The sequence below is a fragment of the Electrophorus electricus genome, chromosome 8 (assembly GCF_041902795.1).
Source record: "Electrophorus electricus isolate QZ-2024a chromosome 8, ASM4190279v1, whole genome shotgun sequence".
Lineage (NCBI taxonomy): Eukaryota > Metazoa > Chordata > Actinopteri > Gymnotiformes > Gymnotidae > Electrophorus > Electrophorus electricus.
In genome coordinates, this window is record NC_137504.1 from 3,132,501 (window position 1) to 3,187,500 (window position 55,000).

The following is a 55,000-nucleotide window of genomic DNA, read 5'->3' on the forward strand; positions in this document are numbered from 1 at the left end:
TGAATGATATTTTACAGGCTAAATTCTGTTTCTTTAAATGTCTTTTTATATACATGAAAAGTTGAATTTATTTTTAGGAACATAATGCCATAACAATAACATCAGTTATTGTCAAGAATGTTTGCCATAAAAACTAGGAATGTTGTCCTTGGACGTATAATACAAGAAACTAAAATATCTTTGCAAATGTGTCATTTTTCTATAGTGTTTGTAATTTAATACTCACTTTTTAAATAAATGATTTAGGCGTACTATACATCTGTGCTTTTGTAACATACATCCTTTGTAGCTTTGTTTTAATTATACAGGACTTTTAATTTATATACAGTCATGTGCCCAGAGGAATAGCCTCTTACAGTATGTCTGAGAACTGTGCTGCAGCTCGCCCTCCACGTCACATGTGTGTGCAGTCTAGTGTCGAGAGAAGACAAATGTCTGGCGGTGTGGAAGCTACAGCCACTGTTTTACTTCATGAAATGTTTTATTTTTCATATTAGCTTAAGAGAGAGTGACAGACACAGAGAGAGGGTGTGTGGACAAGTAGGCGAAGCCGCCACCGACCTGCACAGGAACGTTTATCCAGCACCATCAGAGTAAGACCTACTAGAACCTGTTGTATTCGGGACTAACATTCTCAAATTTGAGAATAACTGGGGGAAAACTCCTTATTTCCTGCATGGGAAAATTGTATTTCAGATGTCAGGAAGTGTATTCTTGGTGTCAGTAATTCAATTTGCACTGGTAAAAGTTCATTTTTGACTAGTATTTTTGTCATGTACAAAATTTGTGTGCGTGATAAAATGCAACATACCCTTGCCCACTGCTCGCCCTGATGCCATGTTACGGGCCGTTCCCATGCGGTATTCACTGAACTACAGTGTTATGAAACGTCTGAAGGGAGAGGCAGCGTGTGGACGCACACGTCCCCTTCAGCAGCTTCTCCAACTGAGACCTGAGAACAGTGGCAGACAAAGCCATTTCTGAGCATATGCCGAATATACATGTATGTAAAACAATGACAACAACAACAATAATAATAATAATTATACAGTATTATACAAATAATAATAATGGAGATTTTCTTCTTCTCTTAGAATACTATGTATTAGTAATTAATGCATTTTATATATAGGGGCCTTTCAAGACTCTCAAGGACACCTTACAAACACAATATGGAAAACAAAACACGCCAATATATTAGGATATCAATGAATCAAACATATGAGCAGTATACAATATTAAGTTATAATACAGATAGCTATAAGTACAACATAGTGCATGCTTAATGTGGGTCAGGATCTGACAGAATTTGAAAAAGTTGACAGAAGTTGTACTGAGCCAGGCCAGGTTTTAGAGAGACCAGCTTTGTGAATCCAGGCAATATCTGTCCACTTAAAGGTCTTCATGACCCTTGTATCGTGGCTTCCGGAGGGACTTATCTGATAGGGATATCCCAGATATCCTGAAGTGCCATCTTGCCATATTGGTTGGCACAAGTTTCTACTTGCTCCAGAATTTGCTCTGCCAATATCTCGCATAATAATGGATATGACTCTCTATATTTAAGTATTCATGAGGTAATTTGCATTTACCATTTATAGATATTTGTGGGTGGTGACAAAAATATTGTGATTTATTAAAAGGAAACAACATGCAGATGTGTGCACTCAAGGGTGATGCATATCCCATTTCCTGTTATTTGGGCACGCGCACACTTTCACTCTCTAATCCAGGCAAAGTTTTATAAACAAGGCCTCAGGAGGCGGAGGGTGCAGATGAGGTGAGTGTAAATCTAGGGGTGGCACATTAAAAATACTCAACATTATAATTTCAGGGTCCACAAATTAACACAAAGGTCTAATTCCTTTTTGTTTAATTCCTTGGATTATTTCATGTGAGATTTTGGTCAGATTATGATATTCATATAAGATCAGACAAGGAATCATTAATGATCATATTCCAATTTTAATGCAACATCACCAATAAATCAAGGGTGTGGGTTGCTTAAGTAGAAACTTTCATTATTAGCTGAGAACGAAGGTTTCATTTATGTGCAACACATCATATTTATGTTACTTACAATTGTCTTCCGTTCGTTGAATCAGTTCAGCCCTACTGTAACTTGACTGTAACTTCATTCTTAACATGAATTACAGGGGCAAAGCACTGCTCATGCAAGCCAGTACGATTACAACTGGTCTGTTTCATGTGCTGTATACTGAGTATCACTGCCAACAGTGAGGAGGTTTAAGATACATTGTCATTTGAACAAATTTAAGAACTCTATTATCACTGCATTAATTAAACTTATGAATGGCGGCAGATTGAATAGAGACACAATTGATATGATAATTTTATAGTTGTTGTGATATATGTGGAATGTATTTCTTATGGAGGATGTGTGGACGTCCAAGCCAAATGTACTACAAAGTAGGACAATAAAGTGAATCTTGCATTTCCAGTGTATGAGTGCAAGTGAGAAAGGCTAGATACATAAATGCATATAGCTCTACACTAACCAAATACACAGAACTGTAAATGTGACCAGAGTGTTTTTATACATGTTTTTTATATGTATATGATTGCTTGGATTTGTGTGTATGACTGGATTCTCCCCTTGATTTACGGATTGGTTTGGTTGCTGGGTAATATATGTCTCTTGTATATATTGTCCTGTATATAGTAGTTACACAATGGTGCTTGCCATTTTGGGTGTGTAACGGTGAGCAGTAAGGGGGTGGATGCATTTGTGGTGAAGAGCGAGATTTATTAGGGACAAATCCAGAGTCGTAGTCGTTGGAGTAGTCCAGTGTCTAGGATATGGAGAGTACGGATATGGAGGATATGGAAGATATGGAGAGTACATGATACACAAACACAAAACACAGGGCACCAGACAGGGTTTAAATACATGAACTACTGAACACAAAACAAGGCACAGGTGCAAATCAAGAATGGTCAAAAACCAAAACAAGGGCTGGAACGGAATGGAGAAAGAAACATGACAAGGAAACCATGGAGCATGGAGGAGGGAACAACCGTGACCGGGTGTGGATTCAGTGTAGTCAGGGTATGTTTCCTTTTGTTAGCTTAGTCACTTGTCTTTTTGTTTCTGGTGTGGTTTTGTTTGGGTTGGCCTGGACCACTCCTGACGCTAGTGCACCAGTTTCTTGTATCTCAACACCAAAACTTGTAAATACACTTGACCTTTGCCACCAACCTGTTTGTCTGGTTCTCATTCCAGTATTATTACCGCTATTACAGCCTAGACAGGGTATTAACACTTTGTAAAATGCAACAATGAAATAACGTGTTTATTTCATTTTGTTCAACCGAAAATGTGTTAGTAGTTGGATGTGTTTAATATATCAGACGTATTCTGCATAACTCTTGAATTTTCCATAGAAATGGCCTGTTTAACTTAAGGAGAGTGGTGAAATCTTTGGAAGCTATTTTATGAAACGGCCATTATACTGCCACCTACTGGGCTGGAGCTGTCAGAGATTTGAATCGTAGCTGCCTCCATGTGGGGCACCTGCTCTATGGAGCATATACTGGTTCATTTTAGGACTGCAAAGCAATTAGAGTCTTCATTTCATGTAGAAAAAAAGTAAAATAACAATCACTTTCATAAATATTGTTTGCTACATATTGGTGGTAAAAATGACTTATTGCTAATTAATTATTTCTAAAACTCCAATTAAAAAAAGAGGCAAAAATGAACGTGACGTACCAAACCAAACACAAACACACAAATTCACCAATAAACTATATCTGTTGTAGTTTGCCATCATTGCCAACACAGCCCCTTGGGGGCGCTCTTGCAGAGTTGCGGTTTAAATTGCTGTTATGTCGGCTAATAAAGCATCGGCTTTGTATGACTTACCAAGGTCATTGTTTGGGTTAGTATGAACCTAAGCAGGATGTCTGGATTATGTTCAGACTGTAAATGTAACAGGCCACACGGAGCGATGTGTCACTGCTTTTGCAACCATGAAGCTGTGTCAGGATGCCCTTGTGGTAACAGCCCTAGAGGAACAGAGGCTCTGTTCAATGGTTTGGTCTTTTTAGAAGCTAATGGTGGACTGTTCATGAACGATTGTTCAGGAACAGCCTGAGGTCTACTCCATTACGCAGTAGAGCAAATAAAAGTCTGCTGACCTTCCTGTACAGTCTCTCAGGGCCCTTCCTTATCGGGGGCACTAGGTTGTCTTGATTAGTAAACACATTCACGTAAATCTGAAAAATTCTGAATAATATCAGCCAACCATGTGACATCAAGAGTTCAGCAATATGATTTTAGTGTATTGCCAGACAGCAGTATCAACATGTTGTGATATAATTACATTTTTTTTCATATCATAATATGTTACAAACACTCATCTCATTGATTCTGAATCCTTACTTAAAACCTTCCTTGAAGTTTTACAATTAGCGCTTATGGATATAAAATGAAGAAGAAGGTAGAATTTGGTTCTAGTTAGGAAAGTTAGGAAGCTTTTTGCAACATATACTAGCCTTCAGGATTTTTCCTGACTGTTTTCTCCTCAAATGTAGCCCCGGATTTGGAAGAATGGCGTTTCCTGAGCTGAACCGTCTATACATAAAGGAGCCGCACGGCGCTGGCATACTGATGAACCTCAACTAGCTTTCCTTAGTCCGCACACATGCTTTGAGGCTATTTGCAGTGCATTGCTTCATACTAACTTCCAAACTATGTCAAAGGTCATGCTCGTGTAAAGATGGGATTTATCTAGAATGACACAACTGGAAAGGTTTCATCAGCAGCTAGAACCTCAATACCCCCCAGACAGCAGAGGGTGGTGTAGCACAGGTGATGTTTCACCGCTTCTTTCCATGGAAGAAATGTTTAGGTGGTGCAGGCAGAAGGGGTGGAGTAATCTCTGCATTAAACATTATCTTTGGTGAAGGTTAACATTCTTTGTATTGCATGTGATGATAACATCTCAACATCAATGTGCAACTCGAAACAAGCATAGGACAGGAATCAGAAAAGAAAATGTGATTCATAATAAGTTCAATAAGTGAGTATTATTAATAAGTGTATTATCTGGAATGTGTGTATTAAGTGTATTATCTGGAATGATTTTCAGAGTTTGTCCTTTGTCGAAATCTTGTAAAGAAGAGAATATATGAGTTCTAAATCTTGGCACCATCTCATCTTAATACAGAAGGGATTATATTGTTCAGACCACTTGTCTGGCAGCTGTTTTAGAAGTAAAAAAGGTTTTATAGAACTGTGAAATTGGTGGTTTAATAGAGTTCCTTACCTCCTACAGATATATCTATACCCAACCCCCCCCAACACACACACACACACACACACACACACACACACTTGCTCTGATAAGCCTGTTATCTCTCATTACCTGTTATTTGTTCTTTGACCCTTTTCCCCACACATACCCAGTGGTAACCATCACTCAAACCCTCTTCACTGAACATTACATTCATAGACTCATCAGTTGTGTGTGGTTCGTGTTGTGATGTGCGCTTCAGATTCTCTCTGCAGTCAGGGTGGATATACAATATTTATTAATAGCAGTATGGTGAATCGGTAACCTAGTAACACGTTTCCTGAACGCTCCATTCCGTGCCACCACTTCACCCACTGGTGATTTCTGATGGCAGGAACACCAGAACACTGCACACCACATTGGAGCCCTGGCCCACGCCAGCCAATGGCATTCGCCTCGTATGAGCTGTCAGTCACCGTGGCCGGCCCCCTCGCCCCATTCTTGTTGCTATGCTGTCTTTGAAACTATGGTTACGATAAAGGTGCCTGTTGGGAATAGGTCTCTATTCACACAGTTCTCAGCTCTGGCAGCAGTTAAGGTGCCGTAACATTCCCAAAGGCGTGTCTGCGGGCATGACTGTGTTATACTGTTTAAAAGCAAAGCCAAATTGGTCCTTGTTATTGTAAAATGTAATATGTGTTTTTTCTTCTGGTTAGCTGTGGAAGTGGCAGTGTTTGGCAGTAAGACCTCATTGATTGGCATAATGATAAGGCCTTTGTCTCTGTACACCTTGGTGACATCACAACCCCCCCAAAAGGCTGCACAATATATTGCTTGTTGATGACTATCACAATATTGGCATCTGCAATACCGATATTGCAGAAGGCCACAATATGCAAATGGCCTGTTGCAACAAGTCACTTTTTTTATTGTGTGAGATTTGGTGTGGGTTTTTAAGATGTCACCTGTCATGGCTGGCTGCAGAATGTAGCCTGTGTTCTTCAACCAGAAGCATGGTGTCAGTGCTTTTCAAAGCACAGGCCTGGAGTTCAGCAAATCAGAGGTATTTCGCAACCATTTGACACACTTCAGTGCTAAGTATTTGTCGTCGTGTACAACCCACTGAATAAATGTGGTAGCAGCCAGTAGCCAGTCACCTGCTCTGTGACCTCAAACAGCTGATTATGACTGGGGTACGGTTGTTTGCTAAAGAGAGTGAAAGGGAAAGCTGACTCCTTCACTCATCTCTCTCTCTCTCTCTTTTTCTCCCTCCCTCTCTCTTCCTCCTCTCTCTTTCTTGTTCTCCCTCTGCCTTTCTCCCTCTCCCTCTCTCTCTCTGTCTCTCTTCCCCTCTTTCTTTCTCTCTCTCACTCACTTTCTTTCTCTATTCAATTCAGAGTAGCTTTATTGGCATGTATCAGGTGCATTTTTTAAAGTTAATAAAACCACCTGTCACTTTCCCCCCCCCCTCTCTCTCTCTCTCGCTCTCTACTTCTTTCTCTCACTATCCCTCTCTACTTCTCTGTCTTTCCCTCTATCTCTCCCCTCACTCTCTTTCTCCTTCTCTCTCTCTCTCTCTCTCTCTCTCTCTCTCTATTTCTCTTTCTCTCACTATCCCTCTCTACTTCTCTGTCTTTCCCTCTGTCTCTCCCCTCACTCTTTCTCCTTCTCTCTCTCTCTCTCTATTTCTCTTTCTCTCACTATCCCTCTCTACTTCTCTGTCTTTCCCTCTGTCTCTCCCCCCACTCTCTTTCTCCTTCTCTCTCTCTCTACTTCTTTCTCTCACTATCCCTCTCTACTTCTCTCTGTTTCTTTCCATCTGTCACTTTCTCTCTCTCTCTCTCTCTCTCTCTCTCTCCCTCTCTCTCTTTCTCTGCATTTCCTGCTACTTTAATGAGTTGGTGTAGGAGTAAACCTGACACACTTCAGTCACGACTATGAAGATCATACACATGCACACACACACACACACACACACACACACACACACACACACACACACACACACACACACACACACAAAGACATCATTTCCATTCCCAGTCTCTTTCTCCATATAGGCAGGGAGAGAAAACGGGGATATCACCACCCACTTCTGGATAACTATCAACTGCTTTTGAAAAATGTCAAATAAAAAAAAGTTGTTGCTACAAATACTCCTGAAAAGCCTTTAGAAACACAATATCTAGAGCAAGCAAACTAGAGCAAACAGTCCTGAAAAGACTCCAGAAAATCTTAAATGAAGACTATCAAATGTGCAGAACACTGAGAATAATGTGAAGGTGAGCTGATGAATTTCAGAAAATCACAAACTCAGAGAACTGGGTCCACAGACATGAATCTCCTTTGTCAGAGTTGGAGCTTCTTTGCTCCCAGTGCTGCTTAAATGAAACGCATGACTATACTATGACTGCCATCTAAAGATCCAGATAGCGGGGCTGATTCATAAAACAAAGGCACACTGTGACAATTTATCATCACTGTTCACCATTTCCCAGTGACCTGCGGAGTGCAACGAACAGCGAGCTGCTGGTCCTTACAGTGGAGGACTGACACTTGTTGTGTTTGGGACCATCGAAACATCTGAGACATGAATGGGAATTGTGACTGGACCCCACAAAGGGAAAAGATTGATGTCTGATCACTAATAGTGATGCATCATCAATAGTGTTTGCTGGAAAGGGGTGCTAACCATTTTCTTGGTTCTGTGTGGTATTTTCACATTTAGGTTAATGGTGCAGGATCCAGAAATAACAGGCAATGGTCTTGTTGTAGTCTAGTGGGTTTTTTTGTTCTCAAAAGGTCAGTTCTGCTCTAGTCTTCCTCCATGGGGGATCTTATGGCCTAGAGCGTGGAAAATGCAAATCAGGGTAATACCTGTATTACCCAGGAATAAGAGAATCTTTCCCTATACTTCAAGTATGTAACCAATTGTAGAATTATTTTTTAAACCTTAGTACTTACAAATACCTAAACAATTTTAAAAAAAGAAATTATATTTTCCCTTTTTTATGGTTTATTTTTGGGTTAGACATTTAAGATTTATTTATTATTACGTGTCAGATAAGAGCCAAAGATGATATGCACAGTAGCCTGTCCAATGACATTCACGGTGTGTGTGTCCCAGTCAGGACGTTTGAATGAGTAATCCTGGCCCCTGGGATCTGTGCAGAAGAGGAAACATTGTCCTAATTTAGCACCCCAGACTAACTCCAAAAACGAATCCATCCTGTAGACCCTGCAACAAACTACACAAACATCACAACAACCTGCGAAAAAGTACATGAATTAAGCAAAAAAGAATAAAAAAGAAAGACAGACAAGAAAAAAAAAAACCAACCCAGTCTGATGATATTGCAGTGGTGCACATTTGAAAATGGTCTCTCCCATCACCTGAGACCAGAATGGTTTAGCCCACTATTCAGCCAGCCTCCCCTGAATGAGTCATCCCACCGGCCTGTGATTGGCCGGCGCGCGTTCCTTCCCGAGGGACTGCCTCACAGAAGGAGCAGAGGCCTGTCTCCATTCACAGAATCCAGGCAGCGCTTGTCCGTTGCCCCATTCACAGTCGGCCGAGGCAAGTTCGCCATCTCTGCACCTCAGCATCCTCCCCCCTCCTCTCTGGCACAGCCTCAGGGAGGCACACCACCTTCCCCCAACCCCTTTGTGGTTTCTTTTTTTTTTTTCTTTTTTTTTGTTGCTGTTGTCTCTGGAGAAAAAAAAACGTACTGCCTTCTCTCTCTCTCTCTCTCTCTCTCTCTCTCTCTCTCTCTCTATTTTTTTGGGGGGGGGATTTGCAGGCAGGCAAGCTGTTGGGAGGGACTGCGGTACAAATGCAGCAGCACCAGGAGAAGCAGAGGAAGCTTATGAATGACTGGTGGTGTCCTGATACACACTCCCGCGGACATTTTTTTTTTTACATGAATGGCTATTTTCTCTCTCTCTCTCTCTCTCTCTCTCTCTCTCTCTCTCTCTCTCTCTCGGATTAATGTCGTGGGCGTCACATTGCTGGCTGGCTCTTAATGAGACCGAGGGAGATCAGACTGTCTGATTTGCCATGCCGTTCGTTTCCATACTGTATTCTGTTTTAGTCTGACTACTTTGCGCTGTGGTTTCGGTCTGATGGTTAATTACTCATCGGTGTAATAGAACGCGTGCGCTTGCCTGTTTGGTCCAGCCGTAGAAGAGCTGTTTGGTGTGATCAAACTGAGCAAAGGTTCTCCTTCCTGCTGTTCACTATGTTTGGAATAATAAGCATCATGAGCTGATGAGCAAAGAAGGAATTAATTTTTTTTCCCCTCCTTTATATTGCGACTTAGAATATTATTCTGATCCGGTTGGTAAGCATGGAGAATGCAGTGATATACGCACCGTTTAGAATGAGGCAGGTCAACATGGTAGAGGACAAAAAACAGACGTATTTGTTTTAGGTGCGAATATTAAGTCGGCATTACATCTGTGATGAAAGCGCAGACTCCGTCTTTTCCGGCGCCGTTGGATTATGTTTTTTATCAATGAGATGCGGCCGTGTCCCCGTACGCGTGCACACGATGGACTGCCTTTCTGAACGACACGGAGCCCGCCAGCTTTGTCTTTCCGCCAGGTGTCTGAAAAAGGAGTCACGAAGAGCTGCTCAACTTCTCTGCCACGGACACACAAACCGACATCTTGCCGCTGGTGCCGTCGCGATACTGTTTAATGTCATAATTCAAAACGGGCCGGTTGCTTTGATCTTGTCATCACCATGTCTCTTGCCCTTTAGTTATGTTATTTTAATTTGTGTATTTATTTGTGTTCTTCCTTTCCTCGGCGTTATAGTTTTTGATCTGTTATTGCCGGTAGTTGTCGCGACCAGATTTACGCGTGTTTTGACTGGTTTGCAGGAGACAGACGCGGCGCATCTGTCGTTCATCAGCATATGTTACCTTTTCATCAGCTTTTGCTTTTTTCTTTTTCTTCCTCTTTTTTTTTTTTCCTTTGTGAATGAATTAAACTGCAAAACATTCCTGTGGATGGTGACAAAATATCGTTGGGTGCAAATTTGATTGGTTCTAGTGTGCTGTAAGTGGGAGTTTTTTTATTTTTTTATTTTTTTTTTTTCTGTAACAGGAAGTGATCTGCGGTGTTGAGTGAGTCTTTTGTTGAGAAGGGTCCTTTTCTCTCTCTCTCTCTCTCTCTCTCTCTCTCTCTCTCTCCCTCTCCCTCTCTCTCTGCGAGTGAGTCATGCGTGTGCCCAGATCTGCCAGGCTGCGGAGAGTGAGAGAGGCATCTCCTTCATAAAGCTCTTTTCTCCTCTATCACTGGACCTCCCATCGCAGAAGAGGAACATCTCCTCACGTCCCCACGCTCCTTCTTTTCCTTGCTTTTCTCCTTCTCCCGTCCTCCGGCCTCGATGGATTGCGCGTGTCGTGGTGTCGTTTTGGACCTGGCGGCGGCAGGGAAGCGTGCAGGGTTTTCGTAGGATTTCGGGAGCAGGAGTCCACGCCACCGGCACCGCCGCTGGCTCCACAGGTTGGCGAGCGGCGCCGGAGAGAGACTTCCAGCACGCGTGGCCCTGTGCTACGCCCCGTGAGGAGCAGACGAGGTGGTGGCGGGTCGGTGACAGTGAGGGGGGGCCTTGCGGAGGCTTTTTTTCAACTCCAGCATGCCGGACAAGGGGACGGCGAGTTTGGCGTCGGTTCTGCCCCTGTGTACGTAGGCCGGCGGAGCCAGGGGCATGCTTCATCGCGCTAAATACAACCGCTTCAGGAATGAGTCAGTCACGTCCGTCGACGAGCTGCTCCACGGCCTGCCCATGAACGCCAAGGTGTCGGCAGCCCCGCCGCCTGCTGCCGAGCCCCCTTACACCCTTCCTGCAGACGCCCCGGCTCCCCCCGACCCCGGCGAGGACTCCGGCACCACCCTCTGCACCCTTATCAACAGAGTCTCCAACCTCAAGTTTGCCAACTCTGGCAGCCTACTGGGCATCAAGGGCCTGCCGTCCGCCGTGAAGGACCTGGCCGTGGCCAAGCTCCAGGGGGCGGGAGGGGGCGGAGGCGGAGGCTCCGGTAGCCCGGGGCCGTCTGGCCTCCCGACGGCCTCCGGGGGGGGCGGCTCGTGCGCCTCCTCCGCGGCGGCGGCCGGAGCCCTGCACGGCCCGCAGGAGCCAGGCTCTGTGAGCTCTGGGAAGAAGGGCAGGATGGAAGAAGCGCAGTCTGGGGGGGAGGACTGGAACTTGGGTAGGCTGGGCAGCATGGCGGCTGTCGGCGGAGCCGGAGCTGGAGGGGAGGGATGCGTGGGGCTGGTGAACAAACCCTCACGCGGATGGCTGCACTCCAACGAAAAAATATCCGGACCAGGGGTGACGTACGTCGTGAAGGTACGGCTGTTTCTCCTCTTCCCCCTGCTATCTGTCCTCATCCCCCCCCACTCTGCATGCACTCCTCCATATCTTCCATTTTTCTTTCCCCTGCGTTTGTCTGTCTTTTAAGCCCCTCCAGTTGTTGGGGTCGGTAAGTAATGAGCACGGGATGCTGGGAGAATGCAGAGGGGAGGTGAGCTTCTCCGATCGGGGCGGGTAGAGAAGCAAAGCCTGCAAACAGGCATTTAATAATGCAGACAGCAGAGGGTAAGGTGCTGAGTGGAAAAGCACCAGCGTGCAGGCAGGCAAAGGTACAAAAAAGAAAAAGAAAACCAGCAAGGCGCTAGTGCCAGCAATGCATCTGCAGGCTAGGGTTTGCGTACAGGCTAGCATGGCAGTCCGTCGTTATTTTGTGTGTGTGTGTGTGTGTGTGTGTGTTTTGTATCTGAACCTTGATTGCCCCTGTGTCCGCTGATATTAGCGCTAGGAGACAAACATCAGGTGTTGGCACGGCTGGGCTCTGTCCTTCTCCTGCTAACGGTCTCCGTGTGCCGCTCTCTGTCATGTGTGCTGCAGAGACACGGTGGCCAGGTAGTCCGTGGGATCGCTGTTTTTACTGCCAGAGTTGATCCAGTCAAACGAACACCAAGTTTATCAAACGGAAACAACATGCAAATAGCGTAACCATGGCAACCCCGGTGAAGGTGACGGAGTAGCCTTTACAGTACTTCTGTTCATCAGATGTAATTGGGGTGATGTGCGTTTGTGAATTTGAAGACAAAAGGGTTTTGGTGCTTGGTGGAGTGTGTTATGCCTCATATAAGCATCTCACGACACATGTTTTCCAGGCACACTGTATTTTTGAAACGCTACAGTCCGCATTTGTTTGTGTGAACGGGTGCTTAATATCACTAAAAGGTGATTTTTGTTATTGTATTTTTGAGAAAAGCAAATTTAAAACATTCACCCAAAGAGAGGACACAAAGACGTCTTTGATCTGTTCAACCAGAACAGATATCTGAATGTTCATTGTTCGTCCAGGAAGTCATTTTCATACCCAGTTTTCATACAGCACCCACATGTTATTTAAACGGAGGTGATGCTGGCCAGCCGATGTACATGCGGGTCTACTGACATGAAAGCGCTAAAGTCTTTAGTGTAGATGTGCGAGCAGAACCAGTTCTGGGATGTCCTGATATGGCTTAGTGCAGTCTGAGTAAGAATGTCAATAATGCCAATTTATGCACCTTGAAGGTTTCAAAACCAAAAAATGAAGGTGCTGTAAACGGAGTAGGAATAGGCCAGTACAGTGGGCCAATCAGTGCGCGGTGATGTCATCTAACAAGTTAAATCATATTAAACGTATCTGACCATGCTCCTGAGCGTGTCTGACCATGCTCCTGAGCGTATCTGACCATGCTCCTGAGCGTATCTGACCATGCTCCTGAGCGTATCTGACCATGCTCCTGAGCGTGTCTGACCATGCTCCTGAGCGTGTCTGACCATGCTCCTGAGCGTGTCTGACCATGCTCCTGAGCGTATGAAACACGCCGCAGTCTGTTCCTGTGCTGTGCTCTGCTCTTCATCATGCACTGTGTGATTAGAGATGCACTGAAGTAAAGGTACCTTCACTTTCTACAGCGTGATTCATGCTCAGCTCATGTTGCTTCTTTCCTCTAATATGAATCACTCACTGCTACAGCTGGAGGAGAGAGAGAGAGAGAGAGAGAGAGAGAGAGAGAGCGCGCGCGCGGAAGGGGGAAATGGAAGAGAGGGAGAGAAAGAGAGGATGAGATAAGGAAGGAGGGAGGGAGAGAGAAAAGAAGAGAGAAAAAAGATACAGGGGAACATGGGATAGGGAAAAAGAGATGAAAGTATTTGGGTTTTTTTGATGATAAAGGGATGCCAACCCCCACTAAGAGAGACCAGAGGTCACTAGTCTCTCTGTGGAATGCTGTTGCCCATAGTGAGTCTCACTAAACAGGGTGTGTGTGTGTGCGTGTGCGTGCACGCGCGTGTGTGTTATATGGGTGGATGGGTGTGTGTTTGGTTGGGGGACGGCTTGTAAAGTCTTCTTTTGGCCTGTACGGTGTATGGACTTAAACGTGTTAAATGATGTCATGGTTTTGTTAATGACTGGTCCCTGTGCAAATCACATCAATTACTCTGCACTACTGTGCTCAGATGTGCTACAGTATAGACGTGATTTTAATCACTCTAGTGTGAGTTATTGAAAAAAAATTAAATGTGGTTTTCTATTTTTTTTCCAAAATAAACCAAATATGTGATTAAAAAAAACCGATGGCATACATACGGTTTCCCTTCCGATTACTGTAGGCCATCTTTGCTCGTCGGTGTGCTGCTCCAGCTAATGACAGAGACCAAACTCTAGAGCCGATAGAGCTGATAGAGTTTCAGCCTGGTTTTCACAGATCCGGGCCACTACAGCAATCACTTGGCTATTTTTAAAGGGCTGCTGTAAGCATAATCTTAAGGCCTCTCACTGGGCTTTTCACTGTGGCTTTTCTATGTGCCTCCGGGGACACTCTAGAAATGTGCTGCCAGCACCTCCACCTTTCAGGTGCCTTTGTCAACTACAACTTTTTCTCAATCAGCATTTCATGCCAGTATTCATCCAGGATTTGATTTTAGGTCCTTAATCATTTATTTTGGTACTAATGTTGACCTTTCACACATTATCTGTTGTATTAGTGTACGTTGCCTAATTGCTATGGTGTGGTATCATGGACAGAAGTGTGATGCACCTCAGTAGTTCACCTCTCCTTGATGGCAGTCACGTGACAGCTACGTCGTCTTCTTCCTGCATGGTGGAGTCTGCATTGTATGTTTGAGGGACGGTCCGACGTGTTTAATGAGAAGGATTCACAATCTTTTATTTTGGTTGTACGGTGACTTGCGATTAATTTAACAAATCAGATCAGTATCTTTATTTAAGTGCCCCTGCAGTCTGATTTGCCTGTGGTTTTAAAACATATCAGGCATTTTTATATCTGAGACCAACTGTCTCTTCTGAAAGCACAATATATTGTTCTGCCAGATATCGCAAATCACATGTTATCGGTTAAATCAGTACTTCAAATATTTTGGACAGTTCATTACTTAACAGGTTAAGTATTTGATGACAGGGGTCTCGTTATGAATTACATCATCTTCTGGAAATCTCCTTCTGGCTGGACTGATGTGTACATGGTGAATTACAGTTGCACTGAGCGTTATTAACGTGTTTGTGGATCCGGATGCAGTCAGGACTGCAGTAATTGGTACAGAAACGAAAGATAGCATCTTTTGCTATCACTTTTCCAGGATCAGGAAGACAGCTGAATCAAGCATTCATTCATCCGTTCATTCATTCATGGTGCTGACGAGGGTTGAGGTCAGAGCAAGGCAGGTGAGGTGTGTCATTGGCATGCTCAGGTGAGTCACCAAGGTGATAATCTGGTTTAAGAGCTGATTTAATCTGGTGTAGAGAGTGTGTGCTGATTAATGATGTTATCTTAACTTCCTGGAGAGGAAACAAACGCTTCATGTGTGTGGGTATCTTAACTTATCTCAAACATGCAAGTCGGTTATCCGCAGGCAATAGAGCATGCAGGAGGCAGGTGCACAGCTGACCTGCCATCTGCCCAATCAGAACTTGTTGAGGTGGTCCTGACTCTCAGGCATAACAAGATAGCTAGGTTTTATACTGTAGAGGGGTGTGGCCTTCTGAAGACTGTGCTGATGCAGTGCTAAACTGTGCCCCAACTACTTCAGTAATTCCTGAAGGGGACTTCAAATGGAAATTGGACCCAAACTATCTCAGTATGCTCAGTTTACCTCATGTCTCTCCTGACATGAATCGGTACCCTCGGCCCAGGATCCAGTGTGAAAAAAGGTAGCAAATGTTTGGTTCTGTTGTTTTGATGTCCTGGTGTTTCTCGGTTTAGGTGTTTAATAACATTTCTTTTGGTCGAGATCTTTATTTTGTAGGATGCCATTTTTGGGATGTCATGAAAAGCAAGACATTGCTGAAGTTACTGCACTTACTCTGTAAGTGTTTGCTTTGTTTGTTTGTGGGAAAATAATTGTGTGACCACACACTGCAGTTACCATGTACTGACTTTAGGTCATTCCTCCTCTGTTTGATCATTTGACAGATATTAGACATCCAGGAGCAGGAACAGGAATACTGAGGGTGAGGAAGTACAGGGATACTGAGAGTGAAAGAAATAAAAGAATACCAAGGGTGAGGAAGTACAAGAATTCTGAGGGTGAGGAAGTACAGGAATACTGAGGGGAAGTACAAGGACGCTGGGGATGAGGAAGTAACAGTTTTCTGCATGGCTTTAGAAGTGGAGTGTGTTTTAGTCCAGCATTGTGTAGGAGAGACAAAAGACTTTGTTTTGGTTTTAGTGTCTGATATGTTTTAGTTTTAGTGTATGTTTTGGTTTAGTGTCTGATATCATATGTGTTTTGAAAAGTGCTTTTGTTTTTCAAAAAATATAGTTTGGGAACTCCAGTGGCCATTTGTTGCTGTAACTGTGAGGGTTTGTTGCTCTAGTAGTGGCACTGTATGGCCCGACGTTGGCTGAGTGCTCTGTGCCGGTCTGATTAAAGCACAGCCAGGGCCCCCGGAGGTGACTGCATTCTGGCCCTTTCCTGTCACTCACGCAGTGATGAAGGTGCCATTTGATATGCAATGTTCAACCTGCAAACCCATACACCCGTCGTGTCAGTTCACCAGACACCCGCTGGAGTCAATGTGGAAGTGTGAGCTGATAAAGTTCCCGGTGTGTAATCTGCTTGTTCTTTCTCACACTCTATCCTACACGCTTGCACTTTGTGCATGTGCACATAGGTGTTTGTATGTGTATGTGTGTGGGTATGATGTATGTATGTTCTTGTGTGTGGGTGAATTTGGTTGGTGTCAAACTGTGACGAGGTTAATTTCCTTTACAAGTGCATGTGGTAAACTAAAAAGTGTGTGTGTGTGTTTTTAAGTTACCCTAAATAATGTGTTAATTTTCCCTTCACATGCACATTACTCATTTACTATAACAATGACATCAGACTGATGTTATTCAAATCACACTGGAAAAGAAACACAATTTTTGTGAGCTCACGAACGCCTATGCTATACTTCCAAAACCTCCATGACAAAATATCGATCTTAAATGAGTTCCTAACAGTGATTGTGTTTATCAACAATTTAAACGACAGCAGTGACCTAAGGACATTGTGAGCAATCTGATGGTTAATGAATTGTATGATATATAAATGAGAAATTGAGTCTTCCCTACCTGTTGGCCAATCTAGATTGTTACCTTTAAGACAGACACTTCATACTTGTCTGGCAAATTCCACAAAGTTTACCTGTAATGTGTTTATTGTTTTGTAGAGGTCACTTTCACAAGGAGCTATTTGTTACTTGTTAGTTGATTATCTTTCGTTCCCTCTGTGCTGATAAAGTTTCTGATCTCTTGAACAGTATTTGGGCTGCATTGAAGTGCTTCGGTCAATGAGATCACTGGACTTCACAACAAGATCCCAAATAACGAGGTATGACTCCTTCTGCCGTCAACCAATAATCTCAGTCCCCCTGAGTCTGATTTAGCATTTTCACCATTTACTTCTGTCTAAAACCATCTCTTGATACTGGTAGTGAAAATCCAGAACTGGCATTAATATCCATATCCCTATATATCGTTTGGAGGTGTAGCGTCATTGACACTCGGCTGTGCTTTAAGATTACGCTATCCTCAGACCATGTGATCAGGCCTGTGAGATGTGGTGCATGGAATGGGCTGTGCCTTAGGGTCATGCCATCCTCGAACCACGTGATCCCACGACCAAGCCTGTGAGATATGGTGCATGGAATTTGGTTGCTCATCCATGTGCATGGATGACTCACCGCTTGGTTAGGAGAAGGCTGAACTGTTCCCAGTGGACGCTGGTTGTTTATCGAGCGCTCACTTGTGTGGGCTGATTCTCAGGGACAGGCAGAGAGAGAGAGAGAGAAGGAGAGAGAAAGAGAGAGAGAGAGGGGGAGAGAGAAGGAGAGAAAGGGAGAGGGAGAGAGCACAAACATGTCACATCTACTTTTCCACCTGACTTCCCATTCTCTACTCAGCTTACACACGCACGCACGCTCACCCGCACACACGCACGCAGGCACATGTACATATTAATAGTCTCCATTCAGCACAATTGGAGGTGAAAGCCCTATTTATAGATTTCCTTTAGGGACTAAACCAGGACTCAGAACACTGAATGTCTCCTGCGCCTCTTCTGCACGATTTGGGCTGTCAGATGGAAGAAGATGGAGGACATTTTTCACACCTTATGTTCTTCACACACATGGCAGAAGGCAGTGTTGTTATGTTAACTAGAGGAGGAGAGGCCCACGGCAGAGTCAGGCCCAGATGAATGTGAAAATCGAAGAACTAGACAAGTAACTTTCCAACTGGGTCATCGCAGAGTCCCGACCAGCTGACTGACACTGGAGAGAGCAGCATATGGCATTGGGAACCGGTCTTGTTGTGGTCGCTTGTTGGGGGTTGTGAATCTCTTCCACAGTTGGCTGCGTTTGCCATCATGCCGGTAGCCGTGTTTAAAGCATGCCGTTTTAATGTTCTTCCTTTGTCCTTAGGTGTCTTAGCACGTGCTCAGGGGAAGGGCACTGATTTTGAATTTCTATCACAAAAATGGATTTTTTTTTTTTTCATTAAGCCTTGAATGCAGTCCTATAAATAACCATTTGCTTTCTTCCAAAGTTATAGTGCTTTGTTATTTTATTTTTGAGTAAGAAGGTGACACATCTGAGATGGTAGCCCTAGACAAAAAAAATTCAGGTTTGTACATCTCTCTCCCCTTCTCTCTCTCGCCTCCTCTGTCTATATCTTTCTTTATATATCTCTCTCTCTTCTCTTCAGGGAGGCCATCAGTCTGGTGTGTGAGGCAGTACCAGGCACCAAAGGAGGTCTGCGCAAAAGAAAGGTGGAACAAGAAGATCAAATAGGGAACACAGAGAGAGAGAGAGAGAGGGAATGGTTGGGTAGGAAAGAGAGTAAAAAAGATAAATAAAAGAGAGATTCTGAAAGACAGAGAGAGACAGAGTACAGTGTGTGGGGGTGTATGTACAGCCCACGATCCACACTGCTAGAACTGTGACTCACTTTCTGTTGAGGCACTGTAATCAGCTCAGCAAGTCTTGCTAGTTTACGTGTGTGTGTGTGTGTGTGTTCTGTGTTTGTTTTCTGTATGCTTGCATCAGTAATGTGCTCTCCTTACCTTCTCCATGTAACAACAAATTATTCAATCTGTTGCAGCGTACCCGTTTAAAATGACTTAACCATTGATAGATGGATCTGTGAGCGGTGTGAGAAAGCATTGCATTTGATGGAGGGATGAGTAGATGGATGGGTAACTGAAGTAATAAAGGGATAGATATGTGTTTCTCTCTTCCCTTCTGTAACCATTCTGTGTCATTGAACAATGTGCAGCGTAAACTTTAAATTGACAGATAAACAGGGAAAAAACTGAATTAAGTTGCATCTCTCTCTCTCTCCCTCCCTCCCTTAGCCCCCCTCCAAAGCTCTTTCCAGTATTTTGGGGAAGAGTAACCTCCAGTTTGCTGGTATGAGTATAAACCTCAACATCTCAATCAGCAGTCTGAACCTAATGACCCCTGATTCCAAACAGGTACACACGCGCACATGCACATGGACACTCACACAACTATATTAAAATAATCAAATAATGAAAATGTGTGTTTTTATAACTGTCAGGGTGGAGCAGCATTTAAAAACTGAGATCAATGCCTCTAAGATCAATACCTTTCTTTCCTGTCTCCTTCCACCCCCGGTAGATAATAGCAAATCACCATATGCAGTCCATATCTTTTGCATCCGGTGGAGATCCGGTAAGAAGCTGTCTCAGTGTGGTAACATGACCTATGTTTCTCTTTGAAGACAGTAATATAGAGCAAATTCCAAACAAGATATACATGTGAGATCAGAGTGTGACAGGATATACATGTGAGATCAGAGTGTGACAGGATACACATGTGATCAGTATGTAACAGGATACACATGCGATCCGAGTGTAACAGGATACATGTGAGATCCGAGTGTAACAGGATTTTATCATTGGACAGAAGTATACTGCTTCTGTCCAGCTAATGCTGTCCTCCACAGTATTTTAAGGGTCTATTGCTTGATTTTCAAATTTAAAGGGCCCTAAACCAATTGTGTTTGAGGAGCCCAAGAATTCCTAGCTACACCAAGTGTAACAGTAAATAGCAGTTCCTAAAGTTTAAGTGTAACTGTGAATCAGTACTGATCCAAAGTGTCTAATCACCGTGCCTTGGAGCGCAGGGCTCCAGATGTCTGGAAGTACTAACCATGCTGCCCATTCTGTGCTCTGCTTACAGGACACAACTGATTACGTTGCTTATGTAGCAAAAGATCCAGTCAACAGGAGAGGTAAGATGCCCTTCCTGTATATGTTTATTAAACCCTCCATTTTTTAGTACATTAACTGAGTTAACTCCATGCTGACAGCACTCCTTGATGAGCTCACTGGTAGCTGAATCTCAGTCATACAGATAAATGAGATGATGAACTATTCAGACACTCTGTCCTCCATTCTGCTGTAGTTTATTGCGCTCATGTCATGGTGTTTTGGGGGTAAGGCTGGGAGGGGCCATATTCCGGTCACTCTTCATAGTCTGCAACTCTGCATTCAAAAACAAAAGGGTTTGATTGATCCTGCGCGGCTGGGTTTAGCTCAGTGGAGGGAAAGGATCAATTGCTACTGCTGCTGTCTCTCGTTTTTTTTCCCTTTTCATGTGTCTTTGACGTCCCGTAGAGACTGCAGAGCACATGTTTTAAAATGGCCCCTCTATCCTTCAGCGTGCATTTCTGATGACGTCAGGGGGGGAAGATCCGATGATGAGCGCAGTGTGGGGAATGAGTCAGCAATCTGCTGATATCTAATCCTTCTGTGTGTGTGTGTGTGTGTGTGTGTGTGTGTGTGTCACGCGCGCGTGTATTTCTGGTTATGTGTGCATGATCTGTGCGTGTGTGTGTGCACATTTGTATTTTGTATGTTTCCTAGCATGCCACATCCTGGAGTGTTCGGATGGTTTGGCCCAGGATGTGATCTGTACGATAGGGCAGGCGTTTGATCTGCGCTTCCAGCAGTACCTGCAGTGCCCTCCAAGCAAGCTTTCTGCTATCCACGACAGGTGAGCCAGCGTTCAGGTTAGGTTCAGCGCTGACTTGTGTAGGGTGGAGGGTCTCCAGTATCAGGGTTCAGACTCTGGTGTTGTTAGATGGTTGATTTTTTTAATGATTAAAAGATTTGTGCATTAACAGAAATTCATCAGGAACAATTAGCTTTAAATCTAAACAATAAACTATTATTATTATTATTATGATGAATATTGTTGTCACTTTCATCGTCTTTCAGTGTGTTATTTTTCAGAAGATCCAAATATGTCATTAAGTTAATGTTTGGATCAAGGTCATTTTATCTATCAGTTCAAAAGAGGATGTGTGACAGGTGTTAGAAGACTTCCTGAAGCAAGTCTCTCTCTCTCCCTCTCTCTCTCTCTCTCTCTCTCTCTCTCTCTGTATGACTTGTGTCTGTGTCTACCAGAGTCCTCAGTGTGGAGGAACCTTCATTGACTGAGGAAGGGGAGGAGCCTCCCGATCATCCGTACTACAACAACATCCCTGGCAAGATGCCCCCGCCCGGTGGCTTTATTGATGCTCGACTAACCAATCAGGCGGCAGAGAGCAACCAGGTCCAATGTGCTAATCAAATGTCATAAATCTAACATAACAGAACATTAACTAACACATTCATGTTGATTTAGGCAGTATTTACAGTATTCTAATTATCTTAAGGGCAGTGGTAGCTCAGTGGTTAAGGTACTCAACTTGTAATTGGAAGGTTGCTGGTTCAAGCCACGTTGACACTGTTGGGTCCCTGAGCAAGACCCTTAACCCTCAATTACTCAAGTTGTTCTCAGTCATAATTGTAAGTCGCTTTAAATAAAAGCATCAGCTAAATGCAGTAAATGTTTTACTGTACAGTCTGAGTTAGAAATTGATCAGTGACTTTTTTTTTGGTTTTTTGTCTCTGTCCTCCTTAGAATTTGAAACGGGGGTGGGGGAACAACCGTAACCAACTTTGATTCAGCCATGTTTGTGTGTTCAGTGGAGTATATGGGACTCTTGACCATTTTTTCATACACAGTGTGGTCATTTCAGGGGTGAAATGAGTTCTATTCATCTTAAATAAAGTGGTTATGTTTAGTACTTACTGAGCAGATATCCTCTACCTCCATATTTCCTGTTTACTCTCTTTCTCTAAGTCTGTTTATAGTTCATCATACCTGCCCATAACTCACTGGGCTGCGAGCTTTGTCTAGTCATTTTTAGCAAGCTGTAACCTTGCCTTGCTGTTCTTTAAACTCACCAGCTCATGCTAGGATATTCTTCTCTTTCTGGTAGTCTCTGACACATTGGTGTCGGTGTCCTGGATAATATTCCTGATCTGTTCAGCGGTTTTTCTTCTTGACTTCCCCACTGTCTTTTAGAGCCTTACAAGTTTGTTCCTGTTACTAAGCTCACCAGTCTGCTTTTCGCCTCTTAGCAATGTACCAAACGATTGATGGGGACAAACCTTCATGCCTTGGCAATGTCTCTGATTGATTGATTTATTCTGATTGGACTTGCTGTGCTGGCTTTGGCGCTTCTTTGGTCACTATGTTTAGAGACAACAGCAGCTGTTTCTACATTCGAGCGCAATTTGGTCTCCTTTAATAAAGGAATTTTATATATAAACAGCATTGTAATTTGTTCTTGGTACAGACCCTTCAATCAAAGCTGTTTGTTTCATGGTCGTTGCTTTATTTTAAACACAACGTGCAAGAGCAGAGCCGGATCAACAAAAAAAGATGCCAATGTCCAGTTACTGTATTTCCTGGAGGAAAATTCCTGATCACAAAACGGGAGCTAACCGTACTGTAAGTTCCCTCATTTTCCAGTCAGATCCTTTCTTTGGATTCCCAACACTGGCGCTTCAAAATGAGGAGTGTTTTCAGCGTTCATTTGTGAATGGTGGACTTCTTAGTCTCTCACTGGTCAGTTTTTAACCACAGGACCTCTGACTGGATAGTATTATGCAGGCATGTCACACCTCCACACAGCACTGACATGATTATGGTGGGATAGTCATTTCCAAGCTGGCTGTCGATTACGAGGCACAGCAGTGTTGCTGTGTCAATGTCACTGCTTGGGTGAGAGTGATCCAACCCCCAGAAGTATCCGCCTAACAGTGGTCCTGTGGTTAGCGGTCCACTGTTAAAGAGCTGGAGTTCAGCACATCAACATAGCACATGGCAACAGAGCAGACCAGCTACAGAGTCCAACAATACACACAGATGGGGTTTCTAATGGATCAATGTGTCTGATGAAGTGGATGCTGAGGGTTTTGGTGAACGTGTGAACGCCAAAATACTGACCGCAGACCTGCTCTCTCCTTTGTCCACTTAAAATGAAACCCTCACACATATAGCGAGTGTGACGACTCTAGCTCACACAGGGTCTTATTTGCAGCACATTAAGACTGCAGCCTGGGGTTTCAGTGATGCAGAGAGCCTGTTTTATTACCGAGGGGATGACTCATACGGTCTCTCTCCTTCCTGCCTCTTTTATCGCAGGGGGTAGCAGACCAGCCGTACTACCAGGGCAGGCCTGTACTCATTCAACAAGGTGAGAGCGCCTCCTCTCTTTGTTCTTCCTTACTGTCTCTCTCTCTTTGTAGGGTTATAGCTTATTGAATGCACCCAATGGGTTACAGTTATTTAATGTAATCAGTGGGTTACAGTTATGTATCGAATGGGTTAGTTATTTAATGTAATCAGTGGGTAACAGTTATTTAAAATACCCAGTGGGTTACATTTATGTATCTAATGGGTTACAGTTATTTAATGTAATCAGTGGGGTACAGTTATCTAATGTACCCAATGGGTTAGTTATTTAATGTGTCCATTGGGTTACAGTTATCTAATGTACCCAATGGGTTACAGTTATTTCATGTGTCCACTGGGTTACAATTATTTAAAATACCCAGTGGGTTACATTTATGTAATTCATCTAATGGGTTACATATATTTAATGCATATTTCAGTGGGTTACAGTTATTTAATGCAGGTTAGAGTTGTTAGCTGTGTCAAATGCACATGCATGCTGATATCCATCTGTGCCTGGTTTTGTTCAGGGTCTTGTGACATATACAGTCTGCCCGAGGTCAAAGGTCAGGCCCCTAAACCTGAGTTGCCCACGTACGTGAACACGCAGCACATCGACACGCAGGTGCGGGCCGCGCTGCAGGGCGACGTGAATGCAGCCTGCGAGTCGGGCGTGGGCGCTGCCCTTCAGGACAGTCTCGGGAAGGACCTCTTCGACATGAGTGAGACTCTCCAGCTTACACGGGGCTTCAGGACAGACCCACATGCATCGGATCACACCCGTTCTCCATTAAGAATGAAAGGCTTGAGATTTGGGATTAATCGAAGACTTTTATGTAACAATTAGGGACCTGGGAAATATCTGACGGTCTGGTTTTTTTGGGGGCATCCAGGAATCCCACTGACACTCAGCTGAACAGTTTGGACTGAGTAGATTTGAGTAGACTTATAGGTGTTTATACATCATCCAATACTGCAGACAAATAAATAGATAGAACCTTTTCACATAAATAAGGTTTAGAGTCAAAATACTGTACATACTTGTACACTAAGTACATTATGCACACAGGCCTACATGTAACTATATACATCATTACCATTTGTGTGTATATTGGATTACATAAAAATATATAGGGTACAAAAAAGCCATCCAGATAAAAAGATCTGATTAAAAATATATATCGAAACATTTAACTCTCAGATAAAAAGTTCAGATGTTTCGTTCACATAACTGATTCCCTTTGCACTGCAGAGCCTTTTGAAGATGCGATCCTGTCTCAGCCAGCGTCAGTGGGAGCGGCAGCAGTGATGTGCGCCGCCTCGGGGCTCCACAAGGTGGCGTCGGTGGACAACTCGAGCCCCCTGCTGGTGCGCGCTGCGGCACTACGGACCCTGGATGAGCTGGAAGGTCAGGCCTGGTACCACGGCGAGATGAGCCGCCGTCAGGCAGAGAAGCTGCTGCTCAACGATGGAGACTTCCTGGTGCGCAAGAGTGCCACCAACCCAGGCTCATATGTGCTGACGGGCATGCACAATGGGCTGACCAAACACCTGCTGCTGGTGGACCCAGAGGGAACGGTGAGTGGGGTGTGTGTGTGTGTGTGTGTGTGTGTGTGTGTGTGTGTGTGTGTGTGTGTGTGTGTCTGATAGTGAAAATTGAGTAGATGGGCATGTGTGTCTGTGTGGGAGACTGAACACAGATTCTGCTGAGTGCCATTTCTCTTGAATTGCAATGCAATAATCAGATCCATGTTGATTATCCTTAAACTATGAATTAACTCCATTTATTTTTTTACCAGTATCAAGTGTAACAACTTTTAACCTTGTGACACATTAATGCCAATTAAATTTTTATCTTCAAAAGGTACGAACTAAAGACCACATATTTGAGAGCATCAGTCACCTGATTGGTCATCACCGTGACAACAACCTACCAATCGTCTCAGCAGGAAGTGAACTGTGCTTGAAGCAGCCTGTGGAAAGAAAACAGTGATGACCCCAAAACATCTGCACGAGGGGAACCGGGTCAGCAGCCCAAAATTACCCCGAAACCCTGATACTTGAAGAATAACCGTGACGATATGAATACAGAGAGAGATGTTTGACGAGTCCTGGCAGCAACAGGAATGACGAATATGCCGATAGATGTGGTTGGATAACCAGCAGTGAGGTTCACACCAGACCACTCTGGACTATGTCAGACAGATCTGCGGGTATAAAGATGACACCTGATTTATAGAACTGTTATAATTATTTTGCTGTGATGACTGAAATTCTATATTTTTGAGAAGAATAGGTGCATTTGGACATATGTTGATTTGGTGTTTTAAAAAGGCAAATGTAGTTTAGATGACAAGGAAATCAACCTCCAGGAGGGATAAGATTTAAAAAAAAGTATTTTAGAATAAGCTAAAAAGTTTTAGTTTTGTCTATGAAGCACAACAGGATTTACATGTTCGTTGGTAAGAGTTAGAGGAGAAACAAATATTTGAGAAAAAAAAAGTTGTTTATATTGAACTATTTTAGGAATTGTTCATTAACTGCAGCTTGTGTGACAGGTCATTTGATAGGCCGCTATTGAACCACTGTTGGGCTTGTTTTTATGGAGGAAGATATCAGTTGTTCGCTTTAACAGTTGTCTCACACACACACACACACGGCTTTAAAGTACTGACACTTTTCTATGATGTTCAATCTTTGGCAAAGCATTCGCATGATTTGAAAACTTAACTGTTCTTGTGGTCATTGTTAGTAGCTCCTAAGGCCCTCTGAGAGGTGCTTGTGTTTGCTCACAGTGTAAAATAGTTCTGCTTTTCCTGATATTTACTGAACTTGGTTCCTTCTTTAAACTTGTACAAGGTGTGTAGTTAATATGTTCAGGGCTTCTTTTATACCATGGATGTTTATATCACTTATGGCTTTCATGACTTGATTGTGGGCTTAAAAAAATAAATACATTGATATTATAATTATTCTAATTTAAAATTAAACAATTATAAATGGATAGCACAAACAACACTTAAGCTCAGATTTACTAAGGTAATTAGTACATATTAAAATTGTTAGCAAAGGAGTTTTAGAAACACGATCAATGATTGGATGCTCACAAATTAATTACCCAATCACTGACTGTGGGTGTTTTTTTTTTGTTTTGTTTTTTTTGTTTTAGTTTTTGTTGCGCAAGCTCCGAAACTCTGCGCATGCTAATGATTTTAGTGAATCAAGTGTTTTAGATTGTCTGTATGTCAAGGATGCTTGCCAATATGTTTTTATGCACAGTGCCAATCATGGATTAGAGTTTTCATAGTGTGCATCCTAATTTGAAGGAAAGCAAACTGCAGTACCTGACAAGTCTTTCCAAAGTAAATCACAGTATGTTACAAAAGTGCACCTGCTCGTCATGACTTTTATTATGACAACAGTCTGAGAATGTTCCTCGGTTCCTGGTATATGAAACTAATCATTTACCTATGCAGTTATATTTAGATAACATATGAGTGCAATAACGTCCAGTTATTCATGAAAAAAAAAGCTTATTAACAATAATGTGATAATAATCTGCATTTATCAATATTCAACAGTAGGTTACATGATATAGCCCAAAACTCTGGCACTTGCATGGGCAAAATTCTTATTTTCATTTAAGATTGTTTTGATTATTAAACATCTGTTCAATATTGTGATCCTTTCTGAATCACACACTGGCCACACATATGGATGTACTTCAACACATTGACAGAGACGATGGGGTTAAATGTTTTTGGGAAGCGGATTTTGGTTGTACAGAGAATGGTTTCAATTGAAATGATTTGTTTTCATGAATGATAAAAAGGCCTCAGTACACATTTACTACTAAAGTGCATTTACACTTCCCCTGGGGATGATGGGGAAAATCTCTAGGTCCTTTTTTGAAGAAGCAGACGAACTTATCACATTTACGCCATACCCCGCACCTCTCCCTCAACAGATGTTGGAGGAAATCAGTTGTCTTTTGCATTTAATTATTAGTCATTAATTAACTGAACCATAAAGGAGTGTGTTTTTCCATACAGATGTGGCATAAAATAGTGATACAGAAAAAAGTAGTGTAAACTGCTAATGCCACGTTTTTTATTGGTATTATTGTAAGTCCTCATCAATACTGTAGCACTGCAGACAGAACTGGCTTCAAGTAAAGTTGCTTTAGTTCAGTGATTGGGTTTGAAGGTCGTAGTCAACTCATATAAAATGTTTATAAAATCACGATTTGTAGATTTATTTTGGTCCTATAGATTATTCCGATTCTAATATGCACGTGAGAAAAAAATAATTCCTTTACGTTTTTTTAAAGGTAACTTAACTGCCAAATTATTAAAATAGTAGGCCAATCACATGAGCCGTAAAGCGTGGCAGAGTGGCTGGAGAAGAGAACTGTTTTGCAAAATCCCCATTCATAAAGTCGTGCCTTATTCTTTGTACCAGTGGTCTTTCTCCTCTTTAAAGTGCAAAAGGCAAAACTTCTGCGTGGAAAGCAGAGTGACACGTTTGACTCATAATTTCTCCTTTGTTTCACAGCTTGCGCGCTGCATGGTGTCGCATTCAGACCCTAGTGGGAATGAGATCGGTAGAATATAACAGACCTACGAGGTCTAAACCAATGTTTACAGATTTAATCTTTTTGGTCGTATGGCTTATCATTATTCTGTATGACTGTTGGCAATAAAGTGGTGAATGTGTGTTTGCTATTTCCCAGTAACCTCTTAAAGCAGAATACAGTATGAATTTATAAGCCAATGGAATGCAGTGCAATATAACGCCATTTTAAATGAGCAATCGGTCGTTTTTACGAGCAAAAAAAAAACAAAAAAAAAAATGCAAAGAATAATCATAAATGTGATTATTTTAATATATATAAATCTGATAGCGAATCAGATTGCTTTGCCGTCCCTGAATGAACCAGTTCATGCTCCGTAGAGCGGGTCCCCCACATGGAAGCAGCCATATCTAAATTAGATTTAGTACAGAATCTCTGATGGCCACTAGATATCAGTATAATGGCTGTTTCGTAATGTGACAAAGGAACATTGGAAAAATGACTTACTGCTCTTTTAAGTGTTAAACCGTATTCCTGTTCTGTTATAATTTACTGCAGTCTTTATAGTATACTGCATGGCTTGATCCCTGTTAAACTGATCTCATGCTTCCCATATTATTTAATGTTGCCTTGTTATAAACATGTTTTTGTTCTTTGTTTTTTGTAAATATCATGAAATTGGACAGCGTATGGTCCCTGAATGTAGTTTTGAATATCACTGCTTTATTTACACATTACAAGGCTTCACAGCAGCAAGGACCGGCTGCCATGGAAATCCATTACATTAATTCCCCGTTCGCGTCCAGCAGAGGGGGCCAGTTCACTACTGGCCATAGCAAAATTTAAATGAATTGTGGCCAAGTGCGGTATAAATGTTATAATTAATTGTCGCAGTTATTTATATGACACTTTGGTGTTGTTTTCAACTACCCTGAACTATCTGAAGACTTGTCTTTGACTTCTCCATTTAAATACATCGCAAGAGGACACATAAAAACACAACACAAAAAATACAACATAAATAATGCTGCAAGACAACTGAATCGATTGACAATCATCGCCATCCATCATTCCAGCTTGAGGAGGCAACTTCAAACTACTTAAAGTGAAAACCGCTCGCAGAACAAAGGACCATTTATAAATATTACTGGTAGCTCTTGACACCCTAAATCATCAGCCAATAATGCAATTCAACTTCTACACAGATACGATGAGAAGGGTGTTTTCTTATAGGCTGTGCCTTCCTATGCAAAGTGTTATTACATATATTACTAAAATGTTTTTGTGTCTTACCAGTCACGTTCCTAGCCATAGTGACTTTCTTGGAACTTGTACTCTTACATTTTATGTGTAGTCTGCTTTCCACCAAACTCTGGTATACCATCTCTAAAATATTTTGCCTGATGCCAAAGCTTTTTAATTGTCAGACAGGCACACAGTTCACATGCATAGAATAGAAGCTTAAACTGTTCCACTCTCTCCCCTTTGTGGATGTCATTAGCTTCATTCACATTTCTGTGTTGGAGTTGTCTGTTTCTGATACGTTTATCGCCAATTTATTAGCAGTTTCTCCCTCATGCATGTTGTGGCATACACAGGATAGGTAGCATTGTCCTGTGTTCTGCTGTCCCTGTACAGGAACCTGATAAGAGCCATGTCGTCATTGCATTTACGCAGTTTTACCTTGCTAGTATCGGCAGTCATCTGGTTTGTATAGGTAGAGGAGATCAGAGGTGAAAGCAACCTTGAGGAGATCCTGTACTTCTCACGGTCTCCTCTGAATCAGTCTCATTCATTCTAGCTCTCTGAGGACAATCTGAGAAAATCTCTAATCCACTCTACCCTACTCACATTCAGCTCAACCTGTCTGCCGAAAAGGACATCAAACTGCATTGCTGTAAAAGCTGGACCAAAATCAATAAACAACAGCTGTGCAAAAGATTTAGGCTAACTGAAGTGCTTAGCTACTTTTGCCCCTAATATAAGAGAACATGTACCCTCATGTGCGACCTGCACCATGTCCAGCTGGTCTCTAACAGAAGTAAACACCACTGACCATTGACTACTGACCGCTCTCTCCAGGAGTTCAGAACAGTACAAGCATGGAGCAGACATGGGTAGCGCTGGGTCCAACACCTGTAAGCTCATGGCTGCACATTCTATGTGCCCAGCCTGGAGGTCCAGCAGGCTGCATTTCCTGCTCAGCCACTTGGGATACAGGCTCTTAGCTACCTCTCTTACTACCGATGGATCGGCACAGTCACCCAGATCTGCAATGGTCATCCCTTACTTTTCTCCGCACTCTGCCCTTCGTTATATGAAGTCCCTCCCAGGACTGCGTCAGGCTACTGGTCCAAACTGTCAGCCCTGTCCCTGAAAGTGACCTTGGCTTCCACAGTCTTATCTGAATTCCTTCCATTTCTCTCTGAATATCAGCCCAGTCTACGTTCCTGTCTCTTATCATTCAGACACATTTCCAGATCTTTATGGAAGCCACAATTTATTATTATAAAACGCCTTTCGAACAATAACATATCCTCACAGATAAATATTATTATTTTACGTAGCTGCTTTTTCAGACAACACTTTACAAACATATATATATATATATATATATATATATATATATATATATATATATATATATATATATATATCAGCGTACTCTGTCAGAAACCACAGCCCCTTGGGGTAAGGGGAGGAGGTGAAGACCAGCACAGAGCACCAATCATCACTGGACATACAGGCACACAGTTCACATTCATACAGGCCAGTTTAGAATATTCAGTGAAGCTAACCTTCATGTTTTTGGACACTCAGAGAACATGTAGACTCAGACCCAAGACCCTAGCTCCAAGAGGCAAACATGCTAAGCACGTTCCTTCTCCTCAGGCCACTGCTGTCCTGTTTTAACCACAGGCCTTGCCACCTTGACTTCACTGGGTTAAACACGAAATCAGCATCTAAACGAGTTTTCACGCAAATCTATTTCACGTCCTAACATAACTGCGAAATCCTTCCCTCCGTACAAAGTCTGATATATACGTAGACCAGGTAGAACAGAAACAGAATATTCACAAAATGCAGAAACATCAGTTTGCTAAACTTGTTATAAATAGCTTGTTCGCTGTGCAGCTGATCTGGAATCGCGAATAGAAGCTTGACACGTCCCACGGGGAACTGAGGAGTTGGGTCTGGCACACGCCATGAAGAAAGGATTCATGTGGAACATGAGGTTGGGTCCAACATAAATATGACTGTGACTGTCTGAAACGCTCCCTCAGATGAACCGAACGGCCTAGTTCCAAAGCGAGAGGGCTGGTGGTGTGACTGGGAAACACAGCTGAGTCTGGATTTTAAGTGCACTGCTCAGCTACAGCAGAACTCCCTGGCCTGGATTTGGTTTATGAGGTACTAATATGTTCTGTTGAAGCTGCCGGTTTGTGTCCTAAAATGGAAACTTTACGGCGAGGAGGAGGAGGAGGGGAGGAGGGGAGACAATCTTGCTCCTACCCCCTCACGCACATCCTCTGCTCCTCCCACTTTAACATACTTCGCCAACTCTCTGTGGTGAGGACTACTTATGGCCAGGAAAATTATAACATATCCAAGGGCAGTTTTTTCCAGAGCACAGAAAAGCCTTAAAGAGAGACTGAGGTTGAAACTTTCACTAGTTTAGGAATACTATGGCCCAAGAATCTTGTTCCAGGAGATCATCTGTTCCCTCGGCTGTGGAAGTAGAGGACTAGGCTCGGTGTTCGTTAAAAAGTTTCAAATGGGTGTCCTGCTGTAACACCCGATTCCTCTTCTGCGTTTCGATGTTAGTCACAAAACCCGAAGCACCAGACAAGACGCCGGTGTGCTTTGGGAATACCAGTCCAGGGGTGGTATTCGTGCAGAACTGGAGAGCAGCATTAGTGAACTAGGATCTGGTTTTGAGCTGTAGACCAGCCCGAGCTATTTTGTCAGTACATTCTCCAGAGTGCATCAGTCTTCACCACTGGGCTCTGGCTCCATCTGTTCCGGCCTGTGTCTGTTAGAGGAATGTCTGTGTGTGAACATCATCGCCTTGGCAACACAGGCAAATACAGACGGAGAGACAGTGCAAGAAATCTCCGTCATAAATAACAACCCTTCCGGGGATGAAATCTGCGTTCCCACACCTGGCTCCGGGAGCATCAGCGCTCCCTTCTGCATCCGGGAGCCGTCTCCTTCTGCGGTGTGCATGCGACTGCAGTCTCTGGGCCCTCGGGCTCGTCCGCGGGCCTCTGGCTGTGGCTAGAGCTCTGCTTGCTCCTGCTACTGTCCCCGGCACGCCCTGCTGCGGGGGGCTTCCGAGCTTGCAGGCAGCTGCACACCACGGCGAAGAAGGCTCTCCGCATCTCCCTGCTGGCCAGCGTGTAGATGACGGGGTTCAGGGCAGAGTTGAGGGCGGCCAGGGTGATGAACCAATCAGCCCTGTGCAGCACAGCGCAGCGCCCGACTGCGCACGCCACATCCAGGAAGAGGAGCATGAACAGGGGCGTCCAGCAGGCGATGAAGATGCCGACGACGATGACGACGGTGCGCAGCAGGGCCATGGAGTGCTCCGAGCTGCCGTGCTTTGTCACCTTGCGCCCGCTGGACTTGACCAGGGCGTAGATGCGGGCGTACAGTGCCACCACGGCGACCAGCAGGGCCGTGAAGATGCCGACGCAGAACGCCACGTACTTCTTCGAGTAGAGCGGGAGAACGGTGGAGCAGTCGGGCAGGTTGTCCAGGCAGTTCCAGCCGAGGATGGGCAGAGAGCCGAGAGCCACGGCTATCAGCCAGCACATGCCTATGAGCAGGAACACCCTGTAGTTCTTACTGGTGTCGTAGGGCCTCATCTTAATCATGGTGAGATGCCTCTCTATGGCTATCGCCAGCAAACTGAAGATGGAGGCCCCCAGAGCCACAAACATGCTCCCCTCTCTGATAAACCACTCAGCTAGAGACAGGTGCAAAGTCCTCTCGCCCGACATGAGCAGATTGGCTGTGTAAGCCACTCCAGCCAGAAGGTCACACAACGCCAAGTTTCCAATGAAGAAGTACATGCGGTTATGGAATTTGTGGTTTTTCCATATTGCTATTAGGACTATCAGGTTTTCAAGGACAATACAGCTACATATAACCAGGAATACCACCTTTTCGGGATCTAAAGTGCTTCCACCGGTCTCTTGGCGATTGTCCAACTTTCCTGTGTGATTATAATGCTTCACAATGCTCGGGTTTATCATTGCTGCCGTGTCCGCGTTGCTCCAGTAGGTGGCAGTACTGTATTGTGAATCGTCTACTAAAGACGTCACGTCTCTGAGAAGTGAAACTGGACGAGCAGGTGAGAAAAGTCACCGGTAAGTCAGACTCAGTGTCTATCCAGTTTATTCCACGATGTCCGTTAAGATCACGTCAAGGTTGCGACGTTTGACGAAAGGAATTTCCTGGTTAAAAAAATAAACAAGTTTTTAATGTTTATCAGCTATTTAGAACCAAACATTTCTGCATATGCAAATAACACGATAACACTAACTCTTAATCAAAATTATCGATGAAAATCATATTAATCGAATAGTTAAATAGGTTTTTAGCCTCAATTGTGACTGCTGGACAATGTAGTAAAGACTTTGTTCATTTGTGTAATCAATAAATACCAAAACCATAACAAAACCGAAAACATTTTAACATTCGAAAGGTGAATCAACGTCTAGACACATAAAAGTCAACGCAATAAAATAAATGCTCACAAGACAACCAGAAGCATTCAGAACTTTCTAGGTCAGCATAAGAAATATTTGCGCATTAACACTGAGGAGTTCATAACGGAGGCTAATGCTGCGCTTCCTTCCCTTTACCTTCTAAATCCCCATATTCCTCTGTCTTAAGAAGTCGTGCAGCTATTCACGCAGAAGCTGAAGTCTGGTAACGTCATTCTTTGGGTTTCTCTAAGGGAAGGCGAGACGCATGTTTCCAGTGTTCATGCTCAGGCTGTGTAATGTTCCCTTTTGTGTGAACGCTTTGTGTGCAGTTTGCCTGCGGGAGAGACGGTCAGTCCCACCCCTTAAAACACGCTTACGAGCTCTGATAATCATTTATGTGATGGTGTCTCTCCCTCCCTTCAGCACAGATGCTGTACACCAGTTTAAAGAATATTACAGCTACAAAATAAACATGCAATGCAGAATGCACACAGGCAATGCGCTAATAACGTACACTGGACGTTACAGGGAGGGCTACGTATGGAACATGTCCTTCCTTCTTCCAGGGAGTGTCACGAACCGCCGGTCAGGTTCTGCTTAAGGCTAGAGTTTGTCCAAAGCCAGGCAGAGAGAAAGGGGCTATGGGAACATAACTTGAATAACTTCTGTTTTCACATCTGCTTCTTGGCAGTTTCCTGTGCATTGGCAGGATTAGAGAAGTATCTCTGTCTCATTCTGACGGTGGTTGTTACTCCTTGTTATTCGGTAATTATCTTTGAATTTTGATGACCCAATGCATTCCAGTGATCTAACAAACATAAAATAAGCAATGAATGCAGATGAACTTCGAGGCTTAACTTTAGTGATCTTATTGCAGTCTGAGGGATGCTGCATTTGGACCATGGAGCACTTTAATCGCAGGTGTAGTACTGTGTGGTCCCAGCGTATGGTGCTTCTCTGTGGAGGAGCAGGACTTGGCGAGGTGGACGCAGGACGCGTCGGACCACGCCACCAGCACAGCTGGGGATGGGTTTGATCCTTGCATGGATGACCAGGAGGAAGGAAGAGGAGAGGTTGCAACTAGGATACAAAACCTGGGCCGCAGCTCGGCTTCAAATGGCATCCACTTATAGAATTTACGTCTCCCCAAGCCATTGTCTCCATGCAGTGCAGCGGTGTGTTAGCCGGCCTTGTGTTTTCTTTACATGTTGTAGTTAAAACTGGTATCCTGGTGATTTTTTCGTTCTTGGTATACGCTGAGCCACAAAGATTGACTGAGATGGGTGATTGTCATAGTCCCCTCCAGAATTAACCAGAATTATTGGTCTTGGAAACACAGGTAAAAGGTCTCTGGACAATGTTTGTTGTCAGTGAGATCTTACACAGAACACAAGAAAGACATTTTTACACAATGTTCTTCTCAGAAACACGTCTTGCGTCCAGTGATGCCCCAACCAACATTTTCACCCATAATTAGAACTTTGTGCCCTGTACCTTAGCCAACAGCACTGAGTCTTCTCTAGTAACACTGTATAAAGTAGGAGAATAGGATCTAAGGCCTTCTGAGATATCGCCAGAACTTTTAGAGTCCTTGGTACTCTCCTGTTGACTTTTCAGATCAATCTAGAGGTCAGTGACCATTTGTTGTGTGGATTTGTGAGTGTTCTTTGGATCACTGTCCTACTGGGAGGTCCACCCCTAAGCCAGCGTTAGCCTCCGGGGAGAAGCCACCAGACTGTATTTTGACCTACTGTATCCTAATATTTGATGCGATTCAATTCCACAGTGCCAGGACACAAAACACCAGTCCCTCCACCATACAAGATTACGTTCTTTTTATATTTCATATGTGGATCAAAACTGTTTTTGATTTTATCCGACTACGGAGCCTAGTTCCGTCGCTCAAAGCTCCAGTGAAGTTTCCGAACTCCGTCTTACATTTGTGGTTTGGCAGTATCATCGGAATCCTCTCTGGCAAGCATTCCAAATAATTTACTGGCATGGAAGTGGCGTCTAATTGCAGTGTAGTTGCATCTTGCTGATCCCAGGCGAAGCCAATCCCAGGATGCAGTTAACTCCTGAAACTGCCCGGCGCTGACCTTTGGAGAAAGTTTGCCTCTCGAGTCATCCTCTTCATTGTGCATGGGGCCAAAAAAAAAAAAAAAAGACTTCCTTTCCAGGCAGATTCAACATGGCTGCTGATGTTTGATGGGTAATTATTGCCATAATAGCACAGTTATGTTTAGGGTTGAAACTATTTTATGCTAATTTCCTGATACCTAAAAGTCTTTTCTCTTATTTCATTGGCATATTTTCTAATGTCCTCTCAGTTGGTGACTAAGGCTGATGCACTCACCTCATAGTTACACCCCAGTGAACAAATTCCTTAAAGTACTTCATTTGCAGACTGCAAAGTGATTCAACTCTTTGTCACATGTGAGCTGCCCTTTATTGAAAAAAAAAAAGTAGATCATAAAAAATCACTTTCATAAATATTATTACCACTTTTTGGTGGTAAAAATGATGTATTTCTCCTTTAAATAATGACTAGAAGTATTAAATGTGAGTTCAAAATAATTTCTAGGCATGTGAGTGAGATGTATTGTACAGATAAAATGGATAAACTAAAAATAAAAAATAAAAAGTTGTTTTTTTGCACGGTCTCCTCTGGTTTTTTTTGCCTCGTCATTCTGGAGCACACTCTGTTACCAGTGCTGGAGAGAATCAGATAATTGCATGCTAAAACCAAGCAGAACTACAATAATATATCTATCCAAACTTAGTGCTGCCTCCTGGAATAGTAATACAATAAGCACACGTACTCGTCTTGCTGAGGCTTTTCAGATTTTTCCCGGCGTGTGGAAGTGTAATGATTCATCCATTAGGATCTCTGATTATCCAAACCGGTAGATGCCCTAATAGTAACAGTGCGTTGGTTTGTGCAGAATCAAGACAGGCTATGGGAGAAATGTGTGCTGTCTGAGCTGAACACACTCACTTACTCAAAATAGCTCCTGTAGCACATCTGATAGAGTGAATTGTTCACGTTTAGATACATTTATTACCCACTTTACTAGAAACACAAATAAGGTGCACTTTGTAGGTGCACATTTCCAGACTTTTGACTGTTATATGGAGGACGGGACATTTTTAATAACATTTTCATCTTTGTAACGTGGACGTGGACGTCGGCAGTGAGGGCACGTTGCTGGAGTTTTTCCCCACTCTATCCCGCGCAGCAGTCACTGCTGAGATGAGGGTGCTCCTTCATCCGTGCATACGTACCCAACAGTCAAATGGATGACCGACGGAGCGTTGAAGGCCTTGTAGAGGTTCGCTAACACAGGCTGTGCATGGCCACAGGAGGGCTGTAGTGTCTACCTTCTGCAAAGAGAAATTCTTCTTCTTATTTTTTTTTTTTTTTTACAAGAAGCTTAAATACTTCGCCATTTCAGTGCAGCAAAAAATATTTAGTCTTGATAAGCTAAAACTAGCATGGGTGTGAGCCAGTGGCTTTAAGAAAACAAAGTCTGATCATCAAGGCACATGCATTCTTTTTGTTCAGTTTATATTTTTGTATTAGTGTGTGTAAATGTGACAGACATTTGCTTCACATATGCTGACTTCGCTTGTGCCAAAACAAAGATGCTGAATTGTCCTAAATTGTCTCTGCGATACCAACATGCTGGGGAACGTATGCGTATTTTAATCCTGCATTTCTCGTTTATTCCAAGCATTTGGCAGCCGTTCTGACAGGCAGTCAAACGCCATGAGTGCTGCCGCGGCTTGTGCTGCGTCTTGCACGGTGTTGGATTCACTCGCCTTCATACACAGCCCTGTTCGTGCATGACTGGGCATTTATCAGAATTGTGCCTTGGCGTATGTGATGCCCCCCAAGTCCTTACAAGGCTATTCTCATTCATAACCCCGGTGTTTGTTCAACATCACCAACTGTGGCGTAAATGAATTTGAAAGTTCATTTCTCTGTATAAATCCATTTGGCAGCATCATAGCGCATCAAACCAGATAAATGTGCCATTGTCGCAATTCTAATCGTCATGGGAGAGTGAAAACTAACATGATTCCACTGGTGCTAAGAAGGACAATTGCAACGCAATATAACACGTTTTACATTCAAGGTCAGATTAATTTAAGGTAAAGCAGGCAGGTCAAATAAATACAATACCCGGATGTATACAACTGTCAAGCTAAAGATGCGCAAGTTCACACGCATGTGATCAGAAAGGTTTGGAGGTTTGCTGTGAGAGAGTGACAGCCAAATAAAACCAGTAAAATATGCAAATTATTCAGTAGTATTAAGTCTGAAGTACGGCATACACACTCAAATAGATAATCAAAGCAAAACAAAACAAAACAGCTTGAATGTCATAACAAAATGAAAAATTAAACATACGTGTAGTAATCATATTCATTTACATCAACGACGATTTATTTATACGCTCTAAGCTGAAGGGAAAGTACGTCAGTTCACAGGAAGGACAGCATCATGCGGTTCTTAGTAGGATGTGACACGAAGGGTATATATTTATTCACCACACAAACAACGGTGCACCAAAGTTCTACTACAACTGAATGCAATCAGCAGTGAGGACCCTTAAACCTGTCTCCAAAACATGAGCGCGAAGGCGATAACCAGATGCAGAACTTCAGGAAATCAGCAATCGCTTTTTAAATAAAATCACAAATAAAACAAACCCAACCAAAAGAGAAAGACAGAGATAACTAAACTGCTATCTTAGTGGGCTACACACTGATCTTAAAACAAAGGTATCACCAATTAATCACCTGCAACCAATTACCAAAGGAAAGCTGGGATATGTTCATAATACTGTACATATTATATACTGCAGTCAGTGTATTCTGGAGTAGCAAACAAACATTATTTTCACAGAAAAACAAAAGTAGAAGCTCAGACAGGAAATTACAATGACTTCAATTTCTGCTTTCCAATAACAGACAGGCTATGTTTAGAATAACCTATTGCATACTGCATACTGAATACTACATACTGGTCCCCATAGTAGGATGCAGTAGAGTACTCAGTATGTAACAGCTGCAGACCATACTGCAGGTTCACGCAAACTTATCAAAAGGCCTTTTTCTTTTTTGCATATCTATTGTCTCTTAAAAACAGATATTTGATATATTCATATCATGTTCATATTAAAGTCTGATTCATGATATCGTCTTGCTCACAGCCCGTAACCACGATTGATCCTGCTGTATCAGCTGGGTGGATGGACTTTTATTTCAGATTTGTTAACATTTCCTTCAGCAGCATATGTAGTCTGATATATTTTAGCTAGCTCTCTGTCCACTGATTTACTGTAAGTGAGAATGATAGGATTTAAATTGGATTGGAGCAAGAATAAAAATGTGTTTTTTAAAGGGGTAGCTTTTCTATGGCAGGTATAAATTCAGCTCTCTGCATAATCTTATATATACATGTTCTTATATATTTCCTTATTTTATAAGTTTTTAAGGTCTCTTTGAAATGAGGTTATGGATTCAGGACTATTCTTTGTAGCTGAATCAAAAGTCTCTTGGTTAACATCAGTTCTACGTCACGTTTCTTCATTTCAGTGTGCACTTTTTCTCTCTCTGCCTTAGTCATCGCGATGGCCCGTAGCATAAGATCTGAGCATCATTTATTTAGAATCTGTTTTGCGTGACTCCATTCTGCTTGTTCTGAGTGTTGATTCTGGGGCCTGTTTTATACTGCTGATCCCGAGCACACTGATCCCTGACCCACATCCCAAACTCCAATCATTTATCCACTGGGAGAAGAAAACATAAACTTCAGAGGTCTGCATATTCTTCGTGTGATGACACATAACTCCTGGTTTTTGTGAATGCCACACTTAAACCTGCTCAGCTCAACTCAGATCTTATTTGTCACATGCATAAAAATCAGATCTTCAGAGCAGGTACAAATTGCAGTGAATTGAAATTGGGCAACTTATTTTGCTCATATACAGTGCCAGGCCATCCATCCCAAGTTTAAAGTATGGATGGCCAATATCAGTGAGAGATGTGATATTTGGAGACTAGCTAACACCTCATCCAGTCACGGACTGGCTCAGTCACCATGCTCTGACATTGTAATTATACATGTGCTAAATGTGCTAAATGTAGTCAAATCATTCCATCAAGCCTTTAAAGTCTGGCCTTTATTCGCGACCACAATCTGGGGACAGTCCTGTTCTGCAATTCCAATTCAGTTGTTTTTTGTTTTTTTTTTAAACTTTGTTCCTCTTGTTGCCAACCGCTAGCAGACTAAACTAAACTTCCAACACGTGTTGTATACCTCTGAGCTGAGTGTGATCCCTGCAGTAATAATGTTCTGAGACGGTTTTAAAGTGATTTCCCCCATTCTCTGCCTCCCTGATGGAAAGCCAGTCCTCCAGGGACTGGGAGATTGCCACTGGCCTCTCCGGTTCGAACTTTCCGACATCACATGGTTGCTTTTTCCACTTCGTGTATTTATTTCTCCATTCTTTCTTCCATGGACGCTTGGCACAGGATCTGAATTCTCACAGATCTGAATTGCTTCATGCTGTGCTATTCTCAGGTGGACCCGCGTGCTCCGAGCAAGCAGAGGTCACCAGATTAGGACCCATTTAAAGGAGCGTCTTATCAAGATCGTACATTTGCAAGTTATTTTTTTCCTCACCCCGAATGAAGTCAATCAGCCAAGACATAACTGGTGTCCATATTTTGCATCTTTAATTTTGGAAATATGAATTTAACATAAGGGACCAAGTGGGGAAGCTCATAAATAAACCAGTTATTAGACTTAACTTCAGCACAGCCTGTTTTAAAACATAAGAATATCTTAACATTAAAAGATTAAGTAACAATAACAGTCAAAATTGTCAAGTAAGCTGTAAAGACATAAAATATTCCCACAAAGGACAAACTTTCTGGCCTTTTGTCGAAAATAGTAAAACAAATGAAATAATGCATAACAGTATTTTTAATATTGTTTCGATGGTCATGGAGGGGCTTTTGAGCAGAGACAGGTTGGGGGGGGGGGGGGGGGGCACAGTGTTTAATTTGCATGTGGTTGAGTTAGTTTAGTTCTGTCCTTATACCTTTTTATCAGTGTGTTAGTAGTGGTTACCATTATCGTGATGTGTTGTATTTTTGTTCATCCTCCCCTGAGTCTCGTCCTTTTCCTGTTGTTTTGCACTTGTTTGAATAAACACTGCATTCATTTGAATGAAGATTGCGTTATGAGTCTTATTTCACATCAAGACTACACTATCAATGTGAGTAGTTTACTATGTTATAAAACCTTCTCACACCACTTAAAATGAGTAGCCCGTTGAACTTTCTATGTATACAATTGGATTTCCATGAACATGAACATTTCTCTCAGTTCTTTGACACTAAGAAAACATTTCAGCTGCTATGTTATGACACTTTGGGTAGATACTTCAGGAGGCTTATGTACCAAAAGTCCATAAAGACAGCCCAGTAATACTTATTTTCAGTTCATTTTAGGTGTTATAAAGACATTGTCATTAAAATGACAAAGCAATATAATTTTTTAGAGCATGCAATCTTTCAAATCTGACTCTTTCGCGTAAAAAAAAAAGATGTTCGGATATAGCGGGACAGTTTACCAATAAAAAAAGACTTTATTAAGAATAGAATCACTGTACATATCCACTAGCAAACTGCACACTGAAACCATCACACACTTGCCTTACACTCAGCGTACTCTCGATCAGATACCACAGCCCCTGGGGTACAGGGGACAAGGAGGAGTTGAAGACCAGCACGGAGCACCAACCATCACTGGACATGCAGGCACACACACACACACACACACACACAGGTCGCATTCATACAGGCCAATCAAGAATATTCATTCAGCCTAACCATATGGTTTCAGATGTGTGTGAGCCAATGTCCAGCCCTTTACATCCTGCTGATTATGTGATAATGGTAATCAGTGATCATGACTTTTCCAATCTACCCGATCCTCTTCACAAAGGAAACACAAATGGAAATTAGGAACTTGACTCAGCAGTTATGTAACCTTTCATTGAGACTATGGGCAGCAGTTTCTATGAGGCACGCCAAGAGGTTCGTACTTTAATAGGTGGTAATGGCATTTTGGTGATGCTAATAGATAGACGTTAATGGTGACTGCCTAAGTATCAGCATAATCCTAGCAGACCAGGGCAGGTGGATTGCTCCGGTGCAAAACATGCCAACAGCCCATATTGCAATTCCATGGTACATTTTCTTACAGTCCTTTTTACAAGCATGGTGTTCTCCATATTTTCACAGAGACAGTGAACACAATCAAAAATAAAAATGTGTAATTAATTAAAACTGCTAACGGTAAGCGTGAACATGAGTGTAGTGAGGTTATCACTACCAAAAAGGATCTAGTGTGGAATCTAAAATTACATGTTTCTCAAAAACATAGCGTAGGTGATTAGAGTGATCACACGCAGTGACAAGCATGCCCACTTAAAACAGGTGGACATCCATCGGTGAGACAAATAGATAAGAAGGTAGTAGACAGGAAACTACACCCCATTGATCATTAACAGTACTAGTGGATAGAGTGACCACCTTCAAATAACTTGGTGTGCACATCACCAAAGATCTCTCCTGGTCCCTCCACACACGTAATACAACACAAGAAAGCAAAGCAACAGTGTAAGCATGTCAGACACATCAATAAGATCACAGTGCTCTCCCATATCCTAAGGACATTCTGTACCTGTGCAGTTGAGAGTTTCCTGATAGGTAACATCAGTACCTGGAATGGGAACAGTTCCATCCAAGACTGCTTCCCCTGCCATTCCCATAAATACTTGAAAAAGCAAACTCCATGTGTATTTTTCTAAGAGCTTGCACCTGCCTCCACTGACTTGCATATAGATCTTTATTAAGTCACTATGGGGAGATGGCACAGTTTTCTGGGATGAGATTGGCTCCTGAACGAGCCTTGGTGGTCATGGCTTTTTAGGAATACTGACTCAAGATTGTGCCTGGTGATGCCTACCGGTTGCCTGCAATTGTCATGCTTGAGCTGCACAGGTGGTTAAAGACACAGGTACATGCATTCCCAGGCAGATGTTGCTGGATTTTTTTTTTATTGTTGCTGGATACATACTCAATTTTCAGTTATTTGCAGTTGGGAACACTGATCAGTGGATATCTTCACTTTTCAGGAGTGGCGCATTTCATGATTTGCTGCACTTGGTTACGTACATTCACTTATTGTGAATATAATCGAAGGTGACTCTATTGACTGAGTAGAGTGTCACACTGTCAAACTCAGTGTCTGTTTAATTAAAAATTGTATCTGCTGTTTCTACTCCTAAAACCGAGGAGCTGTGCTCTCAGCATGTGCTGCAAGCTTTGAGTTACCAAATACAAAGCCAGCTTTCGATGGTGAGTCGATGGTACAGGCATAGATGTTTTGGCATCTATCGATGTGTCACAAAAGACATGCATCTCTTTCCTGTGAGCCTGGATAAAGGACATGGTGGTATCCCACCAAGGAATTGTGACTTGTTCAAGTTCTATAAGCGAGCCTCTCCACAACGTCTGTTTTTTCCATTTTTCCTAGAGGAGAGGGGCATCCCAGTCAAAGGATTACACAGTGACCTCTCGAAGCAAAATTCCCTTGCTTGCTCACAGGAGCTGCGGAACCCTATGGGTTGAATAGATTACCTGTTGTAGATAAGACCCCACATCTTGTATTTGGTTTTTCAGCTAATTACAACTGAAATGCAAATATTAAGACTGCCAAGATGGACATTGTTAAGTGACACTACGGAACCTGCTGCTCAATATGCCATATTCAAATTATGTTGGATTACGATTGCAATATGAGGGACAGCATGACACACCCTGGACCAGATATGTGTCTCTGAAGTCCATGAATCTACAGTTTGTTACTGTGAGTGGGTACTAAAAAACAGCAGCAGTTGTCAGTTCTCCTGATTCCTTACTCTGGTTCAGCTCAAATCAGAAAACACATCTCTGTCCATGTCACCTTCAAGAACTAAAAAAAAAGATAATCTGTACAGTAACACCACACCACCTTCTCCCACAAACAATGCTTTCCTACAAAGGCATTGTCCTTGGGTGAAAGACATTTGTAATTGATTTTCCATGATTTCAGCGTAGAACAATAAATGGTGCAAAATGATATGTAGTCTCTGTTGCCTCAGGAAATACGCTGCCAACCTCAAATTCATCTCAACAGGAGCCGCTCTTCCGCACCACCTCTGTCCGTGAACAAGAGGGCTAACGAGCTCTCGTGAGCGTGCTTTAAGGTGTTTGGCGTGGTTGTATAAGACTACAAAGAGCATTGTGAGTGGAGTTTCCTAAATGGACATGTTCAAGGAGAATTCCCCTCCCGTAGTGTCAGACTGGTCTCAGCAGGCCCGTTGGTCTGTGAGAGGCATTGTCGTCTGGTTTCCTCACAGGATACACTCCTAGGGAACATTTTGCCCTGTAACGCGCACTCTTTGTTATAAGCACCCGGGCAACTGGACTGATGACAAGACAACTTTTAAAGACCCAGGAATGGTATTGTAAAATATAAAAAATGTTTGCATGATACTGCAGTGTTATATTAAACAAACATTAAACTTGAACAAGAATATGATTGAGCACAGCTCAGAAACCAAAGATGTTGTTCATTCCAGTGAGTGTGCGTGTTTGATGGCCCACCAACACAGTCCTGCATCCTGAAAATAAAAGCACACGCAGGGAGAATCATAGCCATTCAACCGTATGAACCTACAGAGGAGACGTAAGCAAACAATCTCAACTCTCCAGCAGCAGTTAACCCATGTTCATGGGTGCTGACCATTCAGACAAAACGGTTAGAGACCATTCAGACAAAACGGTAACTCCATTGAGGGTGTCACTGGAAAAAAAAAAGACACCATATCTTGATATTTATAGGTCCCTACAACAAACTATACATTGCCACCACATCATGCTATATTTAGAAATATAAACTCAAATCAAATTCATATACAAGTGCAGATAGTTCTGAGAAAGAACTGCGCTTCCTTTGAGTTTGGCAGTAATATAATGCTTACTGGATCTGGAATGATTTCAGTTATCCACTAAATTACAGTATCAGTTAGAATTATAGCATGCAGGAGTAGTTCAAGTTACTGTTGGACAGAAGCCCAGAGAGACGTAAATATGTTTAAATCAACACAGTTTCATTAAGTTTTTTAGTGAAGTCCAAAAACTTGGGTTTAAATACCACCACCTATTATTTAAAGTTATAGACTCTCATTCTTATTCGCAACACGTCCCTTCATATCACAAGGCCTGCAAAAACCTCGCTTATTCGCAGCTGTTAAGACTTCATCGCATATGCAATGAGAATGAGCAGCTGTTCCAGAAAAGCACAGAAATGGGTGAATGTTTTCAGAGATGTGGAAGTCACAGATGGGGATGAGGAAGTCACAGATGATGCCTTTATTTACCTGTTCAAAGTATAAACGCACTGACCTATAAACCATCTACTGTTTAGACTGCAAGAATTCATTCGGTGCCCTCTTATCCTACAAATAAAACAGTGGATATTATTCTAGTATAATATTCCATGATAATATTATACTTACGCACTTCCGAATCGTCCAGGTTGATGCATCCCTTTTGATGGGTCCTCTTACATAAAATCTCTTACATGCAAGAAAAACACACGCCAATGTGGTACATTAAAGATACTGTACTGTACTGTAGCCTGCAACCGCCCTAGATGTATTTATTAACACTGCCACTTAAATATCTAGCATGAGAGGATCAGAGTCTTCAACACACTTTTCTCCACATTTACTACTGCAGGAGTTGTTTACTGTATTACTGTAAGAGATGTCATCAGCTTCACACTGGAGAAACCAAGAGAAGTCTTGTTGATTTCTTTGGGGACCACCTTCAGACCTTCAGAATTAAGCGTGTGTCATATGCAGCGGAAAGGCATTTTAATGCTAATGGACGCTACATTAATGACATATGTATTTTGTAGTATTATTTAAAGGGACAAACTGCATGACGTGTGCCCAGGCATAGAGCTTCTGTGGCGAATGACACAGACGTTTGCTGTTTACAAACATGTTTTTATGATTTTATATGAAGTAATATGTATGATGACTAGAGGAATGTTCCTTCAGTAAGAACATACAAAACGGAATAACGGCTGTTGTGCATAGTGATTCTGAATGCTAAAAGTAGGCCAGTTCTATAAATGTACTGGTTTATACACTTTACAAGGGGTTACTGGGTCTCTAGAGGGTGACACCTATGCACAGTACATTCACTTTAAAAGCCTACTAGACATGTGCAGGTTAGATTAACAAACCTCTACTGGAGGCTTGACAGGACAGAAAGGTGTGAGTGACAGTGGGGGGCGTGGCTGAGCCGTCTGGGTGGGGAAGAGAAGCAGTGGGTAATTAAAATAATTCACACCTGCCACTTGTTGAAGCCTATTTAAACCAGTAGGCTGCCTGAGGCAGAGAGAGAGAGAGAGAGAGAGAGAGAGAGAGAGAGAGAGAGAGAGAGAGAGAGAGAGAGAGAGAGAGAGAGAGAGAGAGAGAGAGAGAGAGAGAGAGAGAAAATACAGTTACTGTGTTTGAAATTGCTTACTAATTGGGCCAAATCAGTATGCAAATATTAAGTAAATCATTTTTTTAATACTTGGATATTAGTCTAATTTGTACCAGCTGAAGGATATAAGGACATAGAATGACTGTAACTGTGCATGGCAACAGATCGAATAGTTGTACCTAATAAAGTGTGAGGAGAGTATAGGGCAGTGCGACAGGGAGGAGTGTTTCCTCATAGCAGTAGGGGGAATGTCCTCTCTGGGACACCGTAGGGCTGTGTTTGAAACAGCCTAATGCATACTACTTGCATACTGTTTGTGCACCAAATCAGTATGCCATATACAGTACTTGAAAAAAATCTATTTTATTCCAGTACGTGAAAGATTCCCGGATGATATAGTACTCCGGCCAAACATTCCGGTACGCGGCTAGAGCTACATCCCGTCATGCAGCTGTGGTGGAAAATCGTTCACATACGTTTGCGTGACCCTGTAGTACACTTTGCGGTTGAATCCAGTATACTAAGTGCAGTATTCAGTGATTTATTTTAAAATATCCTGTCTAGCTGCTTTCAAAATGAAAACCACTGTGAGTTGTTTCCTCTCTGACTTTCTACTTTTGTTTGTTCTGTGTGTATAAAATAAAAAAGTCTGTGCTACTCTGGTACCTGCTCCCTCCAGGCCAAGGGCCATCCTCACCGTGACTATGTTTCACACTCACGTTCAGCCGGTATTGCAACAATCATTTCAGTCCCCGTCAAAGATTTTCATATAAAAAAATATGAGTTATGTATGTAAAGAATGTGCATTATTATTGGAAATATCATTGCTAAATTACAAATAACCCCAGGGATTTAAAAAAATAAAATCATGTGTAAATGTGTACGAACTTCCAGACAACTGCTGGAGCAAGTGAGAAAAAAAGTCTTTCTTCCCAGAGAAGGAAAGTGGAAGAGAACTTCCCTCCTGTGGCTGGAGTCTGGTAGCCCGGCTGTGGAGGCCCAGCCCAACTGTGTGGTCTCTCGCAGGGCGGAGGCTGCTCAGACCCCACACGTACACTGAGGGCTTCCAGGAACTCTGCTTTCAGCAGTGTGGCAGCACACTGTTGGCTGAGCTATACGGGAAGCCTGCTGAAATAAAGTTGGAGAACTAGGAACAGTCTAATCACTCTCTAGGGTCAGACACCCAGGTGAAAGAGATGTGGAGATATGTGTGTGTCTACTCCAGTTATATATGTTTAAGAGATATGTGGAGATATGTGTGTATCTACTCAAGTTAAATATGTTTAAGAGATGTGGAGATATGTGTGTGTCTACTCGAGTTATTTAAGAGATATGTGGAGATATGTGTGTCTACTCGAGTTAAATATGTTTCAGAGAAATGTAGAGGTATGTGTGTCTACTCGAGTTAAATATGTTTAAGAAATATGTGGAGATGTGTGTGTCTACTCAAGTTAAAATATGTTTAAGAGATAGGTGTGTCTACTTGAGTTAAATGTTTAAGAGATATGTGTGTCTACTTGAGTTAAATGTTTAAGAGATATGTGTCTACTTGAGTTAAATGTTTAAGAGATATGTGGAGAAACATGTTATATATTGAGTTATATATGTTTGAGTTATGTGCAGATATGTGTCTACTCGAGTTAAACGTTTAAGAGATATGTGGAGATATGTGTGTCTACTTGAGTTAAATATTTTTAAGAGATATGTGGAGATATGTGTGTCTACTCGTGTTAAATATTTAAGAAAGTGTTAGCTCAGTGGTTAAGTTGCTTAACTTGTAATCAGAAAGTTGCTGGTTCAAGCCCTACTGCTGTTGGAGCCCCTGATCATGGCCCTTAACCTTCAATTGCTCAAGTTGTACTCAGTCATAATTGTAAGTTGCTTTGGATAAAAGTGTTGGCTAAATGCTGTGAGATGTGTGTGTCTACTTGAGTTAAATATGTTTGAGAGATATGTATGTCTACTTGAGTTAAATATGTTTATGACCAAAAGGCAAACATCAGAGGGGTCATATTGCTTTTTAAAATTTATGAATTTAATTCATACTAAAATCATTTTAAAAACAGATTCTTAATGTCAACTTGTGTTGGTACAGCACACTATAGTAATTTAAAGCCAGGAAAAATATGTGCACACTCACATTGACGTTAACTGAGTAAAATACAATAGATATACAATAGCTATAAAATCATGTGCAGTTAAGGCAGGTCATGACAAAATCACAGACATGAGACAGGCATGGCTCTGTGTGTGTGTGTGTGTGTGTGTGTGTGTGTGTGTGTGTGTGTGTGTGTGTGTGTTTGTGTGTTGTGCACGTGTGCGTGTGTGTGTGTGTTTGAATGCTCGTGTCTGTGCTCGTGCATGTGTGTGTGTGTGTGTGTGTGTGTGTGTGTGTGTTTGAGAGTGAGAGAGAGTGTGTCTGTGTGTGTGCGTGTAGGGGGGTGTTTCAATGTGTGTGTGTGTGTGTGTGTGTGTGTGTGTGTGTCTTAGGCTACTTTTCTCAGCAGATGAGCTACATACTGCATGGTATGTGTTCCATTTCATGGGTAAACACTGCAGAGTTCTTTCCCCTGAACCACATTTAATTATATTGTCTTCATCTGAAGCAGTGGGTGCTTAAAAAAGCTTTTTAAAGTGGAGCTGAGTTGAAAGTTGCTGAGATGGCAGAGACTAGTTGAATCTGCAAGACTTTATAGAGCGAAAATTTTCTAAATATTTTGTCTGTCTGAAACAAGACTAGATACAAATTAGCTGTTACACCATACTGTGATTAATATGTTTATAAATCTTTATATGACTATCTGATCTAGCATTTCCCCCCACATCGTAATTATATTTGTTTGTCATTCCTTTTATAATAATTTATTTAATCGGCAGAAAATCACCAGACAGAAATTTTCGTTATTTGTCTCAAGCATCCTGTAACTAAGATTTCTTCTCGTCAATAAATAACTGACTTGTAGAGTTATTTCCTCCTACGGCCGGTAAACATGTCGGTGGGGATTTGGCGCCCCCTGATGGTCTGTTTCGCTGGCAGGGGCATTTTATCGCCGTGTATGGAAAGTTAACGAGTGGACGCCAACAAGCCAAGTTAATACTACTCTGTACTTCTACTTATAGATCTAAAATGGACAATTCTCCTGTTCTGGACTTGTCACCTGTTATTGAGTCTTATGCAGATTCCGTTTCGCTCACCAGATGTTGAGCTTTGGCCGTGCGCTTCGTAAATCCGGGGCCGGCGCCGGGGAAACGAGTTTGCAGAGCTGTGAACGCCGGTGTGTGTTAGTGGAGTGTTCCGTGAAGGTGGTTTTCTACACACAAGTTTCTGTAATGTCAATGCCGAGCACGCATGTGCTGTGCTTGACTGTGTAATTGGTTACCAGTGGTGTCACACTGCACACAAGGTCATTCTAGCATTTTGTCGCGATTGATAGTTTATAATTATGAGGAACACATGCACTCTCAGCGCATTTGATTAAAAACGTTTTACGAAACACCTTGTAGATGTTATAACCCATCTGTCGTTTTATAGCTGGTGGGAAATATTAGTGTGGATGGCGCAGACCAGTTTTCAACCCAGCAGTGGCACTGAAACGTGTAGAAACGGCAGCAGCCCACCCATAGCAGTGCAAACACCCACTATCGTGCCCCTACCACTTCAGTGGTACCGCTGGGTTGAAAATGGGTAGCCACTCTAATAATATCCGGTCAGCAGTGCTCCTGTGGTCAGAAGTTCACCAGTGATGAATGGGGTAGAAGGAGGCTGACAAACTGCACGTCCACAGATGGGCCTCAGTGTGTAACTGTGCACCTATAGTGCTGGTTTCCCAGACAGGGATTACGCCTGATTACGCCTGCGGAGCCAATGGTGAAACGCCACTGGAAGTTCGTTAGGCTAGATAGGCTTCATCTGTGCATGGGAAACTGGCCTTTAAAAATCACCTGTGAAAGGTGTCCTTTATGAAGCAAAGTCCGGGGTATAGGTGCGAGGCAGATGTTTTTAACCATCGTGGTGAGGGTTTAAACTATGACACGTGACATGCGTGTGAACAATGCAGATACAGTCGCGTATTCACACGATTGGCTTGTTCTGCACGCTTTTAATAGAACTGAAGCGCCGAATCGCAGGATGCGCTTCATGTTTCGTACACTAGAGGGCAGCAGCCCAGCGCTTCTGGAGTAGCGCTAGAGCGGCGCGAACGCTGCGTTTTTGCCACCTTCAGTGCCGTCACTATCTTTTTCAGTCCTAGAAATCTCATTGCTTGCTTAATGGTGATTTCAGCCTTAAAAAAAAAAATCACATTTAAAAAATAAAACAAGAAGAATGACTTAAAGAAGGACTGCTGTACAATATATTAATCATTTGAAGGCTCATCAGGTATGCTGTATGATATAGAAAACGCCATTGACAGCCACCTGAGGTAATGTGTGCAGTGCAATGTTCAAAATGTTATATTTGATGTAATTCAGCGCATTTATGATTAGATGGGGAATACCAGTAATAGAATAACGACCAGTTCGATCTGGCTCTCCCCAGAATTAAATCTTAAAAAGAAAATAAATTAGTACATAAATTAAGTTTTGAAAATCTTTTTGTTTTCCTCTCTCTGACATGAAACTATGAATTTCCCCTCGGTCACTAATGGGTTATCCAGCGCGTGGTGTAGAACTGACAAGCTCGTGACGCCTACGAAGGCAGGGGCTGCTGACACGAGCGCGTTTCTGGTCTGATGCACGATTGATGCAAACAGCCGAAAGAGTTCAATCAGCGTCGTTCATCATTCATTCATCGTTTTCTTTACGCCTATTAGACACGTTTCATTAACGGTTTGACAATAATATGCGTGTGAAATATAATAATTCTATTGTTCCTTGGGGTAGTTTAACACACAACGATTCCTCACGTGCCTATTGCAACCAAATGTCAAAGCAACAAGAGACCATTAACTGTTTGCAAAAAAGCTCTTTTATTTCTTATTCCACATCTTGAATTAAATAATTCACCAATTTGGTCCAGTTTTACCAGGGATGAAATTTTAATCTACAAACAAAAACACACATTTATTAAAAGCAACTCTGATGGAGATTATGGAGGACCAGTAAAGTGCATGTCTCAAAAACATTTTTTTTTTCTGACTGCTTTTACTTTGCAAATAATGTTTGTTTTTGTTTATCTAATAAACAAATAGTGCAAGTATATTTTCAGCAATAGTCACCAAATGGCAATGCATATGTAGCAACACTTCACCACCACCGCTGATCAGTTCAATGTAATATTTTTTATTTTTGTACATTTATTTTTGTTTTTTTTTTTGCATCTTCACATTAAAATAATTTCTGAATTAACTGGTGTATTATAAAATGCAGAGAACTGTTTTATATGCTGATTAACGGTCTAATTTTTTTTAATTAACAGTAAAATGAAATGTTTAACATGTTATGCTTATGGAGTTGGCTGCATTCAGAACTGTCTCTGTGTATTTGGCTGTGCTTTCAGAGAGGAAGTCTCATAGTCAGAGCAAATGGAAGTCTTTTTCTTTTTTTCTTTTCAGAGGTGACTGTTGAATTGTTTCCAGTCTGAAGGGGCTTAAATGAGCTAAACAACCTTAACAGCACATAGTCATACGTCCTCTTGTTTAAAAAAGCCCAGTCTCTTCTACAGACAAACATTGACACAAACATTTTAGTGTTTTTATAAAAACATCTTAGCAAAATATAGCCAAGGCCTATTTAAATATGCATAAATAGCAAGAAAATATTTTCTCCATTTCAGATTGAACAACGATGACTTACAATATCCATTCAGATAAAAAGAGGAGAAGAGATATCAAAACACAGCCCCTTGTTCTCATTTCTGTACAGCACAAGCACCTGCAAGACACTTTCGACCGGCAAATTATATCTTAAAAAAGACGAGAAGGCTTCAATCAAGCAATTTAAGATAATGAACATGATTTAAAAATGTGATTTCAAAAAGATTTTCAAGTTTCTTCTCAAACGATACATCTTTGGATGCTCATTGCAATGTTCAAAAAGTCTAAATACTTTACAACAGCAACTTCACCATAAGATTATGTAAAATGTTATATATAAAATATTTACAATAGTGCAGACAAAGAGTTGGCTGCTAACCAAGGGTAAACTAGAGCTATTGAGAGATATCACGTCCAGGAATAAACTTGTGTAATGGGTGTGAAACATATTTTAATTTTCAAATGTGGAAAAAAAAAAAAAAAAACCCTTTTTTTTCCATTTTAAAAAAGGAAAAATTCGATCTTTTCACATAATTATTATAATATTTGCAAACATTTTCTTTCATTCAAAAATCATTCATTTAATTTTTTAAATCTCTGGGATGTTTTTGTGAGTATTTTGACAATGTATATTAAAAGCCTTTACTTTTTGCATAGTGGAGTAGTACACAGAGTAGGTTTAATTGTAGATGGAACAGAATAAAATAGTTTGTCAGATAGCGTGATGTCAGCATCTCTGCCTGCAGCTTATTTCCCACAGAGCTTGTGGAAGGTGCATTTCTTTGCTTAGATACCTGACTTATCTGTGGACATCTGGAATGGAATCAAAGGATTGCACATAACAGTCTGTGGGCAGATTGGTGTCCCACATTAATTTACCCTTGCTAGCAAACACAGAAGCATAAAACAACCATAAGAATCATAAATACAAATACAAATACACATCCAAGATATTAACTCTTTTTTTTTTTATCTGTTTAAAATCCCTGTCATCACATTAGGAAGCTGACAATTAAAAATCAAAAGATATCTATTAAAATCAGTAATTGTGGATATAATTGGCAGAGTCTGTTTAAGAAAATCTCACAAGAATTTTCTCCCAGAATCATTGCAGGTGAATCTCTGGATTTGAAACTGCATTATTCTCAGTCTCAGAAAACCAAACTGGGTGTTACAAGAGTTTGTGCATGCCAGAACATTCTGTGGGCTTAGTTAGCTGCCTCTGGGATTGGCTGAGTGCGTTCCAGCCTCACAGTCCAGGGGTCAGCGGTTGCAGGGTAGAAAGGAGGGTGCGGTAGAATGTCCTCCCTCGCCAGTGCGAATGCAAACACCCCCCTCTTCCTCTCTGCCTCCTCCGAGATGAGCTTCCTGTCTGTCAGACCCTCCCTGCTACTCCTGTCCAAGTCCTCCAGCCCTCTCCTGGCCGGGGGGCGCCCCTCCGCCAGATGCCCTGGCACAGGCTCTCGGTGGGCGGGCAGCCGCAGGGTCCTGTCCCCCTGGAGCGGGTGGGGCTCCGGAGGGTAAAGGAAGCTGGAGGCGCGCCATGCGGCGGGCTTGCGACCCCGTCGCGGGCGAGAGACGCGGCAGCTTTGCCGCTTGATGTGCCGGTGTAAATGGTCGGAGCGGGTGAAGCTCTTGTAGCAGTGCTCGCACTGGTAGGGGCGCACGCCTGTGTGGATACGCAGGTGGTTCTTCAGGTCATAGTTGTGCACAAATTTGGAGTTGCAGTGTAGGCAAATGTAAGGCCGCTCGCCTGTGTGCTTCCGCATGTGAATCTTCAGCTTGTCTTGCCTGAAAGAGAGAGGGAGAGAGAGAGAGAGAGAGAGAGAGAGAGAGAGAGAGAGAGGGAGGGAGAGAGAGAGAGCGAGAGAGAGAGAGAGGGAGAGAGAAAGAGAGAGAGGGAGAGAGAGAGAGAGAGAGAGAGAGAGAGAGAGAGAGAGAGAGTAAACAGGAGGGTTTGAGGTTATCCTTTGACAGTTATGAAAGCTTTCATGCCTGAAAAAATCCCTTTGAAACCTCAAGACAAATGGCGCTGAAAGAAACTACCCACCCACCCACATACTCACACACACACACACACACACACACACACACACACACACATACTCACACACACACACACACACACACACATGTGCAGTGTTCATATGCTTAACAAGCAGGCAAGTGTTGGTTGCTTATGAGCGGAGAGCATGATGGTGACTATGGGTGTTGAGGGTGTCTGTGTGTGGGGTGTTGAGGGTGTCTGTGTGTGGGGTGTTCAGGGTGTCTGTGTGGGGTGATGAGAGTGTCCATGTCGGGGGTTATGAGGGTGTCCGTGGGGAGTTTTACGACGTATCACATATTTCATGTGGTATTCCATATTCAGGCGCTATACTCATTTCATTCTTTCTCTGATCTGCTGTCATACTACGATACAGTGTGCATCAGTCAAGGAGCGAAATGTAGGTTGTGCATCCTTACATGTGATTACAGTATGGAAACCACTGTGAAACTCTGAGGGAGGCTGACCACAAAATGGCCCAGAAGTCTGTTTGGCGACTGCGTGTGCGCGTGCGTGCGCGTGCGTGCGTGCGTGGGGTGCAGTTTGACAGGCACGTCTGCTCTCAACACCTTCTCCCTATGAGACCGACATGTTTCACTCTGCTCTGCTCATCAACCTTCCTGTTATTCAGCCTGCTCACTCTCCACGAGCTTTATGACTACATGCCCTTCAAAATGCTTTTGATAAACTTTCGTATATAACTCACTTGAGCCATTTTTTGCCACGCAGTCTCTTTAAAAAAAACAAAACAAAAACCTTTGACATGCAAACTGAGCATATATCTCGACTTTGACAGGTATTACTTTTACTGATAGTACTGTTTTCATTTTCCTCTTTGGCACGGCTGAGCAGTGAAGGAAATTTGCCCAAACCTGCACCCAGATGTTCCTCAAAAGTGTAAATGGTAACTAAACTCTTCGGTTGCGATGT

The 55,000-nt window shown here is 42.5% G+C and overlaps 4 protein-coding genes across 7 annotated transcripts in view; 2 read left to right on the forward strand and 2 right to left on the reverse strand.

Annotated features, from left to right (window-relative positions):
- Positions 1 to 256, forward strand: part of dmgdh (dimethylglycine dehydrogenase) — a 20,563-nt gene extending 20,307 nt beyond the window's left edge. For both annotated transcript variants that reach the window (XM_027004165.3, XM_081719476.1), the window contains exon 16: positions 1 to 256. This exon is cut by the window's left edge and continues 1,038 nt beyond it. The gene's annotated coding sequence lies outside the window, so the exon portion shown is untranslated.
- A 9,016-nt stretch (positions 257 to 9,272) lies between these two features.
- On the forward strand, positions 9,273 to 26,747 carry shc3 (SHC (Src homology 2 domain containing) transforming protein 3). Its single transcript, XM_027004166.3, has 12 exons — positions 9,273 to 11,616; positions 17,087 to 17,157; positions 18,531 to 18,594; positions 19,180 to 19,299; positions 19,466 to 19,519; positions 20,030 to 20,081; positions 20,716 to 20,845; positions 21,259 to 21,406; positions 23,330 to 23,381; positions 23,890 to 24,081; positions 24,612 to 24,937; positions 25,224 to 26,747. The coding sequence occupies exons 1-12, from the start codon at positions 10,975 to 10,977 to the stop codon at positions 25,350 to 25,352; spliced, it is 1,980 nt and encodes a 659-aa protein (XP_026859967.2). The 5' UTR covers positions 9,273 to 10,974; the 3' UTR covers positions 25,353 to 26,747.
- Positions 26,748 to 26,894: 147 nt separating this feature from the next.
- On the reverse strand, positions 26,895 to 34,019 carry s1pr3b (sphingosine-1-phosphate receptor 3b). The gene is made up of 2 exons (XM_027004167.3): positions 33,803 to 34,019; positions 26,895 to 33,391 (listed from the first exon to the last, which is right to left on the reverse strand). The coding sequence occupies exon 2, from the start codon at positions 33,188 to 33,190 to the stop codon at positions 32,111 to 32,113; it is 1,080 nt and encodes a 359-aa protein (XP_026859968.2). The 5' UTR covers positions 33,191 to 33,391; positions 33,803 to 34,019; the 3' UTR covers positions 26,895 to 32,110.
- Positions 34,020 to 51,290: 17,271 nt separating this feature from the next.
- The window catches only part of zbtb7c (zinc finger and BTB domain containing 7C), a 22,273-nt gene continuing 18,563 nt past the window's right edge, over positions 51,291 to 55,000 (reverse strand). For all 3 annotated transcript variants that reach the window (XM_027004229.3, XM_035527417.2, XM_081720207.1), the window contains exon 3: positions 51,291 to 53,817. In XM_027004229.3, the coding sequence (XP_026860030.2) occupies positions 53,235 to 53,817 (583 nt within the window). In that variant the 3' untranslated portion in view covers positions 51,291 to 53,234. The remainder of the gene's footprint in view (positions 53,818 to 55,000) is intronic.

What these genes read in the sequence shown, in the direction of transcription:
- shc3 (XM_027004166.3), top strand. Translation starts at nt 10,975, where the DNA reads ATGCTTCATCGCGCTAAATACAACCGCTTCAGGAATGAGTCAGTCACG. An exon ending in ACAAGATCCCAAATAACGAG is followed by an intron (nt 17,158 to 18,530) that starts GTATGACTCCTT and finishes TCTTCTCTTCAG; the next exon opens with GGAGGCCATCAGTCTGGTGT. An exon ending in GCCTGTACTCATTCAACAAG is followed by an intron (nt 23,382 to 23,889) that starts GTGAGAGCGCCT and finishes GGTTTTGTTCAG; the next exon opens with GGTCTTGTGACATATACAGT.
- s1pr3b (XM_027004167.3), bottom strand. Translation starts at nt 33,190, where the DNA reads ATGATAAACCCGAGCATTGTGAAGCATTATAATCACACAGGAAAGTTG.